Source organism: Saccostrea echinata, unplaced genomic scaffold (assembly GCF_033153115.1).
Source record: "Saccostrea echinata isolate AGI-Se365-2 ecotype Australia unplaced genomic scaffold, CSIRO_AGI_Sech_v1 ptg000054l, whole genome shotgun sequence".
NCBI classification, from domain to species: Eukaryota; Metazoa; Mollusca; class Bivalvia; order Ostreida; family Ostreidae; genus Saccostrea; species Saccostrea echinata.
The window spans coordinates 69,201,315-69,273,403 of record NW_026889803.1 but is presented as its reverse complement, the minus strand read 5'-3'; the positions used below and the strand labels follow the sequence as shown (position 1 = coordinate 69,273,403).

Here is a 72,089-nt window from a genome sequence, read left to right as displayed (position 1 = left end):
CGATTGTCCTTCCACATTGCTTCAAAATATTTTTTTTTCTTAAACTGTGATCTCATTTTCAGAAGTTTATTGAAAAAAATTAAATTCTTTCAGGTACATATCATATGATTATGAAACCAAAACATAGTTACACTCAACTAGAAGAGACAGAAAAGACCTGTGTTATCTGTTGAAAGACATTTAGTCAAAACAGAAATATAAGGCTTCACATGAAAAGTCATGCAGTTTCCCACAGGTTTTCTTGTAAATTGTGTAGGAGAAAATTCACTTATCGCCATCAGCTTAACATCCATAATCAATTACTTTACAACCCAGCACTTTTCTGTTATGTCTGTTGTCAGGACTTTGATAAACTTTACCGATTTGTTCTCCACAAGAAAAAGGATCCTAAAATGCACAAAAGGAAATCCTATCCAAAGGGAAAAAACCTTCACACTATGAATCCTGGAAACCAGACAGCATCTTATAAGTATGTTGTCTGCAAGGAAGAATTTAGGTACAAAAAATGGTTAGACTATCATCAAATGACAACTTTGGACTTGAAGCACAATAGATTTTGCTTTGTGTGTGGAAAGATGTTCAAACTACCACCAATGTTGAGAAAGCAAATGAAAACTCACCCAAAAGAACCAGAAAAATTTAGAAAATCTTTCCTTTGCCACATCTGTGGTAAGCTTTTCATACAAAAAATAAATTTGTGTTCCCATATAAAGGCCCACGCTGTGAAAGAAATTAAAAACCCTGGCACACAAACGCGGTCCCCAGACAGAAGTTCTGTATATGAGTGCGGTCTCTGTATCAGGGTGTTTTCTAGGAAGAAAGAAATGTTGATGCACAGAAAGGTATACACGAAAGACCTGTCAGTCACAAATGTGAAGTTTGCAATGCTGTGTTTGTCAGTCTGTCTGCGTTGAGCCACCACGAGTATAAAGTACATCAGATTGAATTTAAGCGAATTTGTTAATCAGCAATGCTTACATAAAAAATGAATTTAGGGGGAAATGTTTTTTATTTAACAGATTCGTACATGTAGATGCTTAATGAGTACATATTAGTATACACTAATGTCAACATATTGATCACTCTTAATTATTGGAAATATAGTATATATATCCTTATATATTACAATACAATATAGTAGAACCATTGACAACTTTTGTTGTTTTAAAATGTATTGAAAATCAAGGTAGTTAGAGAAAAGATTATTGAAGGTTGAAGTTTAAAGCTGAGTTGAACTTGTTACTACAGCAAAGGAGAGTACAGGGCATTGTAGTTTATCAAAGGTTAAGGATTAATATCTGAGTTCAACTTATCACTAGAGCAAAGCAAAGGCGGATCCAGCCCCGGCCCACTAGGAATGCGCCCCCCCTTTTTTTTTTTTAATTTTTGTTGTTGAAATTTTGTTTGTATAACAAGCATATACCTTCGGTTTAGTCCAGTTTAGTACATAAGTTGATAAAATGATACTACTGGGCCCCGGGCCGTCCTGGACTTGCCACTACAAAGGAGAATACATGTATATGGAAGTTTATGAAGGTTAAGGATGATGTTTTCTCATGGTTTTAGTTGACAGAAATGGATTGTTATGAAGTACACTTAAATCAAAATTTGCTGTAAATTGAGAAAAAAAACAAAATCGATATAAAATTGTATTGCTTATTATTTAACAAAAAATATGCAAGAACAATGGTTAATATACTGTGAAGCAAAGGAAAATTGGACCAATTTTTTAATCTTCACTATTGCACAATTTTTCTTTTCTTCAGATATTATTCTGTAGGTTACAGTGACCTACATTTTGAATTTTGCAGGTATTAACTGAAAAGGTTTTAGATACTTATGTTGGGTACTGAATTTTAAGATCATCAAATCTTGACAGTTGATGCATCCTAAGGTCTTGGAGTATATCAACCAAAAGTAGGCCACATTGACCTACTTTTGAAATTCCATGGCTATATCTAAATATTTTGGACAAGAGGCTAAGAGAACCATTAAACCTTGTCAGTTGAAGCATCTTGGGTCCTTAGAGTATTTCAACCAAAAAGCAGCTATAGGACACAGTGAATTACTTTTGGGATTTCACACTTTCATCTCAATAATTAGAATAAGATGCTTAAAATCATCAAATTTTGTCAGATGATGCATCTTAGGTCAATGGACTGTTTCAACTAAAAAGTAGGTCCTAGTGACCTACTTTTGGAATTCTATAGTTGAATTGCAATACACATGTATTTAGGGTGCTATGTTGAGGCTTCAAATAATCAAACTTTGTAAGTTGGCATATTTGGTTCACCCCCAAAATAAGTCACCATGACCTCATTTTAAAATTTTAAAGATATACTCGTATATCAATATTTTAATTAATACATGTACATGTAAGAGGCTAAGAATCACCAACTCAATCACCAATTTTTGTTCATGGCGAAATAAGTCATGGTTACAATGTATCTACTTTTGGAATTTTAAGGCTGTATCTAAATATTTTTAGATAAAAAGAGATTTAAAATCTTATTCTTTCAGTTGATACATCTTAGTCCAGACATTATCAATTAAATGTAGACCACAGTAACCTACCCCCTAAATTTCTGGTTGTATCTCAATATTTAAAGTACAAAGAGCCTTAAATCATTAAATTTAGTTGGTTGACTCACTTGGGTCCATGTACTATGTCAACCAAAATGTAGGTAACTTAATTTGACCTACTTCTGGGATTTCATTTTTGTATCTGCATATTTCAGATCATAATTAAGAGGCTTAGAATCAATTAACCTTGCCAGTTGATGCATCTTCACTGGGCTCTTGAGTGTGATATCAATTTGAAAAAGTAAGTGACAGTGAAGTATGTTATAGAATTTCAAGGCTTCAACCAAATAATTTTTATACTGAGTGGCCTAGAATTGAAGTGATAGGGTTGTAAAATTTATCAGAAGAGTGATTTTTGGCTCTTGGGCCTCTTACATTTGGAGAGATTTATTGCATCTTTATTTTCTCTCATTTGTGATGTGGACATCAAGTTTATTAAATACCATATACTGTATACAGGGAAATTTTTGACCCCATTTTAATTTTTGCCTCTTTTGCCCTACACACAGGTGGGCTAATTTAAAACAGGGCAAATTAAAAAAAAAAAACAGTATAATTTGTTAAACAGAATTGTGACTGAGCGAATTTAAAATGGGGCAAAATTGTATGCAAGTGTGAAAGGGCGAAAATAACATGGGGTAAAAATAACCCTGTATATATACAGTAGCAGGAATTTTTAGCAGGGTGCTAATTTTGGCTTATTTTAGCAGTTTTGAAGTAGCCCGCTAATAGTTTAATCATTAAATTTGCATCCTTGCAAATAAGTACTGAATAGTAGAAACATAACTTTGGTCAGTTTGTTGTTAAGCATAATAATTTTCATCTGTGTTGGTTTTTACTCAAACTCTTGCCCAAATCGGTACCCAAACGTATATTAAACGTACTGGAAACTCGCTAAGAAACAAACTTCCTCTCTTTTACAACGTCACGGAACTGTGTGTCTGCCAAAATTATTAGCATACCTTTGAGCAAACAAAACGCCAAATTTCACACCCGCTGTAGAAACAGGATATAATGTATACAATAAATACAACATCTTGACCTACATTTTGGTTGACACACTCCAAGAACCTTGAATGCATCAATATTAACAAAGTTTGATGATTGATCATGATTCTAAGCCACTTAATATCTGAAATACAAGAGTACTTAAATAATGCATAGCCATGAAAATCCAAAATAAGTCACCGAGACCAACATTTTTGTTGATGTGCTGCAAGACTTCAAAATGCATCAACTAACAATGATTGATAACCCTAGGCTTCACAGTGTCCAAAATATGCACCTAAAACAATCTGAAAATGTATGCCTATAAAATTCAAACAACAAATAACAATTTTAAATCCACACTTCCTCAGGAAGGTCTCACATAAGTTTTTTTTCTGGACCAGTGGTTTTAGAGAAGATTTAAGTTTTTCTTTTACATTTCAAATCATAACATTCATTTGCTATTGTGGTCTCATCTTACCTCTGGGGGTTCATGATTGGAACAATTTCTCACATAAGTTGCACATTTTATGGCCCTGTGGTTATTGAGAAGAATATTTAATAACCCCATCCTATTTTTGCCCTTTCTTGATTATCTCCCTTTGGATGTGGATTTGGTGCTTCATTTGAACAATTTTTAAAATCCCCTTTACCAAAGGATACCTTGTGCAAACTTGGTTAAAACTGGCCCCTGTTCTAGAGAAGTCGTTACTGATAAAACTTTATGTACAGACAGATGACAGAGCTCTAGACAGATGGATGCCAGACAAAGAGTGATCAAAAAATCTCATTTGAGCTTTCAGCTCGGGTGAGCTAAAAAGTTTATGCACATTGCACACCTCTCATCCACAAATGGCCACTAGCATAAGCTCTTTGAGCTTTTGGTTCAGAAAAGCTTAATAAAAGGCCCAGGGGCACATCACTCACCTTAACACATTGGCTAGGAAAAAGCACAAATCAGTTAATTCAGTATTGAGAAGTTTACATGGGGGGACACTTGAATTTTAAACTTCCTGAGGATGCTTCCATATCAATTTAACAAATGGTTTTGCTGTTCTTGAGTGGAAAATTTTTAAAGATTTTTTTCATATATATTACTGTGAAAAATTTTGATCCCCCATTGTGGCCCAACCTACCCCTGGGGGTCAAGATTTGAACAAACTTGAATCTACATGACTTGAGGATGCTTCCACATCAATATGACTAAATAGGCTTTGCTGTTTTTGAGATTTTTTCCTATGTATTCCTTTGAAAACTTTGACCCCCCATTGTGGCCCACCCTACCCCCAGGTGTCATGATTAGAACAAACTTGAATCTACAAGACCTGAAAATGCTTCCATATCAATATGACTAATTATGGCTTTGCTGTTCTTGAGAAGAAGATTTTTAAAGATTTTTTCCTATATATTCCAATGTAAAACTTTTACCCCCCCCCCATCACGGCCACACCCTACCACCTGGGGTCATCATTTGTACAAACTTAAATCTACACTATATAAAGAAAGATTCATATAAGTTTCAACATTTTTGGCCCCCTGGTTCTTGAGAAGAAGAATTTTAAAACATGCTTCCAAATTTTCACTATTTCTGAATTATCTTCCCTTGAATGGGGGCATGACCCTTCATTTGAACAAATTTGAATCCCCATCACCAAAGGATGCTTTGTGGCAAGTTTTGTTGAAATTGGCCCGGTGGTTCTTTAGAAGAAGTCGAAAATGTGAAAAGTTTACAGGTGGATGGACAGACAGAGGGACAAACAGACTACTGACAAAGTGTGATTAGAAAAGCTCACTTGAACTTTCAGCTTGGGTGAGCCAAAAAACTCACATGCTTTAAGCTCAGGTGAGCTAAAAATCATAACTTTATTTAGCATGGACTCCACTCAATTTACACAACACTAATGCTCCTCTTTATTTTTATTCAATATTATTTTATGCTAAGAAATACAGTATTTAATTTCAATATTTCAACAACCTAAAAGATACAATGGTTAGAAATAATTATACATGGCACTGTTCATCTTGTGGTCACCTTATCTAGAATACATTCTGCTTTCGTTTCTTTTCAAAAGTCTTCTCGAATATTTCCCCGATTCTGCGCACAATGATTTCTCCAATCATTTTATTTTCTGTTTAATATCACACTTTTCATTAACATGTTAATGCAATTATTCACAATGTTTGAGCTGTATTCAAGGTCTTAATAACACAAAAAAGCAAAATGTGTTGCTAATCCTGAAGCAGGTGTAAACTTCCAAGTCTGCAGAGCAACCAAGATGAAACAGTGTATCCATAATTTCTTCTCGATCTTTTCTAACAAAGAAGTTGTAAGGCTTTGAGTAGAGGATTACACATCTCTCATTTTCCACTGAATGACCGTGTGTTAAGTTTGATAAATGCTCTCTGTCCAACTTCAAACACGTGAAAATGATCTGCAATATTGATATAACCATAATATATTTATCTTATACAAGCAAATGTGAAAACAAAAAACTTTACATGGACTGATTTCAGTATGTTTCATACATTGACATCATAAGTACTTGTTTGTACACTGAGCCTTTCCCATGGCATGACTTATCTGCCATTGATGTTCTTGAGAATAAGATTTTTAAATATTTTTCCTATGTTTTACTATGTCAACCTTTGATTGCCCATTGATGCCCCAATCTACTGCCAAAAAAGCTAATTTTTACAAAAGTTTCGTCTTTTCTAGCCCAGTGGTTGTCTTAAATGACCTTAAAGGACACCCACTCTATTCTTGCCTTTTTTAATTATCCCCCCTTGCATGAGGATGTGGCTCTTCAATTGAACAAAGTTCAAAATGTGAAGATGTGAAAAGTAAACAAAAGACATATGGCCAATTGACAAAATTTCATCAGAAAAGTACATTGAGCCTTTCCAGTGTTGATATTAATTTAAATTTACTAACCATGTTCTTAACACAAATCATTCCTAAATTTGTATCTTGTAAAGCAGATTTTTTCCATTCCACTAAGAGCTCTCCTCCATACCACCCTAACAAGCTCTCTAAAGACTGGCCTGTAAACTTCAAGTTTCTGATATTGAAATCAGCGGTAGATTTTTCATCATGTGAAAGTGACCACCTCTTCACCTGAAATTAGATTTTTAATGTGCTTAGTTTTAAAATTTACAAATCTGATTATTAACCAGAAATCTATGATGACACTGCAAGCTCTACTTATTTGTAATAAAAATAAATGAAAACAGTTTACAAGCACCTGCACCTAGTTAAATGTACAGAATCATGCAGCCTGATGTTTTTAATCTTGAAACAATTGCAAGTTTTGACATCAAATTAAATGTAGGCATAGCAGTTTGATAGATAATTTCACACAATTTATCCTTTTTTAGCTGGGTTCAATGCTCAGAGAGCATTAACTAGCTACTGTCACTGTGTGTCAACTGGATATGCTGACTACACCACTGCCCAATTAAATTTACAAAATACAGTAAAACCTCATTATATCAAACTTGATGGGATGAGGAAAAAGTTCGAGATATCCAAGGATTAGGATTCGAGATATCGAGGGTAAAATACTTAAAGAATAAGTAGTTGGGACTTCCAAATCACTTCGACATATCAATGACATTCCAGATATCAGTGTTTGAGATACCGAAGTTCAACTGTATTTAAATGTTTTAGTACAGCTAGTACTTACCGTAATATGTTCACAGTATACATTACTCAAAATTATAATCATTAACAGATAGCATTTAGAACTTTCATACTAACCTCTCCTACAGTCACTGTAAGTAGAGATGAATTACTTTTAAGACCACTGTGACATTCCCCCTGCAACCTGTATCTCAGAACTGGAACACTAGTTGTAACTACTCCATCAACCATCATTTGCATTGTCGGTAAAGCATCTCCTCTCCTGCAAAATTTGAATTGACTTCCTTACTTCATTTAATAAAAATACCATTTTCTTTTTAGAATTTGATAAATAAGAAATAATATTCAAAAGATGTCTCGTAAAATAAAATATGCTTCAAGATATGGTACTGTATGTTTTAAATTTTTTTTCTAACTCACGATAAAATCATCAAATGTAATTTGTCATAAAATGTTTCAAAAAGAAACAAACTGTTTTGTGATGAAAACAATAAAACACAATCTAATTCAGAGAATTTGTGTCCCCTGCTTAGGGAAAAAAGAAGAGCATGCGCAGTTTGGGGGGGGGGGGGGCACTCCATCCCTGGATTTGTAGAATTATTAAATGTATACATGTATACTGAAGGAAATAGAAAATGCTAATATGGATATAAAGATTTGATTGCTTATTCTTTAATATGTGTATAGAAGATTCTTTTTATATAGAATATTTATCACACAGTAATAATGATTTTATGAGTTTGTACAAGCCAGACGTCATAACTTTTTCATTTCACATGTTGAATACTATCAATAAAATTTTATACTTTTAGTCAATATGACTTAAAGAAGACTCTTTTGATTTTGAGAAAAGGTCAAAGGCCAAAGTCAGAAATTTATATATTGCATTCATAATTTTCAGATACATGTAATAACTTAAGTTTTCAGTAAGCTTTTGCAATGAAACTTAAGGTTCTGAATTTCTTTTAATCAAGAAAGACCCCTCGTGACTTTAAGGCCAAAGCTAAAGCTCAATGTCAATCTTTTTTTCTTTCACAATCTGCGGGTATTTTTTCATAACGGGCTTTGCCTGTCATGCAAATTATCCCACGTTTCCAACTATCGTTGATGCCCTGGCATACTCTACTAACTAGACAGTGATTCCTTAAAAATATCACTCTGAAGCTATAAGAATGACCAATATTTACAATTTTATATAATATACACATAATAAATGTAATAATTATAAATACTAGTAATAAAATCACTTCTTTTAGTGAATACTAGGATTAACAGTTGTGACAGTGCAGAAAAATTTCATAGCCAGTTACACAGTTTTTTCTGCAATGGTTGCAAGTGATAATCCCCATATTAACAAAGAAATAAAGACTTTTTTGTTTCTATGTATATCTGTATAAATCAGTCCTATAAAGTAGGTGAAATTAATATTATGTTAGATATTGTTTTATTGATCCATACATCATATTGATGAAAGAGCCAATTCTTAAGACATGGCTTAAAAAAAAACAGATCTAACTTGAGTTTAGAGTTAATCAATTGATAAACAGCCATTGGTTTTCATCAGAGAAAAAGGCAAAAATATTCAATGTAAATATTTCATACTATATATAGTTATATTTTATAATGCTGAAAATAATGCTGTTAATGAAAGAAAAAAAATTAAATGTAGTTACCTACTACACTGGTGATTTACAAACAGCTAGAAAATATTGTGTTAAATTGAACCATTGAAGAAGAAAATGTTACCCAAATGGTCATATTTAAACAAGAATGTGGGTACAATTAAGACTACATACTTTATAATTCGAAGTCAAATAACATACAACCATGATGAAGACAAGAGCCAATTACCAGCACAGACAGCAACGAGAGATGACTTACAACAAGAGATGACTTACAATGAGAGATGACTTACAATGTGTCACACCAGCAAGAACTAAGGGAGGTAATAATTAGATATGAAAGGGAACTAACTTTGTTCAGGTTAAACAATAACAAGAGTTATAGGTTATCTAAATTAAAACATTGTTTTAAAAATATTTGATTTATCTTCCAAAGGATTTGAGACAAGAGGCCCAGGGGCCACATTGCTCACCTGAGCACTGTGGCTAGGAAAAAAGAAAAATCAGTTTAGTATTGAAAAGCTTAAATGCATATGTGGTCCCAACCTACCCCTAAAAGGGAGTGGGGGGTATGATTTGAACAAAATTAAATCTACACTAACTAAGGATGTTTACATAATTTTTTGACTGTGACTTTTTTCTCTACAAGTTTGAACTTTCATTGTGGCCCCACTCTACCCCTGGAGTTCATGATTTGAACAAACTTGAATCTACACTATCTGAGGATGCTTCCATATAAATATGACAAACTGTGGCTTTGCTGTTCTTGAGAAGATTTTTAAAGATTTTTCCTATATTTACCCATGTAAAACTTTGATCGTTCATTGTGGCCCCATCCCACCCCTGGGGGTCATGATTTGAACAAAATTAAATCTACACCACCTGAGGATGCTTCCACATAAATATGACCAATCATAGCTTTGCTGTTATTGAGAAGAAGATTTTTAAAGATTTTTCCTATAGTATATACTATGAAAACTTTGATCGTCCATTTTGGCCCCACCCTACTCCTGGGGTCATGATTTGAACAAACTTGAATCTACATCACCTGAGGATGCTTCCACATAAATATGACCAATCATAGCTTTGCTGTTCTTGAGAAGAAGATTTTTAAAGATTTTTGAATTTTAAACTACCTGATAATGCTTCCATGTCAATATAACAAATGGCTTTGTTGTACTTGAGAAGATTTTAAAAAAAAATTTCCCATATATTCCTTTGTAAAAATTTGATCCCCCATTGTGGCTCCTCCCTATCCCATGGGTCATCATTTGAACAAACTTGAATCTACACTACCTGAGGATGCTTCTATATCAATATGACTAAACATAGCTTTTCTGTTCTTGAGAAGAAATATTTTTTCTATGTGTTCTTATGTAAAACTTTCAATCCCCATTGGGCCCCACCCTACCCCTGGTGGTTATCATTTGAAAAAAAAAATTGAATTTACACTACCTGAGGATGCTTCCATATCAAAATGACTAAACATGATTTTAATTTCTTCAGAAGAAGGTATTTTCCAATATGTTCCTATGTAAAAAAAATTTTGATCCCCCATTGTGGCCCATCCCTATCCCCGGGGGTCATCATTTTAACATACTTGAATCTACACTACCTGAGGATGCTTCCATATCGGAATGACTAATCATGGCTTTGTAGTTCTTCATCAGAAGATACCTTCCTATATATTTCTATTTCAGACATTGATCCTCCATTGTGGCCCTGCCCTACCCCTGGGGGTCATGATTTGAACAAACTTAAATCTACACTACCTGAGGATGCTTCCACATAAATATGATCAATCAGGGCTTTGCTGTTCCTGAGAAGAAGATTTTTAAAGATTTTTCCTATATATTTCTATGTAAAACTTTGATCCTCCATTGTGGACCTGCCCTATCCCCCGGGGTCATGATTTGAACAAACTTGAATCTACACTACCTGAGGATGCTTCCATATAAATATGACTTGTCATGGCTTTGCTGTTCTTGAAAAGAAGATTTTTAAAGGTTTTTCCAATATATTTCTATGTAAAACTTTGATCCTCCATTGTGGCCCCGCCCTACCCCGGGGGGTCATGATTTGAACAAATTTGAATCTGCACTACCTGAGGATGCTTCCACATGAGTTTCAATTTCCCTGGCTTTGTGGTTCTTGAGAAGAAGATTTTTAAAAGATGCTATTAATTTTTCACTAATTCTTTATTATCTCCCCTTGAAAGAGGGCGTGGCCCTTCATTTGAACAAACTTGAATCCCCTTCACCCAAGGATACTCTGTGCCAACTTTGGTTGAAATTGGCCCTGTAGTTCTGGAGAAGAAGTTGAAATTGTGAAAAGTTTACGCCAACGACGACAACGCCAACGATGACGACGACAGACAACGGACAAATTTTGATCAGAAAAGTTCACTTGAGCCTTTGGCTCAGGTGAGCTAAAAACGGGATGGGACATTTTGAGAGGGGCCAGAGAGGCCATAGGGAGTTAAGGTATAAAATTTCATTGCAAAAGCTCAAAAGCTTCTCGAGATATCACCCGGAAACCAAAAGTGTTACACACAGACGGAATGTATGAATTTAGGACCTTGAACTTTGACCTTTTGACTTTAAAATCAATAGGAGTCTTCCTTAGGCCACAGGGAGTTGTTATGTAAAATTTCATTGCAAAAGCTCAAAGGATTCTCGAGATATTGCGTGGAAATGAAAGTGTTACAAGAGGCCCAAGGTCCTTAACGGTCACCTGAGTATAATACAACAATTTAGAAGTTAAATACACTGATAGATGAAGCTTTGTTGCCCTAAAGCAAGAGAAGTAGGAAGATCAGGATCAACAAAATAATTTGTCTACTTTTCAGTATCAACTCATAACTTAAGTTCTAATCTGTCCCCCACTTAACATTATCACCATGCAGACTATTAACAAACTATTAGTGCTTCTGTACGATTTTTAAACCCATATTAAGACCTCTAGCATTGACCTCTCTTATGGTCTTTGAAGAACTTTTAATAAGATAAGTTATTTTTGTCTCATTTTTATTTATCTATTACTTACAGGTCTGCCTGATTATTAAAACTAAGAAAGTACTTTTTGAATTATACGATAAACATTTTTGCATAATTATCTTATTCTATTAATCTTTCAAATACATTATTTACAGTGATTAATTATCAAAGATGAATGGAAAAGGGGAATAACTTCTCTCAGTAGAATACAAATTAATAGAGCCCTGTCCAGGACCAGAATGCTTAGACAAATTGTCCAGATGTTCAAAAATCTGGTAGACATACGCTTACTTATATCATTTAAACTTTTACTCAGTTTGCTTGCGATATGCCCAGAAGCAGAGAAGAATTTCACAGGTACAATGCATTTTCACTACAGATTCAACAAAGCCTTACCCTAACACCAGAACCCAAGACCAAAGGTCAAGAAATTTACAAATTTGGAAGAGTTACCCTCATCATCATAACTATGGACTTCAAAGAATTAAAACTTTTCCACTATATTATCAAAAGCCCCCCCCCCCTTCCTCGTTATGCCAGAACCCCTGAGCCTAGGACCACAAGATTTAAAAATTCTGTTCGAAGCTCCCATCTTCATCATAGCTAAGCAATTTATTTATCAGCTCAACACTAAGGAGCAGACAGGATTAGCTAATGATTAATTAATAGAATTAATGCATTTTCACTATATAATCAATAGAGCCCCCCTCCTCCCCCCCCCTCCTCAAGAACCCCCCCCCCCCAAAAAAAAAAGGTCATGTATTTAAAAATTTTGGAAGAGGCATCCTTGCCTATCATAGTCATGCACTTAGTTTGTTTAAATAATCTCCAGTAGCAAAGAAGATTTTCATAGAATCAATGCATTTTCACTATATAATCAATAGAGCCCCGCCCTAACACCGGAACCCCTGACCCTGGGGCCATGAAATTCACAATTTTTAAAAAGGCATCCTTATGCATCATAACCATGCACTAAGTTTGTTTAAATAATACCCAGGAGCAGAGAAGAAGATTTTCAAAGAATTAATGCATTTTCACTATATAATTAATAGAGCCCCACCCTAACACCAGAACCCCTGACCCAGGGGCCATGGCTTTCACAATTCTGGAAGGGGCCCACCTCCTCATCATAACTATGTACTTAGTTTATCACCTTAATGCCCAGGAGCAGAGGAGAAGATTTTCAAAGAATTAATGCATTTTCACTATATAGTCAATAGAGCCCCGCCCTAACACCAGAACCCCTGACCCTGGGGCCATGAATTTCACTATTTTGGAAGAGGCACTCTTGCTCATCATAACTATGTACTTAGTTACCTTATTTAATACCTAGGAGCAGAGAAGATTTTCAGAATTAATGCATTTTCACTATATAGTCGATAGAGCCCCGCCCTAACACCAGAACCCCGACCCTGGGGCCATGAAATTCACAATTCTTGAAAAGGCACTCTTGCTCGTCATAACTATGTACTTAGTTACTTTATTTAATACCCCAGGAGCAGAGAAGAAGATTTTCAAAGAATTAATGCTTTTTCACTATATAACCTATAGAGCCCCGCCCTAACACCAGAACCCCTGACCCTGGGGCCATGAATTTCACTATTTTGGAAGAGGCACTCTTGCTCATCATAACTATGTACTTAGTTACCTTATTTAATACCTAGGAGCAGAGAAGAAGATTTTCAAAGAAATAATGCACTTTCACTATATGATCTATATAGCCCCACCCGCGGGCCAGAACCCCTGACCCTGGGGCCATGAATTTCACAATTTTGGAAGAGGCACTCTTGCTCATCATAACTATGTACTTAATTACCTTATTTAATACCCAGGAGCAGAGAAGAAGATTTTCAAAGAAATAATGCACTTTCACTATATGATCTATATAGCCCCACCCGCGGGCCAGAACTCCTGACCCTGGGGCCATGAATTTCACAATTTTGGAAGAGGCACTCTTGTTCATCATAACTATGTACTTAATTACCTTATTTAATACCCAGGAGCAGAGAAGAAGATTTTCAAAGAATAAATGCATTTTCACTATATAATCTATAGAGCCCCGCCTTAACACCAGAACCCCTGACCCTGGGGCCATGAATTTCACAATTTTGGTAGAGGGCTCAATGCTTATTACAATGATGCCAACAGTTTGACTGCTTGATGTCCAGGAGTAAAGAAGAAGATTTTTAAAGATTGCATTATTTTTGGTGGTTTTAGCCCCACCCCTCAGGCCTTGGGGGGGGGCCAGGGACCATGAAATTCACAATTTTTGTTCCCCTTCACCCATAGATGCTATATGCCAAATTTGGTTGAAATTGGTTAAGCGGTTTCAGAGAAGAAGCTAAAAATGTTCAAATGTTAACGCACGACGCATGCCGACGGACGAGAACGGATAGCAATAGGTCACCTGAGTGACTCGGGTGACCTAAAAACAGACAGAATTTATGACCTTGACCTTTGATCTTCTGACCTCAAAATCAATAGGGTTCTTCTTTAGTTCATAGGGAGTTGCTATGCAAAATTTCATTGCGAAAGCTCTAAGGGTTCTCGAGATATTGCGCGGAAACAAAAGTATTACAGACAGACAGAAATACAGCTGGATGGACGGACTGACAGACAGCTAGACCCAAATTAATATCCCCCACTTTCAGTGAAAGCAGGGGACAAAAAGATAGGAAAACATGCATGCTGTCCTTGAATTTTGTAATTTGAAAGCTGTTCATTTAAACATGCAACAAAGAGGGATTTGCTATTCTAAGCATCTTAACCTTAAAGAGCTCACCTTGACACTGTTATCTACCAGTATAAGGCAAAGCCTCACCTCACACCAAATAAATGTTCTGGTAGTGTTCATCCAGTCTGGTAGTGTGCATCCTTAGATGTATCAATGCATCACCCATGATAGCTTGTTTATCAAAGGGCTTTATACAATTATTGGGAATGAAACTTGCTACAACTAGAGGTACAATGAGCAAGCTCATAAAATAGTACCCCCCTCCCCCCTTGAACCTTGAACTTGCTAAAAAGACCTTGGTTTAATAAAATGACACATCCTCTGGTCATGAATATTCTTTTAGAATTATGGAATAGTTGTTGACTAGGTGTTTCCTTTATAACCCCCAAATCTTCAATTGCTGGGGATAAAAAAAACTTTATTCATTCAAAAAATGTAGGTCAGATCCAGCTTCAGAAGCAAGCCTAGTAGTGTGCATCCCTAGATGCATCATCCATACATGTTTAGTCACCATAGGGCTTAGTTACTTTGGAATAAGATCTGTTCAAAAACATTAAGCTGTAACCCTTTCACAAAATGTTTAACTGTAAGTCTCATTGTAAGGGACAACTTATTTTGTTTGTGGTCCTTCATTCAAATAAACATGAATCCCACTCACCCAAGGATGCTTTGTGACAAGTTTGGTTTAAGTGGCAAACTTTGACCAACTGACTCCAATTTTTTCTCTCCAGAAACCACTTTAACACATATATTGCAAGGAACAATCCTTAATAGTTTCAGAATTGATTGGATGTGTAATAGGAGTAAACCTTAGAACACCATTTTCATTAGTGGTTCTAGAATATTTTTGTACACTCTCCTATATTTTCATGTTTATTATTTCCCAGGTTCTTATAATTTTGATTTGAGATTCTGCTTGGTCTTATTTCCGAGCTTATTTGTACTTATTTCAACACCTCATGTCAATTGTAATGAAAACACCAGCTCCAATAAACAACAAAATTTATTAACCTTAAAGTTTGTATATTTACATCCACTGAATATTTTCTCTTTATTTCTAAAGAAAACCATTGCCGTTTATCAGTTCATGAACAACACTAGGCATATCACCTGTATGGATTTCTTGATCAGTGGCTGTTCCATCAATGAAGCATACTATGACGTACATATCAATAACACAATAATTGATCTTTTTACACAGGTTACGCATTTTTTTCTGCAACAGCTGCGACATTAATTCCCGTACTAACAACCAAAGAAACCATTTTATTGTTTAAATAGACAAACCAAAAAAAATTATAGTATAAATAAATAACAACTGTAAATTCCTGCCTTGTAGAAAAATCCTAACAACCGTACAAAAATCACCCCCCAACCTAGCGTACGGAAACGCTAGCCCAACCTAGCCGGGGGAAAAGGCCTAGGCAAATTTAGAAACAAAAGGATCATGGGCCACAACGCTCACCTGAGTAATTTTGGCCTTGCTGTTTTTCACCTGATTTCTCCCCCCCTCCCTTAGTACTTATTGTGGCCCTGCCCTACCCCCCTGGGTCATGATTAGAACAATTTAGAATCTACACTACCCCCAGGATCCTTCCGCATAAGTTTCAGCTTTTCTGGCCCAGTGGTTCTTGAGAAGAAGATTTCTAAAGATTTTTTTCTACATATTTCAATGTAAAAATTGGATTCCCTATTGTGACCCCACCCTACCCCCAGGGGTCATGATTTGAACAATTTAGAATCTACACTACCCAAGGATGCTTCCACATAAGTTTCAGCTTTTCTGGCCCAGTGGTTCTTGAGAAAGAGATTTTTTAATGACCCCACCCAATTTTTGTATTTTCTTGATTATCTCCCCTTTGAAGGGGACGTGGCCCTTTATTTTAACAATTTAAACTCCCCTTCACCCAAGAATGCTTTGTACCAAGTTTGGTTAATATTGGCCCAGTGGTTCTTGAGAAGTAGTTGAAAATGAGAAAAAATTTACAGACGGACGGATGGACAGACGGACGGACAGCTGGATGGATGGACGACGGACAACGAGTGATCAGAAAAGCTCACTTGAGCTTTCAGCTCAGGTGAGCTAAAAAAAGAAATCTTTTAAAAAACAATTCCTGTCATTTGTACATTAAAGTATGAAACTAATGGCAAGAAGCAACATGCAATTTTCCAAATGTGAGCATTTGAAAGTGTATTTGTGAATTTTTATTTGTTTATGTATGTTATCATCTTATAGAATTTAAAAACAAAATGACTTGCTTTCACTCCTTACTTATTCTATATACTGCCTCAGTAAAAAGGCTCTACCTTTTAATCCAGGGGGCCCCTCATAACCAGTCCAGGAAATCCCTTAGGTCCAGCGCATCCAACTTCTCCAGGAATGGAATCTCCAACTTCACCAGGCAGGCCATCTTCCCCTTGTAGTCCAGGCAAACCAACCAAGCCCTTTAGTCCTGGGTCTCCAACAATACCCTGGAAATATCAAAAATATTTATATATTCAAACCATAAAATTTCTTTCCATAATGCCATCTACTTATTCTATCTTTATCCTCATTCATGATGACATGATTTCAATTTCGTGATTTACTGGATAGAGTACACTAGACATAGCATAGATTAAGTAGCTTTGTTATCTTTTTAGTATCTTTTTAAAAATAAGCAGTTTCCTGTGACTTTTCAGGCAATTATTACTAGAACTATTGACATTATATCATCCATTCATCATTTATTTTAAAAAATTACATCTTTTTAAACAAAGCCCAACAGATTGTCAATTACAGTGTATCTAAAATGGTTGTATACCACTTTATGATTTCTTTTAACTAGAAGAGAAAGGTGTCAGTACATACAAAACTTATTAATACTATCCACAATGAACTATTTCCCACTCATTTATTCTGTGCATTATCTATACATGTTTCTCCATATCATTCTAGATCCATACAGTTGAAAAAACATAAAGCAAGAAGAACTTTGAAGAAATTGTCAGACAACAAAGTCTCACCATTTAAGTCCTACTTCTCAAAAGCTAACAGACAATGAAACAAAATTTGATTTTTCTCTTATTTGAAGTAGTGACTCTTACTCTTTCTCCAGGTATCCCAGAGAAACCTGGGGGTCTGTGGGGGCCACCAGATCCTGGTGATCATGCTCTGCCAACTGGTCCCCTTGGTCCCTGCTCGCCAGGCTTCCCCTTCATTCTTAGAGTGGAGGGGACTTCCAAATCCCCAGGCTCACCTTTAGGTCCAACCCTTCCAACTTCTCCAGGAAAACCATCTGAACCCTGAAAGTTTTATCCAACTTCAGTGCAGTTTCCAAAAATACAAAATTACGATAAACCCTTATACAGGTAAAAAATTAAATCAGCTCATCTGAGCCTTTGACTTAATTGGGTGAGCTAAAAAAAAATCAAATGCTGAGGGGAGCATTCCAACAATTTTGTTATTGAACTGTAAACCGGTCCAATCTTTAAAATTATTAAACTTCTTACATTACTTCTACAGGAAAATTCTCAATTAACCACCACCTTTTGTAATTTAGAATTCAATGTGGTATAACAAATTTGGGATGAACTAAATTTCCCATCTTTAGGGAAACATGAAGTAGAGTTACCATTCTTGAAAATAAAACATTTAGCGTTTATTTTCTTAGTAGTATTTATTATAATATAAAAACACATTTCAAATTAAGAAAATGCTTCAAATAGGCTTTTATGTATGATAATTTTGTTTTTAAAAAATACAGTGAGGATTGTCCTGTTCTATTACCAATAATATGTAATAGGAATTCCTGTATATCATTTGTTCAAGGCATTGTCGTTGCTGAAACTTACACAATTAATACTGTATCACAATTTTTAAAGCAAACTTTGCATCGTTTGAAGTAGGGATTGTCAAACCAATAAAGTCATTGGAGAACTTTAGCCATGACGATATCATTTTTATTAAACAGAAAGCAAATTTTTAATTACAGTTAATGTTTAATAAAATTTATTGTTTATTTAATTCTCTAATTACCTTGTCTGTTTTTACAATGGTGATCTGGATAGCGACAACCAATTAAATGCTTCACTGACTACATGCACCTGTGGTAGTATATTGAGATAACTGACACTTTGGAATGGACGTTTATTGTGAAAACAGGGTGGCGGATGGTGGTATGTGAATTTGGCATTATAAAGAGAATTTTACAAAGCAGGAAAAATGTTCCTGAAAAATCATGGCATTATTGCGAGGATGTCATGAATCAAATGGCAATATTTCAAGAATTGACTGTATTTTATCGTCATTAGTTTGCTTTCAGCATTTTCAAAGTACTGAATGTAAATGGGAACAAATTATCCTCTTATACAAAGATGGCATCCAAATTGTCAAGTTATGGGAGTGTGCAAGTTTATTAAAAACAAAAGAGTTATCGACTGAGATTTGAGCAACATATATTTTGTTGAAGAGTATTCCTAGCAACTACAGGTAACTGAAGCTTGTAATACTTTTAAAATCCAAGACACTGGATAGAAATGTTTTTCATCTGCTTTCATGATCACTTACCAGTATGCCCTTTTGACCAGCTATTCCAGGTATGCCTTGTTCTCCTGGTTGTCCTGGGAAACCTGGTTGACCTGGTTGTCCAGGAAGTCCATCAAAACCAGGATCACCTGGATCTCCCCTAAAACCAGGCTCACCCCCAGGACAAACCCCACAGTCCTCACCTCTTCTACCTGAAATTGAACAGATAGGGAAAAAATTGCATCAAGAAAAAAAAGACTTATTGGCTTTACAACAAAGCTAGTTAATTCATGGTGAAAAGGGAAAACCTTAATAGGTGCACATGTAATTGAATAAAAGGTTTATGATCCCCACAATGCCTATTATCCCCATACACCCCAGTGACACAGCTTTTTAACATTAAGTCAATCCTTTTTAGTGTCCTAAGATATCCACAAACATGACAATGCTATCATTTGGTTTAGATCTGCTCTGATTTTACACAAGCCTACTAGTCAATGAATGATCAGAGGACAAGAACCATTAGACTTGCCTTCACAAAGCACAGAATAGTCAGCTGTCTAACATAGGATAAGAACCAGCTGACTAACCTTCACAAAGCACAGAATAGTCAGCTGTCCAACATAGGATAAGAACCAGCTGACTAGCCTTCACAAAGCACAGAATAATCAGCTGTCTAACATAGGATAAGAACCAGCTGACTAGCCTTCACAAAGCACAGAATAGTCAGCTGTCTAACATAGGATTAAGAACCAGCTGACTAGCCTTCACAAAGCACAGAATTGTCAGCTGTCTAACATAGGATAAGAACCAGCTGACTAGCCTTCACAAAGCACAGAATAGTCAGCTGTCCAACATAGGATTAAGAACCAGCTGACTAGCCTTCACAAAGCACAGAATAGTCAGCTGTCCAACATAGGATTAAGAACCAGCTGACTAGCCTTCACAAAGCACAGAATAGTCAGCTGTCCAACATAGGATAAGAACCAGCTGACTAGCCTTCACAAAGCACAGAATAGTCAGCTGTCTAACATAGGATTAAGAACCAGTAGACTAGCCTTCACAAAGCACAGAATTGTCAGCTGTCTAACATAGGATAAGAACCAGTAGACTAGCCTTCACAAAGCACAGAATAATCAGCTGTCTAACATAGGATAAGAACCAGCTGACTAGCCTTCACAAAGCACAGAATAGTCAATTGTCTAACATAGAATAAGAACCAGCTGACTAGCCTTCACAAAGCACAGAATTGTCAGCTGTCTAACATAGGATAAGAACCAGCTGACTAGCCTTCACAAAGCACAGAATAGTCAGCTGTCTAACAGGTAACAGCATTCAAATTCAGATCTGGAATAACAACTCTTTCAAGTTGGTGCTAAAATATTAAAGCTCATTATTATTTAACAAATTCAACATTTTTTTTCAAACTATCTATTAACATATTGAAGAAAAATGACACACCTCTTTCTCCTGGGATTCCATCATGCCCATCCTCTCCAGGGATTCCTCCTATCCGGGAAATCCTGAAGGACCTCTTGAACCAGTAACATCCAGACAATCTCCAGGGATACCAGGAAATCCCTCAGGACCAGGTTCTCCCCTAGGACCAGGAAGTCCATCAAGACCAGGTCTTCCTACTCAGCCTGTTAACCAGGGTATCCTTGAACCGTTTCTCCAGGTGATCCCAAATCTCCTGGCACTCCTTTTAATCCAGGTATTCTAGGCAATCCAGGCACTCCATCAAGACCAAAGCCATCTGGAATAAAATAAGTAATCATTGCTTGAGTTTAGAAAATGTTAACCAGGGTTTGAGAAAATGCAAACAAGTGCACAATGCTATGATTATTCAAAGAAAATAAGAAATAAAAAAAACTAAATTTTTGTACTTTGTGCAAATCAACATAATAATCCTTAAAAAATACTTTGGTCTCCCTTGTGTCCTGGATAGGAGAATCCAACAGGTCGTCTCCTCCCTGGTATCCCATCAGGCCCCTGTAGGTCAGGGGGGCCATCACGTCCATCGGGACCATCATTTCCTGTACAGTATACAAATTATAAGATCAATCATCTGACAGCATGTCTAAATATTAATTCTCACATCTACTTATACTAAGTAATTATTAATTGAATTCCTAACACTTACCCGGGAATCCTGGAAGACCTTGTGGGCCAGGGTCACCTCTGGGTCCAGGACAACCTTGACCCCCACCATCTGGATCTCCTTCTGGACCCTGCAATTTCATTTTTTTTTTATCATTTACATGTACTTGAATATTTAACTGAATTCTAAACACTAAAATTTAGTAAAATCAAAACTATTTTTAATTCATTAAGAATTTGGGAATAAGTATGGATATTTTTTTTTATATATTTTGGAAATGGATTAAAATCATGTACAATTTCAAAAATTAATCACATGCAAATTTTGAGAAAAGGGTTCACAAATGGAAACAATTTTGGGTCTGATTCTAGATTTTCCAAAATGAGGACTGCATGTACTGAGCAATTAATGTGATGCAAGTAATTCGCTACTACTTTTGAAATCTATACATATTAAAAAATTTGAATATCATTATAAAGATATTATGTAACATTGCCAAATAATTGTATTGTCATGGCAACCCACCAGATCTCCAAGGTCACCCCTTATCCCCTGAAAACCAGGGTCTCCAGTTCTGCCCTAAAAGCAGAGAAACAGCCTTAGGAGAGGTGACAAAAATATACAAAATTTACCCTGATGAGAAGATTGTGACATAAGATCTAATTATAAATTTCTTATTCAGAACTCCATAAATAGTGTAAAATCTTAACTTACTAGTCTATCAGTTATTGTTTGTTGCCACTCTATTTTACTAAAATCTAAAATAAGCCTTCATGCCTTAGTTAATTTGAGGGGTGGATCTTACTGTTTCTCCTGGTAATCCATCATATCCTTGTCTCCCCTTTTCTCCCTGTTCTCCTTTCAAACCATAGGGTCCTGGTGGGCCGTCCTTACCTCTCTTGCCCTAAAAAAAGGTCATAGAAACAAAATATATCATGTTATCACCATACCTAAGACATAAAATTAAAATCGCCATAAAAATAAGGGCAAATAAAGAGTCAAAATGATCCCCCCATCATTGCATTCCCTCATTTCTTGCATTCCAGGCATCCCAAAAGGCCCTTTATCACCTGGCAAACCTGGAAATCCCTAAAAACAAAAATCCAGGTAAAAGTCAATGAAAGCTACATTATAAATCAAATCTATCTCAGTCTATGTTTTTTCAGTTACCGGTACATGTTTTTCAAAAATTTGTTATATAATATGAAATTAAATTTTTCTACTACAACTTATTACAGATTGTCCATGTCTATGGCCTTCAGATAAAGGAATAATAAAAGACAAAGAGCTAGGTTCACTTTATGCATAAAATGGCCATGCCCTTATATCAATTAATTGACTATCACTCTCTGTCCCATTTCATATATCAAAATAAAGTAGAGACTTAGTGCTTTCATTTCCTATAACAAAATTTCTTTTTGAGAATCCAGGTATTGGAAAACAGGCTTTGAGAAAATGCAATGTTCTTGAATTTTGCAGAAAACATGTGTATTTGACTATCCTCAGCAAAGAAATAAAATATGAGCACAGCCCACGGTCCAAAAATTAAAACATGTTTTGTGATCTTCAGAAACAGATCTTTCATTATGTAATTGCATATTTTGGATCAGAGGTTGTGCTCTATATGAAATATTGAAAAAATATCTCAACTTTTGGCCATTTTTAAGGGAATTTACAGGATATGGGAAAAATGATGCATTTTATGACGTCATAATGCATTGCCTAGAGAGAAAATTACGTCATGTTCAATAGATACACGGTCACCAAGGGTCCAAGTTATAAATTCTGCATTTTCAACCAAAACTGAGCAGTTTCGATTTTTCAAAAATTCTCAGGGCCAAAAAAGGCCCCAAGTGGCTCTTGCTCTTTTCAAGTTAAGTTGGATTGTTATGACAGAGAGAGTAACAGTAGGGAATTTCCCACTAACCGGATCACCACTCATTCCATTAAATCCGGGTCGTCCAGGTCTTCCTCCCTCACTTGGGTCTCCCTGATACCCCTTTTCTCCCATCAGAATCTCGTCCAGTTTGTTTCCTGGTAAAGTTGTGATGGAGCCTTTAGGACCTTTGAGACCAGGTAATCCTACCTCTTCCTGAAAACAAACAATCATGTAAATTATAGGTCAACACAACAGGTCAATTAGCCTGGAATTTCACACAGTTTTAAAATTTTCTTAATGATAAATTCAATGTTTTACATTTACACTGGTGACCAAAATAAACTTTCTAATGCCTCTTTAGCATTGGTTAAATAATAAAGGATATTTTGCATGAAATATTCTTAGACTATTACATTACATGTGCTATTCTTCAACAAAATTGTGGTGAATGATTATAATGCATCCATATTGATAAGTGATTTATCTACAGAAGTATACCTGTAACTTCAACTGCCAATGAACACTGACCTTTTCACCTTTGGGGGGATTTCTAACCTGGTCTCCCATGCTTCCCTTTGGCCCGGTTACCTCCTGGAATTCCAGTCGGCCCCTAAAAATTTTAAAGAAGTAATATTTAATTAGAAAAGATATATTTTATGATAAATGAAGGTACCACAATATTCAACTGAGCTACAAGAAAATTAAAAAAACTACATCATATGAATGCCCTAAAATATATTCAATACTACTTAGTATATTTCCTGCTTCCCCTCCCTGTACCCCACTTCTTTGATGGCTTCATTGTTGGAATAATGAAGAGATATCATAAAGATCTAGCAAATTTATGTCAATATATTTTATTTTGAAAATATGACCAAAGAAAACAGACCAAAAAAATTCCTCAACACTGGGACAGGTACATGTACTCATCTTCTTTCATGTTCTTGTATTTCTAGACTTATGTTACAAGATCAAAAAAAATTTAATTTCAAAAATTACAGTTGAACTTCGGTATCTCAAACACTGATATCTCGAATACCATGGATATGTCGATGCGATTTGGAAGTCCCACCCACTTATTCTTCTATGTATTTTACCCTCAATATCTCGAATCTTCAGATATCTCGAAGTTTTTTCTCAGTCCCCTCGAGTTTGATATAACGAGGTTTTACTGTATTTTGATCATTTCCTGCAGGAACTAGCAAATAACAATAAATGGTGTACAGAGAGAAAAATTATCTCCCTTATACTGTTTTCATTTATTATATCAAAAATCAATATGGTACTTTTTAAACATTTGTGTTTAAATAATAAAAATAGAAATACAGTAAAACATGCTTATAGCGAACACACTTATAATGAATTTACCCCTACAGTGAAGTCATTTTCATTCCCCAGGGTTTTAAACTTATTGTGAAGCTAACAGATATAAAGAATTACATTTATCACAAAGCAAAATCACAAGCATTCATATATAAAGCATGTTTTACTGTATGCTGATGCAATATTTATGAACTGTAATTTGTGAAGCAAAGTAGTTTCATTAAATTTGTCTTAAAATCATTTTACTATAACACATGTATAATCTTGTACAGGTATAGCAAACTATGGAAACAACAAGATGTGTTTGTGAAACACTGATGCCCCCATATGGCAGCTTATGGCGAAGGTTAAAGTTTCTCAAATGCAAGTCAAAATCCAGGCCAAAAGGTAAAAAATGTTGGTACCCAAAGAAAGGTCTTGTCTCGAGGAATATACCTGTGAAATTTGAAAGCCCTAGCTGCAACTGTTCAAAAGTTATGGCGAAGGTTAAAGTTTTCTAAAAGTAAGTAAAACGTCAAGGTCAAGGTCAAAGTTGTTGGTATCCAAAGGAAGGTCTTGTCACAAGGATTACATATGTGAAGTACGAAAGCCCTAGCACCAACCATTCAAAAGTTATGGCCAAGGTTAAAGTTTTTTGAAAGTAGGTCAAACTCCTATGTCAAGGTCAAAGGGTCAAAGTGGTTGGTATCCAAAGAAAGGTCTTGTCACAAGGATTACATTTGTGAAGTATGAAAGCCATAGCACCAATCATTCAAAAGTTATGGCCAAGGTTAAAGTTTTTCGAAAGTAGGTCAAACTTCTATGTCAAGGTCAAAGGGTCAAAGTGGTTGGTATCCAAAGGAAGGTCTTGTCACAAGGAATACACATGTGAAGTTTGAAACCCCAAGCACCAACTGTTCAGAAGTTATGGCCAAGGTTAAAGTCTCATAAAATTTTGCAAAAGTGGGTCAAACTCCAAGGTCAAGGTCAAAAGGTCAAATATGATGGTACTCAAAGAAAGGTCTTGTCACAAGTAATATACATGTGAAATATGAAAGTCATAGCTCCAACCAATCAAAAGTTATGGGCAAGGTTAAAGTTGACAACAGACAGACAGACAAACAGATAGACAGGACAAAAACAATATACCCCCGGGATCTTTTGATCCGGGGGCATAAAAATATCGATTTTTTCCTTGTGAGATCCTGTTGTCTTCTGATAATTGTACATGTGTCATAATAGAAACTGACTGAACATTTCTTACCCTAGGACCTGGAGGGCCAAAAGGCTCAGGGAGTCCAGGTCGACCTGGAATGCCAGGATCACTCTAAAAATAGAGACGTCCAAGATTTAATCATTGTCAGACATAAACTGGAACAATTACAGAAATATTGATTATGGAATAAAGCTCTTAAAGTTTACTGAAATTTAAGCATAGAACTTAACTTGTTAAAGTTACATTAAGATTTACATTTCATTATATATAGTGTGAGATAACACATCTGAAATCCAGTTGTTATGGTGTTGATACTTACACTAGGACCCCTTTGTCCAGGATTACCCGGATCACCTTTTGAACCAAATCCATAAAATCCATCTCCAGGATTTCCCTGTGGATTAAAAAATACATTTTATTGCCAGAAGATACATATTAAAGCCGACCTTTTGAATTATCTTATGAACAAAATACAAAATTGTACATTATAAAATCAGTAAATCCAATCTGAGACTTGATCAGCCACTTTGGAGACTTGTGCATTATGTGCTTTATGTATGCTTTACAGATTATCATAACTGGATTGGAAGACTTGAGTAATTTCTCTGTCTGTCCATCAGTCCATCCATCTGTCTGTCATTCTATCTGTGTATAACACTTCACGTCTGGACAATATCTCAAAAAGCTTTCGAGCTTTTGCAATGAAATTTATGCCCCAACTCAGGCCTTCCAAAATGTGCTGGTACCCGGTACTTTTACCCGACTGATATTATGAATATACCGGCCAAAATATTCGTTGGAGAAAAATTTAATAACACTCATATTTAATTAAAATCTCTTCCACAAGGTACCTCCTATTTTTGAAAAAGTACCATCTGTTTCTAATATTTTTGAAAAGCCCTGCCCAACTGCCTATGGGAGACCTCTATAAATTTTGAGGTCAAAAAATCAAGATCAGTAATTCATACATTGCAAGAAATGGTTTCCAGATGGTAAACTTACTTCTCTTTGAACTTTTTCAATGAAAATTTATATCATACCTCCAAGTCTCCTTATTAAAAGACAACCCCTGTTGATTTTAAGGTCAAAGATCAAGGTAAGAAATTCATACATTTAAAAAAATGACTTTCAGATGATCACTTTAGTTCTCATAAAGCCTTTTCAATTAAAACTTTTTATCATTGCTCTTTGTGACATAAAGACAACCTGTAAAGGTTTTGAGGACAAAAGGTCAAAGTAAGAAATTCAATTATTGCAAAAATTGAATTCCAGATGATAATTTTAGTTTTATTAGAGCTTTTACGATTAAATATTATTATATCATTACTCCCATTTACTTAAAGAAGATCCCTTTTGAATTTTAGGTAAAACGGTCAAGGTCAAAAATTCATATCTTGTAAAAAAAAAAAATGACTTCCTGGTGTTATAGAGAGTTCTCTTTGTTTTACAATAAAATTTTATACTTTTAGTCAATATGACTTAAAGAAGACTCTTTTGATTTTGAGAAAAGGTCAAAGGCCAAAGTCAGAAATTTATATATTGCATTCATAATTTTCAGATACATGTAATAACTTAAGTTTTCAGTAAGCTTTTGCAATGAAACTTAAGGTTCTGAATTTCTTTTAATCAAGAAAGACCCCTCGTGACTTTAAGGCCAAAGCTAAAGCTCAATGTCAATCTTTTTTTCTTTCACAATCTGCGGGTATTTTTTCATAACGGGCTTTGCCTGTCATGCAAATTATCCCACGTTTCCAACTATCGTTGATGCCCTGGCATACTCTACTAACTAGACAGTGATTCCTTAAAAATATCACTCTGAAGCTATAAGAATGACCAATATTTACAATTTTATATAATATACACATAATAAATGTAATAATTATAAATACTAGTAATAAAATCACTTCTTTTAGTGAATACTAGGATTAACAGTTGTGACAGTGCAGAAAAATTTCATAGCCAGTTACACAGTTTTTTCTGCAATGGTTGCAAGTGATAATCCCCATATTAACAAAGAAATAAAGACTTTTTTGTTTCTATGTATATCTGTATAAATCAGTCCTATAAAGTAGGTGAAATTAATATTATGTTAGATATTGTTTTATTGATCCATACATCATATTGATGAAAGAGCCAATTCTTAAGACATGGCTTAAAAAAAAACAGATCTAACTTGAGTTTAGAGTTAATCAATTGATAAACAGCCATTGGTTTTCATCAGAGAAAAAGGCAAAAATATTCAATGTAAATATTTCATACTATATATAGTTATATTTTATAATGCTGAAAATAATGCTGTTAATGAAAGAAAAAAAATTAAATGTAGTTACCTACTACACTGGTGATTTACAAACAGCTAGAAAATATTGTGTTAAATTGAACCATTGAAGAAGAAAATGTTACCCAAATGGTCATATTTAAACAAGAATGTGGGTACAATTAAGACTACATACTTTATAATTCGAAGTCAAATAACATACAACCATGATGAAGACAAGAGCCAATTACCAGCACAGACAGCAACGAGAGATGACTTACAACAAGAGATGACTTACAATGAGAGATGACTTACAATGTGTCACACCAGCAAGAACTAAGGGAGGTAATAACTAGATATGAAAGGGAACTAACTTTGTTCAGGTTAAACAATAAAAAGAGTTATAGGTTATCTAAATTAAAACATTGTTTTAATATTTGATTTATCTTCCAAAGGATTTGAGACAAGAGGCCCAGGGGCCACATTGCTCACCTGAGCACTGTGGCTAGGAAAAAAGAAAAATCAGTTTAGTATTGAAAAGCTTAAATGCATATGTGGTCCCAACCTACCCCTAAAAGGGAGTGGGGGGTATGATTTGAACAAAATTAAATCTACACTAACTAAGGATGTTTACATAATTTTTTGACTGTGACTTTTTTCTCTACAAGTTTGAACTTTCATTGTGGCCCCACTCTACCCCTGGAGTTCATGATTTGAACAAACTTGAATCTACACTATCTGAGGATGCTTCCATATAAATATGACAAACTGTGGCTTTGCTGTTCTTGAGAAGATTTTTAAAGATTTTTCCTATATTTACCCATGTAAAACTTTGATCGTTCATTGTGGCCCCACCCCACCCCTGGGGGTCATGATTTGAACAAAATTAAATCTACACCACCTGAGGATGCTTCCACATAAATATGACCAATCATAGCTTTGCTGTTATTGAGAAGAAGATTTTTAAAGATTTTTCCTATAGTATATACTATGAAAACTTTGATCGTCCATTTTGGCCCCACCCTACTCCTGGGGTCATGATTTGAACAAACTTGAATCTACATCACCTGAGGATGCTTCCACATAAATATGACCAATCATAGCTTTGCTGTTCTTGAGAAGAAGATTTTTAAAGATTTTTGAATTTTAAACTACCTGATAATGCTTCCATGTCAATATAACAAATGGCTTTGTTGTACTTGAGAAGATTTTAAAAAAAAATTTCCCATATATTCCTTTGTAAAAATTTGATCCCCCATTGTGGCTCCTCCCTATCCCATGGGTCATCATTTGAACAAACTTGAATCTACACTACCTGAGGATGCTTCTATATCAATATGACTAAACATAGCTTTTCTGTTCTTGAGAAGAAATATTTTTTCTATATGTTCTTATGTAAAACTTTCCATCCCCCATTGGGCCCCACCCTACCCCTGGGGGGTCATCCTTTGAACAAAATTGAATCTACACTACCTGACAATACTTCCATAGGGTTAGGCACATGAGTTTCATCTTTCCTGGCCCTATGGTTCTTGAGAAGATTTTTAAATGATGCCATTATTTTTTCACTAATTCCTAATTATCTCCCCTTGAAAGAGAGTGTGACCCTTCATTTGATAAAACTTGAATCCCCTCTACCCAAGGATACTTTGTGGCAAGTTTGGTTGAAATTGGCCCAGTGGTTCTTGAGAAGAAGTCAAAAATGTGAAAAGTTTACAGACAGACAAACGGACAGACAGATGGACAGACAGACAGACAGACAGACGGACGCCGGACAAAATGTGATCAGAAAAGCTCACTTGAGCTTTCTGCTCAGGTGAGCTAAAAAGCTTCCACATAAGTTTAAGCTTTCTGGCCCAGTGGTTCTTGAGAAGAGGATTTTTAATGACCCCACCATATTTTTTGTTTTCTTTGTTATCTCCCCTTGGAAGGGGGCTCGGCCCTTTATTTTAACAAATTAAACTCCCCATCATGCAAGGATGCTTTATACCAACTTTGGTTAAAATTGACCTGGTGGTTCTTGAGAAGAAGTTGAAAATGTGAAAAGACGGACAACGGGTGATCAGAAAAGCTCATTTGAGTTTTTAGCTCAGGTGAGCTAAAAAGTTTTACTGCCAGTGACCTTTACTTGGCCCATATATTAACTGTTTCACAATTAACTTCTAATTTTTACAAAGTTATTGCCAAAAACACAAATTTTACATGATATCTGCCAGTAACCTTTAACTCATCCAAATGAACTACAATTAAGATCTTGATACAACCTTTGGATATCTCAACTTTATATGGACTTAGCCCTTCACTTAAACAAATTTAAATCTTCATCATTCAAGAATATTTTTTGGCAAATTTAGTTGAAAATTGCTTTATCGTTCTAAAGAAAAGGAGAAACTGTGAAAAATGAAGCAATACAACAGATGGATCTGAACACTGTAGATCAGGGTAGCTCACTTCAGCTCTTGGCTCAGTTCAACTAGCAATATCCCCCCCCCCCCCACTGTATTTGATCTCAGGGACATAACAGTTAACCTACACTAACTGACCTCCTCCTCACCATTTTCTCTACTTGAACTGCTGTGTCGTGGGGATTCCCCTGTTTCTGAGGTATAGGAGGAGGCACTGTCTGTGCTGATCTTACGCTGGTTCAGTGCGTCACCTGGAGGTCCCAGCATTAATGTCTGGAGGTGTTTGCATACTCTTTTGAAGCATCTGGAGGGCCCTACAAAGGTTTTTGTATATTGTATATATAATTAAATTGGGTACTGAGTGGTTAGTGTAATCATGAATTAGTGCTACACACGTCCTTGCCAAGTATTGTATTTTTTAATGATTTATTTGTGATATCCTGGATAAGCATAATGTTCTCCATTTCAAAGCTTCTAAAATATCCAATCTGCTTTCTTATGTACACATACAGTATATGTAGGACACTCTCTATATCTATAAAGTTTTAAACAAGACATTGGAAGTAAACAACTGGCACCTTAAGAAATGATATCAAAACAATATTTTTACCATCATTTTAAACATATTAGTTAATAGGAATTTAGCTAGATCAACAAAGTGGCAATAAAGTACATGTAGTTTTTCTTCAAAGATAACAGACATTCAAACCTTAATTGTTATCTCGAACTCATTTGGGACAGAGAAAAATACTCCAAGATATCCGAGGATTCAAGATATCCATGTAGGGTAAAATACTTACAGAATAAGGGTTTGGGACTTCCAAATCATTCAACAATATCAGTGTTCGACTGTATTTAAACTAGAAATATGTCCATAGGACATGAATGCCCCGCCGAGGGTATATTAGTAATGCAACGTGAAAATTTGTATTAGTGTATGAAATTTGATGAAAATATCTTGAATAGTTTCTTTAAAATTGAAATTGAAATCTAAAAAAATTGGATATAGATGATAAATTCTCGCCAAATTATGCATAAGTGCATAAACTTACACAAATATATCTTAAAAGGTTTCTTTAAAATTGAGCAAAATGCAAATCTAAGAAAAGTGAGGTCAAGGTCACAGGAAAGTTCAAGGTCAAATGTTTTTATTACAGTTGAATACTTCTTACAAATACGTATCAGCACATTTAGGTTTGATAAAAATATTTTAAATGGTTTATTTAAAAGTGAGCTAAACACTAATTTAAAATAAATGAAGTTAAGGTCAAAGGAAAGTTCAAGGTCAAAAAATGTTGAAGCAGTTGAAAAGGTTACATCAGTATGTATCAACATATGAAGTTTGATTACACTATCTTGAATGGTATCTTTAAAACTGAGCTAAACACTAATTTAAGAAAAGTGAGGCCAAGGTCAAATGAAAGGTCAAGGTCAAAAAATGTTGATGCAGTTGAATAGCTCTCATCAGTATGTATTAACATATGAAGTTTGATAAAACTGTATTGAATGGTATCTTTAAAACTAAGCTAAACACTAATTTAAGAAAAGTGAGGTCAAGGTCAAAGGAAAAGTCAAGGTAAAAAATATTGATGCAGTTGAAAAGCTCTCATCAGTATGTATCAGCATATGAAGTTTGATAAAAATGTCTTGAAAGATTTCATTAAAATTGAGCTAAACAGTAATTTAAGAAAAGTGAGGTCAAGGTCAAAGGAATGGTCAAGGTCAAAAAATGTTGATGCAGTTGAATAGCTTACATCAGTATGTATCAACATATGAGGTTTGATTACACTACCTTAATGGTATCTTTAAAACTGAGCTAAACACTTATTTAAGAAAAGTGAGGTCAAGGTCAAATGAAAGGTCAAGGTCAAAAACTGTTGATGCAGTTGCATAGCTCTCATCAATATCTATCAGCATACAGTGCCATAGCAAAAGTATTCGCAGTTTTTACAAAATGGCGGCCGTAAACAAGGATGCGTAAAAAAATTAAACTATTAAAAAAAGTATGAAAAACTGACTTACTTTTCTCAATATTTTGTGAGTTGACCTTTGGATCTTATTATGGCCTGGATCTGACGGGGAATCGATAGGTATAGGTTTTTTACATACTCAGGGGCGATGTTTTGCCAAATGTCAAGTATTGCAGTAAAAAGTTCATCTCGGGATTTGATGTCTCTGGCCGTGTTTTGAAGAGAAGGTTTTAATTTCAACCAAATATTTTCAATTATATTGATGTCTGGGGACTGTGCCAGCCATTTGATGGAAGGAATGCTGTTGTTTGTCGTATATTGACATGTAATCCTGGCTCTGTGCACAGGTGCATTGTCATCTTGAAATAGGTAAGCTTTACTGAGAAAATGCCTCGCTATAACTGGCCACAAATGTTCGTCAAGAATGTCAATATACTTTTGAGCAGTTATGTTGCCATCAACAAGGCACAAAGTCCCTACACCTTTGTAGGTAATACATCCCCACACCATAACTGAAATCCGGCATTTACGAGGAGGGCACATGCACTGAGGTAGATACGCCTCATTTGCTATTCTCCAGACATAAACCCTGTGATTATCTCCAATGACAACTTGACTTTCGTCAGAATATATGATATTTTGCCAATATTGTTCCACTCTCAGTCGTCGTTTCCCTAAACACCAAGATAATCGCTTTTTTCTATTAACTTCACGTATAACCATGCGTTTTCATATAACTTTTCGTTGATATCCTTTTTTCCTAAGAAATCTCTGGACTGTACATTTATGAACAGTATCTATAGGACATTTTCCTTCATTTAAATCCAACGTAACATCATTTAAGGTCCTGTATCTGTTGCTTTTGACCGTCCGCATAATCCAGTTTTCATCTCTGTGTGACAATTTTCAAGGTCTACTAACTCGAGGTAAATTTTCCACAGTTCCCCTTTGAATATACTCATTCCAAACAGATCTAATGGTAGATTCACTAATATTCAACAGACAAACGATTTCTGAAGTTTTGTGATTCTCATTTTTCAAAGTTACGATAAGATTTTTAGTTTCCTCACTCAGCTCACAAGATTTGCGATGCATGGTTAAATTCTGCTTGTTTACATTCACTTTAGAAAGTGCAGACGACAATTTAATATAAAATTACGTCATTTCCTACATAAAGGTAACTCAGTAAAAAAATAAACAGATAACTCGTATTTTCCATAGAGTAATCGCTCTTTTCCTAATCGAAACGCGCACCAGTAAGCTGCCGCCATTCGCCATTTTTAAAAATCAAAAATACTTTTGCTGTGGTGCTGTATGAAGTTGATAAAAATATCTTGGATAGTTTCTTTGAAACTGAGCTTTGAACAGAGCTAAACGCAAAGTGTGACGGAAGGACAGACAGAAGGACAGAAGGAGGGAGGGATGGAAGGATGGACTTGACAAACACTATATGCCCCGGCCATATTCATGGCGGGGCATAAAAACATATCTGTCATTTATAGCCATGAAAATCTCTGTGCATCTTTATATAAACAATATATTTTGCATTGAAAGAATGATTTTGAAACAATGGTATTTGTAGGGAGAGTGTATACCTGATGTAAGTGTGAATGTGAGACAGTACATAAGGCTATCCCGATTTCCAACGTGTGTTGAAGTTATATCCATTTGAAATCAGACATTTCTGGAAAACATGGCAGAACTTCCAGATCTTCTGTACTCTGCTCTGAATGAAGTGGCAGACATGACACTGTGACTCAGGTCTGCAGTCTTCAAGATAATTAGTGATGAAGAAAAAACCAAGAGGTTCAACGGCAATAATACTGTGGAATTAATATTCATGGGGGCCAATTTTTGTGGATTGTTTTTTCACAGGTTCATGGGGACATAATTTTGTGTATTTTCTTATACCTGCAAAAGGGAATATGACTTTGTAACCCTTGTTTATTAATTCATGGAGGGTATTAATTCATGGAGGGTATTAATTCATGGACGAGAAGTACAAAAATTCCATGAAAACTGAGCCCCCACAAAATTTAATGATTCCTCAGAACTCAATTTAGACATTTCTTTTCCTGACAAAAATTCTCTTCCTGATAAAAGTATAAATGAAATTAACATCTAATTGTGGCCCTAAACTTACCACACACATTTTCAACAAATTTTGACTTAACACTTTGAAAATGCTATAACAATTACAAATTTTAGTCTTTTTTCTATATATTCACTACACAAGTATACTTCAGTAGATATATTTGCTTAGTTCTGGTTCTGTTAATCACTGTTTTGCTATTTAATTGTTCTTTCAAGTTTGACATTTTAACACCCTGACTGTCTCAAAAGTCCTTCTGATTTCAAAGATCACCTGCATTTCACATAATGAAAGTGGTTTTTAACCTATAAAGACAACAACTCATCAGGAGACTTACTGAGAGCAGAGCATGGACTAGATCAGCTTTGACCTGACTGAGGGGTTTATCCTGGGCCATGATAAAGTGATGCTCCTCCCTCTCACTCCCCATCAGGGCCCCAAACCAAGATTTCTTTGTCATCATAGAAAACAGCAACAACACATTAATAAAAATAAACATATGGTGTACATGTCTTCTACCACTATATCCCTACATAATCTTTACATTTGAAGCATGTCTTCAACTTTAACTTAAGATAGACAAAATTATTCCAAATTGGTGTTACTTTTAAAAACTAAAAACTGTATTCCATTGGAATATACAATATTTTGCATTCTTAATAAAATACATTTGGTATATTCTCTGAGGCTATCTTTTAAACTGGTGGCTTTAATAATAATAATAAAAAAAAATATTGAAAATAATCCCAACATGTATGTTTATCAAATATTCTACAAATTTTGAATTATGAAATTTTGTTTGAAATTTTTTGAAAAAAAAATTCTTCTCCCTTCCACGAAAGTTATAGATAGGTTAAATGTAAAATTAATTTTAGACAGCCATATCACAAAATGACTGACGTTAAATCGTATGAACACAAGTGGACTGTTGAATAAGAGTATGTACTTCAGCATAATTAAAACAAGAGGCCCAGGGGCCACATCACTCACCTGAGCACTATGGCTAGGAAAAAAGCAAAAATCAGTTTAGTATTGCAATGCTTAAATGCATAAATGGTCCCAACCTACCCCTAAAAGGGAGGGGGTATGACTTGATCAGAATTGAATCTACATTAATTAAGGATGCTTACATATTTTTTTGGACTGTGACTTTTTCCCTACAAGTTTAAAACTTTCATTGTGGCCCCTAGCTACCCCTGAGGGTCATGATTTGATCAAAAATGAATCTACACTATCTGAGGATGCTTCCATATAAATATGACCAATCATGGCTTTGCTGTTCTTGAGAAGAAGATTTTTTAAGATTTCTCCTGTATATTTCAATGTAAATCTTTGATCCTCCATTGTGGCCCCACCCTACCCTGGGGGTCATGATTTGATCAAATTTGAATCTACACCACCTGAGGATGCTTCCATATAAATATGACCAATCATAGCTTTGCTGTTCTTGAGAAGAAGATTTTTGAATATTTTCCCTATATATTCCTATGTAAAACTTTGATCGCCCACTGTGACCCTGTCACAATTTGTGATAATGGCATGGAAATATTCCCTCGCTGTAACCAAATCTTTGAAAAAGAACAAAGAGTAAGTGCAAACAAGTTTATTATAGTGCTCCAAAAAAAAAATGCAAAGAACATCTGCACACCTCCACACACACACAACACGCACATCTACAACACTCGCACAAATAAAAAAAAAACAAACAAACAAACAAAATAATAATAAACAAAAAAAAAATAATGATAGTATCAATATACCGACTATAATAGAGTCATACCAGACCCGACAAATGTTTTATTGCCATGTGCGAATAAAATCAAAATCGGAAACACTGACTGTCGAGACCACAGAGGTTGACCCAAGACGTTACCGTATACTGTTCATGGACACACAGTCGTTGGTTACTCATGGAATTACGGTTACGATACTGTCCAAAGGTCGCATGTCCCTCTAACCTTCAACGCCTTAGTACGTAGAATTTCCTCGAATGTCTCAGTATGCCATAATGTTCATCTGCTACTGTAAACACGCACATACACAGCTGGTCACCTATAATAACACATTATTTAAAGGTCTGGGTTTCCATAGTCGGTAATAAACGCATTCATAAGGAATACTTGAATATGTCGGGTACATTATCTAGTACAAATAAAACTGAACTTAACAAAGTAATGAAATAATAACTTTTTCTTTAAAAAAAAAAAAATAACAAAAAAAACCTAGCTAACAAAATATACAGTTCAAACTCACCGCTGCCAAAGTTCTCAAAATTACTCTACTGTCCACACAGGAAAACATCTCGAACACACACAAAACATTCAGGCCAAATGCACGCAGCTATTTCTCTCGCGACCACACAGGTCATACAACATTTTTACTTATGAAGGACACACCTTCTCACTTCTACGGCCTGCTCAGAACTAACTTACACGTAGACAAAATTGTTAAAACCGGTCTGACAGCCGTGACCTGCTATCCGTAATGACTATACGATGAGAATGAACCTATGGTACACCATAACCAACATAATCAAATTAAACAAAATTGTGACAATACCTCCCCTTTTAAGTTTCAAAATTGGAAATCATATTTTGAGAGTAAACATGAAACAACTATATTTACAAAACATGATGACTCAAAAAATCAGCGCCCACGTTATCAACACCTTTGATAGCATGAACTACAAAATTATAGGACTGCAGAAAGATGGCCCAGCGCATTAACCTACCATTTGAAACTTTTGATCTGTTCAGATACACCAATGGCTGATGATCTGTCTGCAAAAGGAAAGTCCTACCGTACAAGTATGCCTGAAATTTTCTTACAGCCCATACAATAGCTAAGCACTCTTTCTCAATCACAGAATAACTTCTCTCTCTTTCATTCAACTTTCTACTGGCATATGCCACTGGAAACATTTTCTCATGCATTTGCAATAAAACAGCACCTATTCCATAGTCGGAAGCATCTGTTCTGAGAAAGAAATCTCTTTTAAAGTCTGGGAGTCTCAGAATTGGGGCATGTAACAGTAATGACTTTAAATTCATAAAAGATCTCTCATGTTCATCGCACCATTCAATTTTATTTGGGGTGCCTTTTTTAGTCAAATCCGTCAAAGGACAAGCAACAACAGCAAAATTGGGAACAAACTTACGATAATAACCAATCAGTCCCAAGAAAGAACGTACCTGTTTCTTGGTTTCAGGACGAGGGGCATTCTTGATTGCTTCAAGTTTGTCATTATTAGGTCGCATTACACCATTTCCAACTGAGTGACCTAAAAAATCAAGTGAGCTAAAACCTATAAAACATTTAGAAGGTTTTGCATTCAGTTTCCCCGACCGTAGTCTTTCTAATAGACACCTAATAGACACCAAATGTTCTTCCCAAATTTCAGAATGAATTAAGATGTCGTCAATGAAACTATCGGTATCTTTTAAATCTTTCAACAGAACACGCATCATACGATTAAATGTCGCCGCCGCGTTTGATAAACCGAATGGCATTACTTTGAACCTAAACAAACCATCAGGAGTGACGAATGATGTCAGGTCTTTGTCCTCGTCCCTCATAGGAATTTGCCAGTATCCTTTGCAAAGGTCTACTTTAGTAAAATACTTACTTTGTCCAATTCTAGCAAAAATTTCCTCGGGATCAGGCATTGGTTCGGCATCAAACACTGTCACCTTGTTTAGCTTTCTAAAGTCGATGCATATTCTCTTAGAACCATCAGCTTTCTTGGCAACAACAATAGAGCTGGCGTACGGAGATTCGGACGGCTCTATAATGTCCATCTCAATCATTTTCTTGATTTCTTCCCTAACGGAATCACGCAAAGCAAATGGAATTTGATACGGCTTGTTGCGAATAGGATCCGTAGTTGTCAGATGTATCTCATGTTGAGCCAAATGAGTAAGATTAGGTAAATCAGACAAAACATCTTTGAATTCTGATAAAATCTTTTTGACGTCCTCTTGTTGCGATTCAGTCAGATCCGCGTCAACATTCACGTTTTCAAATGTTTCCTTGGCTTCGGAAGGCGGTATCTCTAGAGGGAAATCACTCTCGACTTCTAAATTCTCACCATCTTGAGGTATTTCTTCTTCTATGACAGAGCAAGAACTAAGAACTTCAGGTGAATTTGTTTCTCTTTCAACATACTTCTTCAAAAGGTTAGCGTGGAAAGTCTTGATTTTGCCCTGAACATCAACTTTGTAGTCAGCCATTCCACATTTGGAAACGATGGTAAATGGACCCTTCCATTGCATGAGTAGCTTATTGTTGTCCGTTGGAAGGAGGATCAAAACCTTGTCCTGGACACTGAATGAACATGACCTTGTTTTCCGATCGTAATATTTCTTATAGCGCTGACTGGACTTCTGTAAGGACTTTCTAGCTAATTCACATGTCTCTTCTAAGCGCTCTTTCAAGTCGATCACATATTGATAAGTGCTCTTGACTTCTGGGTCTTTTAATTCCTTCGTCCACATCTCTCGTAGAACTGTCATCGGTCCCCGGACTGATCGACCATATAATAATTCAAATGGGGAAAAACCCATGCTATCTTGAGGAACTTCGCGGTATGCAAACAATAAAGGTGCTATAAACCTGTCCCAGTCTTTGGGTCTTTCAGCAGCCATACGTTTAAGCATTTGTTTAAGTGTTCCATTGAACTTTTCAACTAAACCATTGCAGGCAGGATGGTATGGAGTGGTTGTTAGTTGTGCAATGGAAAGTAGACGACCTACCTCTTTCATAAGGTTAGACGTAAACTGGGTTCCCATATCTGATAAAATCTCCTTAGGAATTCCAAGTCTAGTGAAGAATTCAAACATTGCCTCAGCAACACGTTCCGTCTCAATGCCTTTCAGTGCGACGGCTTCAGGGTACCTTGTACTGTAATCTACCATAGTGAGTACATACCTATTCCCACGATCGGTTGCTGGAAAAATTGGCCCAATCAAATCTACAGCAACTCGCTCAAATGGAGTATCAATGAGGGGCATTGACTCTAGTGGAACTGGGGAGACCTTACCTTTTGGTACGGTTCGCTGACACACGTCGCAGGATCTACAATATCTTCCTACATCTCCTTGTACTCCAGGCCAATAAAAGTTAGACAATACCCTATCCGTTGTCTTTTTAATTCCCAAGTGACCAGTCAGTACACAATCATGTGCAAGTTTCATAACTGTAATGCGGTGTGGTGAGGGAACAACAAACTGGCTAAAAATGTTATTGCTACTCACCTTCGGAGACTGAAAATATCGGAACAACAGATCATCTTCAATGACAAACCAAGACACATTCTGTTGTCCTGTGAACTTCCGAACACCAGTCCTTGCATATTCCCGATACTTATCCAGTGTAGCGTCCTCATTTTGTGCAACTCTCATATCATCTACTGAGGTAAAATTGTCAGTGATACTAGTTACCTTCAATGTTTTGTACTTTTCTTTTTCCTTCTGAACTTGATTTCTTGTCTGTACGGCTGAGCCTACCACCAATTCTTGTGTATCGATTTCCACAACTTCGTTGTTATTTCTGCGAGTGTCCCATTTTGGATCAGGGTCTGATGGATCTCTGGCGCCGTCTATATTACCTATGATTAAACCATAGACTGGGTTGTTCATACATAGAGCTTTGACCTTACCTGATATGAACGGTGTATGTATGTTGATGTACGCCTCAGGAACTTTCCAGACAGTTCCGTCAATGAGTACACATTCCACATTCCGCCCTGTCAGCTGGTCTTGAGAAACTAGACTGTGTTTTACTACAACCCCACTGCATCCACTGTCTCGCAGAACCTCCACAGGATGATTACCTACATACCCATCTGAAACTGGCATATTATGACAAACACGACAAGCTCCACCAATAACTGGTAACATATGTCCACAGCGTAATGTTACTTGATTGTTCTGTATACAACAATCTTTTAGTTTATCTGACAAAATGCACAAAGAACCTACGTGTTTACCTGATTCAGGGGATTGGTTTCCTAGTTGATTCTCTACCTCAACATCCAATTTCTGGAGCTGTGACTTCGTAGATCGGGAAGTAACCCTTGATGAAGAACCAGAGGTTAACATCGCTGCGCTTTTGTAAGTGTGGGTACGATTTCCTTTCTTAAGCCTGTCAAAACAATCTCTAGCGATGTGTCCAGTTCGACCACACTCATAACATTTTCTATCATTCTTACCTGTACTTGAAAAAGGTTTCTTTTGAACCGTTGTTGATGTTGACCTCACATCATCGGTCGCTACTCGATAATTTGTGCGATCGTAAGAAAATAAAGAAGTGCCATGCGCTTCAATAAACTGTTCTGCTAAACGCGTCATTTCCTTAACATCTTTCGGGTGACGTTCTCGTAAGAAAGTAACTAAAGTCTTACTACAACTTGAAATAAGTTGTTCGCGCAACATAAGATCTTTTAAGCCTTCAAACGTTGATGGGGATTTCGCGAGTTCCATCCACCTTTTCAGATAATTGTCTAAACGCGCGAAGAATTGAGGGGGATTCTCCCCTTTTTCTGGCTTACTACCTCTGAATTTCTCGCGGAAACCTTCTTCAGACAATCTAAACCTCTGAAGCAATGAACATTTGAGCTTATCATAATCAAATGCATCGCCAGGAGATAAACGAGAGTAAACCTCAAGAGCAGTACCTGTAAGCAAAGCACTAAGATTTATTGACCATGTATCCTTAGACCATTTAGCATTTTCTGCAAACCTTTCAAATCTTTGTAGATAAGCATCAATACAGTCTCTTTGATCATTAAATGGAGGAAGTTTGGGCAACTTAGCACGACTTTGAACAGACACATCAGGGGACATGGGGGTACTTTGATGCTTAGAGTTAATTTCTAATGCTAATGCCTCTGCTTTTGCTCTCTCTAACTGAATTTGTTTTTCCAACAATGCCAAATGATTGTTTGATTCTTTCATTTGCATCTCCATGCTCAACTCTTTTTCTTTTCTCCTAGACTCTTGCTCACATTGCACTATCTGCAAATCAAGTTCTTTCTCTTCTCTTTTCGCCTCTCTTTCCTTTGCTCTCTCCTCTCTTAACAATTTATCTTCTTCAATTTTTCTTTCAGCTCTCTCTTTTTCTCTAACATATTCTAACAACTGATCTCCTTGCAAACCTAACTTTTGCCCAATCTCTACTAATTTCTCTAACTCTTTCTCCATTTTCAAAGTTCAGTTAAATCAGCGTAAGGATAATGTGATCTTAAATATTTCCATCCCGGACGAGCCCCCAATTGTCACAATTTGTGATAATGGCATGGAAATATTCCCTCGCTGTAACCAAATCTTTGAAAAAGAACAAAGAGTAAGTGCAAACAAGTTTATTATAGTGCTCCAAAAAAAAAATGCAAAGAACATCTGCACACCTCCACACACACACAACACGCACATCTACAACACTCGCACAAATAAAAAAAAAAACCAAACAAACAAACAAAATAATAATAAACAAAAAAAAAATAATGATAGTATCAATATACCGACTATAATAGAGTCATACCAGACCCGACAAATGTTTTATTGCCATGTGCGAATAAAATCAAAATCGGAAACACTGACTGTCGAGACCACAGAGGTTGACCCAAGACGTTACCGTATACTGTTCATGGACACACAGTCGTTGGTTACTCATGGAATTACGGTTACGATACTGTCCAAAGGTCGCACGTCCCTCTAGCCTTCAACGCCTTAGTACGTAGAATTTCCTCGAATGTCTCAGTATGCCATAATGTTCATCTGCTACTGTAAACACGCACATACACAGCTGGTCACCTATAATAACACATTATTTAAAGGTCTGGGTTTCCATAGTCGGTAATAAACGCATTCATAAGGAATACTTGAATATGTCGGGTACATTATCTAGTACAAATAAAACTGAACTTAACAAAGTAATGAAATAATAACTTTTTCTTTAAAAAAAAAAAAAATAACAAAAAAAACCTAGCTAACAAAATATACAGTTCAAACTCACCGCTGCCAAAGTTCTCAAAATTACTCTACTGTCCACACAGGAAAACATCTCGAACACACACAAAACATTCAGGCCAAATGCACGCAGCTATTTCTCTCGCGACCACACAGGTCATACAACATTTTTACTTATGAAGGACACACCTTCTCACTTCTACGGCCTGCTCAGAACTAACTTACACGTAGACAAAATTGTTAAAACCGGTCTGACAGCCGTGACCTGCTATCCGTAACGACTATACGATGAGAATGAACCTATGGTACACCATAACCAACATAATCAAATTAAACAAAATTGTGACAGACCCCACCCTACCCCCAGGGGTCATGATTTGATCAAACTTGAATCTTCACTACCTGAGGATGCTTCCATATAAATATGACCAATCATGGCTTTGTTGTTCTTGAGAAGAAGGTTTTTAAAGATTTTACCTATATATTCCTATGTAAAACTTTGATCGCCCACTGTGACCCCACCCTACCCATGGGGGTCATTATTTGAACAAACTTGAATCTACACTACCTGAGGATGCTTCCATGTAAATATGACCAATCAAGGCTTTGCTGTTCTTAATAAGAAGATTTGTTAAGACTTTCCCTATGTATTCCTATGTACTTTGATCGTCCACTGTGGCCCCACCCTACCCCTGGGGGTCATGATTTGGACAAATTTGAATCTACACTACCTGAGGATGCTTCCACATAAGTTTCATATTTTCTAACACAGTGGTTCTTGAGAAGAAGATTTTTGAAAGATGTCATAAAATTTTCATAAATTCACAATTATCTCCCCTTGGAAGAAGGCGTGGCCTTCATTTGAACAAATTTGAATCCCCTTCACCCAAGGATACTCTGTGCCAAGTTTGGTTGAAATTGGCCCAGTAGTTCTGGAGAAGAAGATGAAAATGTGAAAAGTTTACAACAACAACAATGGTGCCAACGCCAACGACGACAACAGACAGACAATGGACAAATTTTGATCAGAAAAGCTCACTTGAGCCTTTGGCTCAGGTGAGCTAAAAACCACCATCACATGAAAAACCACCATCACATAAAAAACCACCTTCACATGAAAAACCACCTTCACATGAAACAACCACAGCATAACATAATAAAGCACCATCTTCACATGAAATAACCACAGCATAACATAATAAAGCACCATCTGCACATGAAATAACCACAGCATAACATAATAAAGCACCACCTTCACATGAAACAACCACAGCATAACATAATAAAGCACCACCTTCACATGAAATAACCACAACATAATAAAGCACCACCTTCACATGAAATAACCACAGCATAATAAAGCACCATCTTCACATGAAATAACCACAGCATAACATAATAAAGCACCACCTTCACATGAAACAACCACAGCATAACATAATAAAGCACCACCTTCACATGAAATAACCACAGCATAACATAATAAAGCACCATCTTCTCATGAAATAACCACATAAGGCAGCTATGGTGTTCTATAGTGAGTGGTGACTGTGGTTGATCAAATTTGTAAAAACAGAGAATCATGTTTGATTAAGGGTCCTCCACACACGACTTGTGACATATATAGAGAAAAATTACTTTTACTTACGGTTTTGTATAGTGTGTGCACTGACAAATAGACTCATTGAATCAAGTTCAGAAAATTCTTCATCGATGTCTAAGCTCTGCAAGCAATTTTTCGTTGATTCCACCAGAAATTCCTTTATCTCAAGAAGTTTAGACAACAACGCATCATGATCTTTGATACCTAGTGCCAAATACAAGTCTTTCAGAGCTAATTCATATAACTCAGACAATTCTGTTGCTTTTCCATTATTAAAGATTCCAAAAGATTCTAATTTACAAATACACCATTCTGAAACATAGTCTTCAGCAAAACCTCCCACATTTCACTCCGGACATGTAACTGTCGTCCCCTGAGCTTGATCTTCCCCTTTTCCGCATTAGTTCTGATGCTGAAGAGGATGAGCATGGTGATAAAATGGAGTTTGAAGAATTAGATGAATCTGAAGAATTAGATGAATCATCCATGCAATTTAAAATTGGATGGATTGAATTTTCGAATTTTTCTGGCGAATTATACTCATGGAATTTTCGGAATCTCGATCCCGAGTGCTTCTATTTTCACGAATTACGTCTTCAGGACTTGTTTGCATGATATATTTTTTAGTAATAATATATTTTATTACTGGCCCGTAGAACGCAGGGGGGGGGGCTATTTTGCTATGTAATAAATTTTCCTCTAGATGCTGATTGCCCCCCCCCCCCCCCACACACACACACTTTTTGTTGTAGTAAGGTCGAGCACAGGCAAATTAAGGGATTCGGACAGTAAATTAGCTTTTTTATTTTTGGGGGGCTTGTCAGGTAATTTTGGGAAGTCCCCCCCCCCCACTTTTGGTGAGTTTAGGTTTTGTTTTTGTTTGTGAGGGGTGTGTGTGTGTTAAAGTTTTGGGGAAAGTCCAAAGTTGACCCCCCCCCCCCCCCACTTTTGAAACCATTGCTATGGGCCTGTATTAAAGTATTCAAGGCCACCGGCCCAAAGTAAATACATTTTAAGTCACATGTATTTACATATTCAATTCAATTTATTTTATTTATTGACAACACCATCATACATTGGCATATAGTCATGAATACAATAATTTAAACAATAACATACATAAAATCAATACATAATCACATATATTAAACATAGTCGAGTTCAAGCATAAAGCATAATATAACATGTTTATATTTACAATTCTTGTATTTTACAAGTATAATATCAATCTTCTTGAGACTCCATAAAAATGTCTCTTCTTTCAAAATCTAGAGAAAAAAAATGTCAAAGCATTGAAGATATTTGTTCCTCCACACTGAAATAAATTTTATTATTTCCTAAAAGATAGAGATATTTTGTTATTTGACTGCCTTTTCTAATATCATCAGATAAATCACAACATTCCATAGAGTGGACTTCATTTTCAATATACAAAGAATACCTTTTGTAATTAGACAAAATTTCATTCTCTGTCATTTCTCGGAATATTTCTATACCTGTCTTATTCTATTTCCACATAATGACTGGATACTCTTTATCTGCTCATGGCTTAAACCTATAACTTTTTATAATTTACAACATTCAGGAATCGCACTGGTTCAAAGAAGGATCTAAATGTACTTTAAATAAAAATGATGTTTAGTGTAAGTATTCAACATAACGTGGCACTTGCATATACATATCTCCGGCCCTATGTATCGACTACGAACCCTCTTTAAAATAAAGATACATTTCCAGCAACTTCATTTTCAGTATCCAAACATATTAGAAATCATACATATACAGCAAATTTATCCCTGTTGCCCATTTTCCCTTCGTTTTTCCATGTGGCAACATCATTTACATGTGTCGTCTACTGATTTTTATTTGAAAATTAAAATAAGTGCATCGTGTAATTATTTATGTACTTATTTTAATTTTCAAATAAAAATCAGTAAACAACACACGTACATGTACTCATGTGTTTCTTTTCATCTTAGTTCAGTCAGAGGTTAATCAAAATTTACACATGTTTCTTTAATACACTGTATGTTTTCTATAATTTGTTTGCGAATGTAGTATATAAGTCATGAATCCCATGTACAGATATAGGGAGCAGGGTGGGTTCGGGGGGTCCGGACCCCCCCCCCCCTTGGAATTTGCACAGTTATTAAATGTATATACTAGTCTAGAGCAACTAATAGTGACCTTGGACAACCTCAAGTTGATGTCTAGATATGACGTTACTTTAGGAACTCAGTTTACCTTCCGTGACTTTATGATGGCATTATTTAAAGAATTTCTAATGAAAATAAAGTGACAACATCAGTAGCGAAGTGTGAGTCACTTCAGAAAAATTCGTCCAAATTAGTCTAAAAGTAAATGTAGTATAAGTCACTGGCTGATTTAGAGGGGGACCCAGCCCCCCCCCCCCCTTTTGTGTCCAAAATATACATGAGATTTAATAAATCATTTTTTTTTGTGTGTATTGGGCCCCTACCCCGACCCCAAACTGCTCGCCCCCTCCCTTTTTAAGATTCCTGGATCCGCCACTGCAAGTTTCGCATTTGTAGCTCTATGTCTTGCCAACTATTTTTTTTCATCAAGTTCTGCAGCTAGGTTGCTTGTAAATAAGATGTCAATCAGAAAGCAGATCAGTTTGAATGGGTATTTTTTTCCATGCAGTTCATTTACACAAGTCAACTATTAAGTCTTTCCAGGGAAGTACATGTATATACTGTCATCCCTGGTCTTTCACATCCGTACTGATTTTCATTTTCTTTAAGTAATTTGTTATCCTCAATGTCAACTTGCACCTCTAGATCTTACACATTCAAAATACTTTGAACATTAATCGCTCATCCAGACACACATATATTATTAGTCGCTCTTTGGGCACATTCGGGATAATCCTGCCAAGGAGACATTAAATTCCCGATGGATATATTCACCAAAGACGCTCTTAACCTATATATAATGGAGTCTCAACTAATTTTTTGTTTGTCTAAACTATTTTTTTAATTCAAAAATCATCTTTTCAGTGGTTAAATATAAAAGGTTCATTCTTCCAAGTTTGAAAAAAGTGTCATATGGCACAAAATTGAAATGATAAAAATCCATAATTATAATTTGTGGAAAATGTGGCTAAAATGGTAAGAGAAAAGAAATTAATTTCCACTTTGGGGTGTTTCTATTGAAAACATTTTTGCATTTTTCACTATCAAGATCAGCATTGTTGCAATGCCATATAAATAAGTAAATCTGTATGTGGATGCAGGCAATACACACTTTACTTCTCAACATTCCTCAATGCAGGGAATTATTGATTTTGGTGAATGAATGCAAAGCTTTGGTCAACAATTAAGTCTCTCAATACTGGCATTATCTGACCTTATGATTTATCAATGCAGGCATTGGCCGACTTCAGTGTCTCTCAATGCAGGCATTGGCCAACTTCAGTGTCTCTCAATGCAGGCATTGGCCGACTTCATGAGGTCTCAATGCAGGCATTGGCCGACTTCACGAGTTCTCAATGCAGGCATTGGCCAACTTCATGAAATCTCAATGGAGGCATTGGCCGACTTCAGTGTCTCTCAATGCAGGCATTGGCCGACTTCATGAGTTCTCAATGCAGGCATTGGCCGACTCCATGAGTTCTCAATGCAGGCATTGGCCGACTTCATTAGTTCTCAATGCAGGCATTGGCCGACTCCATGAGTTCTCAATGCAGGCATTGGCCGACTTCATGAGGTGTCAATGCAGGCATTGGCCGACTCCATGAGTTCTCAATGCAAGCATTGGCCGACTTCATGAGTTCTCAATGCAGGCATTGGCCGACTTCATGAAATCTCAATGCAGGCATTGGCCAACTTCAGTGTCTCTCAATGCAGGCATTGGCCGACTTCATGAGTTCTCAATGCAGGCATTGGCTGACTTCAGTGTCTCTCAATGCTTTACGAGATCTCAATGCAGGCATTGGTAGACTTCAGTGTCTCTCAAAGCAGGCATTAGCCGACTTCAGTGTCTTTTAATGCTGGCATTGATAATTCATTTCAGTTAGACTAGTGTAAATTAGTGTAGTCTTTGACTGACTTAAGATATTTCTCAAACAGAGGTTTTTTGAAAATTCTTATTAGAGGCAATTACATGTTATTTTCACATTTCATATTACTAGGTGGCAATATCTTATAATAACCTTTTGTGCAAAAATATTAATTTTTCTTACAGTCTATAGATAAAACATATTTATTCATGTAATTCAGCCAGCTGTTTTCCTCCTTTTTTGTTTCAAGTACCCGCCAGTGTATACCTGAAATTAAAAAGATATGCTTTTAATCAAGTTTGGTGTCAGGTACCAAACTTTAATTTAAACAATTTTATTGTATCAGAAATATAATTTTTGAGTATTTAATGTATGTTTTATGCACAAATCCATGTTCCATGAAATATCTTAAATTTTGTATATTTAATGTATGTGTTATGCACAAAAAAGTGTTCTATAAAATCTCATAATGTAAATGGTTCATTATTATAATTATTATTCATACTAATGACTTTCTCTTTGTCCTGTCATCCAGCTCTTGGAGGGTTCTCTCTACTGGGTGAATGGAGGTGGGAGATTCACTCAATTCTCTCCTTATCAAGTTTTCCAAGGGAAAATTTATCTATAAAAATATTCAAACATTGAATAATAGTTAAAATCTTATAAACATCTAGGAGGATTTTCATCAAAATCCATTTTCTGAGAGCTATGCTCTAAATTTCACCTATTTTTCTCTCAAATTCCCAACACTGATTTTCATCAACAACCATAGCATTAGATTTAAATGGAATATAGTCTGAAGTATGAAGTGATGCTAACTTATTCAGAAACAAATATTATGTCTAATCATGATATGAAGAAATTTTGAGTCATTGAATCAAAAAATTTAATATTTTTTTTATCTTAACATAAAAGTAAAAATTTGAGGTATATATGAAAATAATATTTACTGACATACCTACATGTTTCATATTACAAAAGATAATGAAGCATTGCTTTTTAAATCAAAATATCCCATTTTTTTCTCTGCTTGGAAAAAAATGCATCTATCTACAAGAGTTATCTTTCCATATATCACACATTGAATATTTTAGGATATTGATTGGAAACTTTATTTACATTGGTTGGTGGTGTAAGATAGCTTTCTCTCACTGTTGATGAGAACTCTTCCCACCATTGCTTCTCATCAGGTTTGAGAAGTCCAGACTCTAACAACTTTGGGCAGGTTTCCTGAAGTATTCTGCTTAGGTGCATGCTTTTCTCTGTAGGCACCACGCATTTAGGGTTTGTTTTCAAAAAACCCATGTCCTATATTTAGAAATAATATACAATTACAATGCTAGTGAAAAACACCAGTTACATGTACTATATTTGAAGTAACTTGTATTTTATTTAAATATATAGGTAGGTATAATCAAAGGATAATTGTTCCTGCCAATGTAATTACCGAGTATGATCTTCCTATACTAAGAGATTGTGTATGATATCACCGACATGTTGGATGCAAAGTGTCAGAAAATGGAAGAAGGGATCAATCTACTAGTAATCCGTAATTTGTTAAAATTTACAAGAAAGATAAAATTTTTAATATTAGATGTTGAAGTGAAACAAATTGTCAAAAAAATACACAAGTACTGATGGTTTAAATCATGTAAATTGGGTCTTGCACTTATATTATCATTATTATCAGAGATGATGTAGTTAAACAGTCATGTGACCAGTCCTTCATTCCCTTCAGTAAAAGTTTTACTGATTAGTCCACTAAAACATTTTATTCAGAGAACATTATCGGCTTAAATTACTAATGCAATGACCTTAAAAATTTGAATCCCACACTTGTCCTGTTGATGTTCATAGGTGTTTTCATCTTCAATGTCTGGCAGCCATCTCTCCCCTTCACCCCTTCTATAGTGGAATATGGGTGTCCTGCTTTCTGCAGTAACAATCATTGATTAACAAGTTTTTTTTTTCTTTTTTGTTAAAGAAAAGTACATGTAACATAAAATATTATTATAAATTGTAATCACAAAAATCATGGTGTATAACATATCAAAGCAGTTTTTTTGTTGTTTTATCATTCTGTGCATATTCCTGTACCTTTGTCAAGGGTATGGATTCTAAATTCAAACTGATCTCCTAGACCATGATTGTTGACAAGATGATTTAACACCCACTCTTTGAAATCCCAGACAACATTGACAAATTTCCCTTCCTTGATGAAACTCAATTTCTGAAAAGTATTAATCAAATCTGAAAAGAAGGGAAACAACTTGTTATAAACTGTACAAGATAATATATATATTTATCATATACTTAGTAGTAAATACACCGAATCTGCACTGTGTGATACGGAGGACGTCACAATAAACCGTATCAAGGACTGGTCTGAAAATCCATATCACGTATCAGACCGGCGGGCAAAAATCCATATCAAACTGGAAGTAATGTTTGTTTATAGTTTAAAAGTTAATTAACTTGATTTTATTTAAATATACCTGTAAAATAATTCTTTACTAACATCTGAGGACTTAATTTGTTTTCAAAGACCTAAAATTTGCTTTATTAGATTTTAAAGAAAAAAGGTCATAAACATGCAAAAAACATTCTTCAATGATTTCATGTGAACTCGCATATTAAGTATTTTAAATATATGATAAATAGAATACTACATACTGAAATCCATATCGTATGTCATATCAGCCCTCGGGCCTCACATCAGCCCTCGGGCTGATATGGGGCCACTCGGACTGATATAACCTATGATATGGATTTTAGTATGTAATATTCTCTCTCTCTCTCTCTCTCTCTCTCTCTCTCTCTCTATATATATATATATATATATATATATTCAGTTTTATTGGTTGTTTGTTTGTAATGTATTTCTTTAACTCACACCTGTACTCAGTTTCTAAATGCAGCACACATATCATAGTTCATAAGATATTATATTGGACAATTACCTTCTAAAGTCATTATATCAGCCTTTAACAGATTAGAAAAGTTGGAAAACATGGCATCGATGTCTTCATGGGTATGACCAACAGGAAGCATGTGCAGATAACACTGAAGAATTAGAAAAATTGATTATTCTAGACTATAATACAGTGTATTTTCAAAGTACATATCAAACATCAAAATACTTTAATTTACTCGTTGACGAGATGAGAAAATTCTTGGAAAAAAGAATTTTAAAAATACCGTTTCTTGCAGGATAAAAAAAAAAGTTTTGAGTCGGGCCATATTTAGCCAGTGGGTCTGAAGAGGACAAACATTTTTTTTAAAGATGGCCTTATATCGTATAACATATGTTGCTTACATCACATATCAAGAATGTATTATTCCGCTTGATATTACTTTGAAAATATGCTCAATGAAAGCTATACTCTTACCCCTAAAATGTATTATTTATTTCTACCTCTTCAAAAATACCAAGGTGAACCATAATGCCAAGGAAGCCAAGAACTATCTTATTTTTGTTATCGGAGGCACTATCTGTTTGCAAGTGGAATTCCCTTCCCATGCTGCCTTTGTAGTCTGCAAATAGATAGATAGATAGATAGATATATGTGTGTGTTTTTTCATAATATACTTAATCACACAATTTGTTTCATTTTCATCAGTAAAATACTGTTATTTATTCCTTAAAAAAATGAAACTGCAAGGGGTGGTTGCGGGATAATCTCTTAATATATGGAGGAGAAGTATACAAACAATTTTTTATGCAATATTCCATGTTTTAAATTAACATACAAAAGATGGAAAAGAATTCTTAATACAATGTAGTTACCCAGTAAAGTTTGCAGTAAAACAGTCAGGTTGAGATTGGAGTCATGGGGATACTGGAGAAGATCAAAATACCCATATCCAACTTTCCTTGCTCCTGATACCTCTGTATAGTGTATAAAATATACATGTAGGTACAGTTTAATTATGAAAAGTTACAATTATAATGAATGATAAAACTACATATTGTAATTGCTCAGTGGAAATAAACATTAATTCTTCATCACACATTATAATAATTGAAATAAATTCAAAGTTTGTTTGCTAATAACCTGAATCTCTGTGTTAACAAGTAAGCCCAGCAGATGAGTCCTGACTTGTTGAAGGTTGGCAATCTGTTTAGAATTCCGAGATTTTGAGAAAAGAATGGGAATGTTTGTTTTTTTCTGGTCCATTCCATCCATGATAATAGTCAGACATTTGTTGGGATACAATCTTGAGACTTCTCTTCTCTCATAATATGCTTCTTTTTGCCTCCTGCAACATCATAATTATCAGCAGAGTGAATAAAAAATTCTAATGCCTACAAATCAGGCAATTTGTATATAACATTTACCTCACATAATCCCAATGCTGTTTCTTTCTATCAATAATAAGAATTTTTCCATCTCTGTCATATCTTCCACACTTCTCAAATTCAAAGTGAAGAGTAGTGCAAATGTGGCATTTTGAAAAGGGGTTTTCCTGTCAATAAAAAATTAAGTGCAAACTGTAATTCACTTTATCAAAATATTTTAGAGCTCATTTTATACCAGTAGAATTACATTGTTATGCAGGATGGATGTGCATCCCATCAAGAATGTTTATTTCATTTTCATATACAAATAGCATGCCAGGATTTAGCAAAGAAGATTTTTTAACCCTATTTTTTGTCTTTTCTTGATTATCTCCCCTTGAAGGGAGCTTGGCCCTTCATTTTAACAATTTTACTCAAGGATGCTTTGTACCAACTGAAGATGAAAAAAGTAAAAAGTTTACAGACAGACAGAAGACAAACAACAGGTGATCAGAAAAGCTCACTTGAGCTTTCAGCTCTGACTAGTTAAAAACTGTTAAAATGGATTTTAACAGAATACTTGGGAAGAAATTGGCTGATTTAGTCTCTATCAGGAAGATTTAGTTACTATCTCTATCTTATGACAGGCCAGATTGTAAATTTTACAACAGTTTTATTGAAGGGATATTATTTCAAATTGTGAGAGAATATTGACTCTGGTACATTCAATTAAATAATTAATTTTGTTATGCAGCTAGTTGATCTTTAATTATACTGGAATTTAAGCTAACACTTGTAAATTTTTGCAGGTTGGCAGCAAATGAAAATCATGTCCTGTACCCAAACATGCCACAATATCTGTCACTCCCGTCCCTCATCTTTGTGGACATGACTCCTGAGGAAGCGATTTTATTTGATAATATTATTGGGCATAACATTAGCAAGCTCTCTCACAAAGACATGGTAATTGTTTTAATCCACTTAGAAACAATCTGTATATTTATCATTCCTTATCAATAATACAACTATCTTATTTTGACTTTTGTTTGTAAGGAACAGTGTATTAAGAACTTTGCAACTTGTATTGCACAAAAAATTCTATGAGAATCAAAAAAAAAATCATCATAAAATGATAATTCACAATTTGATCCCCTTTAATCAAGGTGAAACTGTTTCACTCGTTGAAACCAGAAGAAATAGACGTACAGTCCAGCAGGTGTGAAAATACCAAAGTTTGGCGATTTAAGTGCCAACAACATCTTCCTCCTGGCTGTGTAAGTTTTATAGAAATTATACAATCAACTACAGGTTTAAAGAACATGCTTCGACAAGTAGTTCTCTGCGCCCATTTACAAAAGAACTTACAACTAAGACCAACATTTAATTCTGCTTGTAACTTTTTAATTTACCTTATATTAAGAATGGTTTTAATCTTTTTGAAAGGAATGTAGTAAGATATTTTTAAGCCTAATCATTTATTTTGCAAAATTTTATGATCAATTTAAGTTTTCAGTCTTAGTCGTAAGTTCTTTTGTAGAACGGGCCCCTGTATTTTAGTACAAAGTTTTACATATGTCATTTTACATCTTTCTTAGGATATATCTAGCTACCAGTCACTTTTTTGGATTGCTTCCGCCAGTGAGGCTGTATATAGTCAATGCTTATTGATATTTGAACTTCATGGAGAAGGAAAATTAAAAAACCAGAGACTGAAGGTATTGAAACTTTATATAAAAATTTTGTTTGAGAAAGGCTTTGTGGTGTCAATACATATCATTTACATGTACATTTAGAAGTTCCTACACAATTACAGCACAGGCATTTAAAATTATGACTGATATAATTCTATTGTGATGCCAGGCTTATCACATATGCAAAAATCCTGTTACAAATTTTGCCATGTATTATTCTTAGACTATTTGTTCTTTATTTAAATATGGTCTTCAGCAAATTTATAAAAATATAATGATGTGTTTTGAAGGCATATTTTCTTAAAAGCCATATTAATGTTTTTTTTTAATGGTTTAGAAACACGAATCTATTATGAGACCCACTTTAAATGTGACGAGGCCCTGGAGAGCCTTAATGACTCTGCCAGAGGAGACAACTCTGGAGCTCCTTTCTAAGGTCACTAACTTGGAGTATGATCTTGATGGAATGACAAAGGTAGTTAAACTATGTTCAGTATAATAACATATGACATGGTACCTCACTCTCCATCTTAAAAAAAGGTATTTGAATCATATAAGACACTGATCACAAGATTTCTATCTTCACAGGAAGCTGAGTACTTAAAGGGTACACTGAACATTCAGTTTGTTGTGTGCAAACTTTCCAAAATGCCTTGGGAGAAGACACTCGCACAGTTCTGGACCAGTGAACAGGAAGCCAAGGAAGAACTCAGCCAGTTTATAGGGTATTTTTGGGGTTTATAAAATAATAAACACTAAATCCACTTAACTATACTTATCATGGCAGTTCTATACCTTAACCATTTTCAGAGATGTTAAAAGAGGAGTTCCTGGGGATAGACTGCGTAGCTTTGTTGAACACAAGCTTCAAGACCAGAACTACAAAACAAAGCCCCTTGTATTTCAAGAGGATCCCTTGGCTTTCCTTCAGGCGGGGAAACTGGAGACGCCTGTAGATATTTCCATTTTTAATGAAGAAACAGTAAGTCATGTTTTTTTCTATGGACTTTAGGTTTCTGTTCTAATTCAGACATGCATATAGTATGTAAAAATGTTTATCAAAAATACAATTTGAAAGTGCTATTGAACATGTTGAATACAAATACATGTATAAGCATATGTAATCAAATAAACTAGTTTGAGTATAAATTATCCAAACTTCAAATGATTGTTCAATTATTATTTTTATTATTATTTATATTCTAAGTTGTAATGTAGATATTTTTAATAGTTTTCAACATGCATATCAAGAGGATTTATTTTATTGCATTTAATTGAGCCATGCAATTTTACATTTTTGTTTTATGTTTAATAATTAAAGCCTGACTGGCAACCCCTCCTAAGGATATGTATGGACCTTCCTTTGCTGCATGAAAATCACACCTTTATATTAACAACGTCATGGAATAGTGTCAGTGATACAAAGAAAGGATTAGAATTGATGTACCCTAATAAGAGTTCAACAGTTGTTGTATTTTACAACAAGAAGAGCGAGTACTGATACATGTTTTATAAGTGTTTATTTTGAAATTTTGAAGTGGCGTTGGTAAAAACACTACTTCATATCCAACCACAAACCACTGGAAATTTTATACAATTTATATTATATCTGATAAGTTTATAATATGTTTTATTAAAAAAATAGAATAACATAACTTTGGTATAAGAATAAATCAGTACTGCAATAAGTATGTTTTCTTTATTTATGTTTAACTGTATTACAGTAACTGAATAGGTATTTTACAAATTTATTTCAGCTAACTTCACCCAGCCTTTTGTATGCCTACTTTCAAATAAGGCTGGCATGAAGGGGCTACCTGAATTAGTTGAAGCAATATCAAAGCCCTTGTTCTTTGAGAAAATTTTGGCCCATTTGATTACGAGAAATGGCAATCTGGTAGTTTTCCACTGTGGAAAAGGTAAAGAAAAAATAAGACATTTATTGAAGGAATGGAATTATGTATATACCAGGTATTATGAATTGTATATAAACTAGACATTATGAAGTTTTATCTATTAAGCAAAATATCATTTTTCAGGAGAAGCACTGCAGGCAGGAAGGAAAAAGGGCCTGAATGTTGTTGGGATTGATGCGAGAAATGAAATGGTCCGATCCTGTAATAAATTATTATGTTAAAAAAAAACATTTCTAATATGTTAGAAATGTTAAAATTTGTTTCAGCTTCTTGTGTTTCTACCTGAAAGAAGAACTTCTTCCAACATGGAACAAAGAAGTTAATCTGTCCAGGAAATATTAAGTTCTTTACAATTATTTATCTGGCACAGCTAAATTTCAATAAAAAGTGAAATATAAGACAAAAATAGAGGGAGCCTAATCCAATTAGAAGAGAAATATACTACAGAAAAGTAATATTAATTTAATAAGGACCCTCCAATGCCTGCATTGGCTCTACATATTAGATCATCCTGTACCTGCATTGACTCTACAAATAAGGTCATCCACAGCCTACATTGGCTCTATATATTGGGTTGTCTCATGCCTTTATTGGCTCTACATATTAGGTTGTCCAATGCCTGCATATTAGGTCGTCCAATGCCGGCATTGGCTTACTACACAGTCAGTCAATGCAGGCATTAGCCGACTACTTAGTCAGTCAATGCCGGCATTGGACCTTGAGAAGTCACCTAATGCCTGCATTGGCTCTTATGAGAGAGTTGCCCAATGCCTGCATTGGACCTTGAGAGAGTCTCTCAATGCCTGCATTGACTCTTATGAGAGTTGCCTAATGCCTGCATTGGACCTTGAGAAGTCACCTAATGCCTGCATTGGCCCTTATGAGAGAGTCTCCCAATGCCTGCATTGGACCTTGAGGGACTCTTCCAATGCCTGCATTGGACCTTGAGAAGTCACCTAATGCCTGCATTGGCTCTTATGAGAGAGTTGCCCAATGCCTGCATTGGACCTTGAGAGAGTCTCTCAATGCCTGCATTGGCTCTTATGAGAGTTGCCTAATGCCTGCATTGGACCTTGAGAAGTCGCCTAATGCCTGCATTGGCTCTTATGAGAGAGTCTCCCAATGCCTGCATTGGACCTTGAGGGACTCTTCCAATGCCTGCATTGGACCTTGAGGGACTCTTCCAATGCCTGCATTGGACCTTGAGAAGTCACCTAATGCCTGCATTGGCTCTTATGAGAGAGTCGCCCAATGCCTGCATTGGGCCTTGAGAGGGTCTCTCAATGCCTGCATTGGCTATCATGAGAGTCGCCCAATGCCTGCATTGGATTTTGAGATAGTCATACGAGTCAGGCAATGGCTGCATTGCCAGTTGAGTGAAAGAGAGTCTCAATGCCTGCATTGGCCCTTTAGATATTCGCGCAATGCCTGTATTGGCCAACGATGAACACATTCCCTTGACAGATTGTCATGAAATTCTTGCATTGGCTTTACTATAAAAAGATTTTCAAAATTTTTTAGACATTGGTGATTCTTAGCGGAATTTACAAATAATATTTCATTTTCGTAATAATCGTCACTGCATTGCAAGTTTATTTATTTTCCAAGTGTTCAAATAGATTTTGTATTCCTTTAACGCTAAATTGCATTAGTCTATTACATTTAGAACAATTTCAATTGCATATGTGATTAAGATAAAATTCAAATCAGAATGAGAAGAAAATTGCAAAAAATTGAATGAACACACAGTCAATATTTCCGTAAAGACTTCTATCACATGAATTTGGAAATGGGCAATTTAAACCATAAAATGTATTTCGGGATACTTTTGTAATCATAAACAACTTCCTTCATAAATTCGTTAAATTATATTCACTCTGGTAGTAGAAGCCAATATTTCTTTCCACATTACCTAAAAAATTGATCTTAAATTAAAAAAAAAATAATTAAGCCTAATAAAATTTAGTTGAGACTCCATTATATATATATATATATATATATATATATATATATATATATATATATATATATATATATATATATATATATATTGTAATATTCATTAAATCATAGTCTCCATATTCTCTGTATAGAAAAACAGGCAACATAATTGATACAAGTTCCTCCAAAAAATATTGACGGTCATTTAATTCAGGTATAGTACAAAATATCTGTGAAATCAATTTTAACTCATCTCTTCTAAAACAGGCCAGAAAAAATGACTAAAATTACTCTAATGTTAAACATAGGTAATCAGAGATTACAGAGCTCACCTCAACGAATGTCGTCTTTAAGTAAGGCAAAGTCCCACACTAAACTAATAAATCTAGGAGTGTGCATCCCTAGATGCAACATTTATGCAATTTTGGTCTGATAGGGCTTGCAGTTACTTGGGAATAGACGTATCTGAAAACTTAAAACTAGTCACTCATCCAGAAAATGTAAGTCAAATCCAGCATCCGAAGCAAGTTTTGAAATTGTTCGTCCCTTGAAGCATCATCCATGCAAGTTTGGTTCAGATAGGCCTTATGGTTATTTGGAAATGAGATCTGCTCCAAAAACTTTAACCTGGTTACTCATCCGGAAAATGTAGGTCAGATCCAGCATCCGAAGCAAGTCAAGTAGTGTGCATCCTTAGATGTATCATCCATGCAAGTTTGGTCAATATAGGGCTTATAGTTACTTCGAAATGACATCTGCTCCAAAAACTTTAACCTGGTCACTCATCCGGAAAATGTAGGTCAGATCCAGCATCCGAAGCAAGTTCAGTAGTGTGCATCCTTAGATGTATCATCCATGGAAGTTTGGTCAATATAGGGCTTATAGTTACTTGGAAATGAGATCTGCTCCAAAAACTTTAACCTGGTCACTCAACCGGAAAATATAGGTCAGATCCAGCATCCGAAGCAAGTTCAGTAGTGTGCATCCTTAGATGTATCATCCATGGAAGTTTGGTCAATATAGGGTTTATAGTTACTTGGAAATGAGGCCTGCTCCAAAAACTTTAACCTGCTCCAAAAACTTCAACCTGCTCCAAAAACATTAACCTGGTCATTCTTTAGCTGAAATTGCAGCATCTGAAACCTTGACTGCCACCGTACAATCAAACACACTAGAAGCATCCTCCATGCATCTCTGACTAATATAGGCCATTAAAGTACTTGAAAGAAAACTGCTCCAAAAACCTTAACCTGGGATGCCGACGGTATTACATAAGCTCCCCCAACTTCGTTGAGGTGAGCTAAAACTTAATTATCATTGGTATTAATAAGATTATTCATTGATCAATTACACCTACGTGACCAATGGTAGATTTATGTGATTAATGAACATTAAAAGAAAAATACATGGTTACTGTCTTGAAATATAAGCGATATTTTGGCGAGGGTAAGAAAACGTGATAGAGGGCGAGGCTTGCCGAGCCCTCTATCACGTTTTCGACCTGAGCCCAAATATTGCTTTAGTTCAAGACAGTATCGATGTATTTTGTTTATCCTGCAACATATTTTTACATGACCTTCAAAATGAGCTATTTTCAATCGATTTAGGTACATCTCTGCAGTTGAATCTAAGACGCCATGGCGTAAACATTGCAATATTCATGACGCCACAATGCTTTTAGAATGTCGGAATACATCCACGAGGTTTTATTAGGGCATTGACCAAATAAAGCTCTGGTTTATTAGGTTACCTTTATTAGGTCAATGCAAGGGGTAGTTGCAGGATAAAATTATAAATTTGGCATGCTCTTTATTTTATTACTAAGTAAACATAACACTTTAAAATACACTGTTTCGCTCTGTTAGAGCTCATCAGGCCGCCAAGCAGACGACGACAGTGTTTTTTTTTGGGGGGGGGGATTTCTTTTTGACACAAACTTTCACTATTTACACATTTGTTAAAGCTGACTTCTTTTTTATTTCGACAATGTTTTGCTGAGCCACTTTCCTTTGGAAACTTTCTTGATACCTGGACAAACACCACCAAATGTTTTCCCATAGACTTCCATGCAAATTCCAATCACTGTCACTTATTTATATAATCAATATTCAAAAAATCAGGCACTGTGATGCAAAGTTCAACACCTCTTCTTCAAAATTCCACCACGAAAAATATATCGTGCCATTGCATTTTTCCTTTAAATTTTGGCCTGTTTACAACTGATATAGATCCGCACTGAATGAAATTGTCCAGCAAAATATCACTTCTCATCTCAAGTCTTCCTTTATAAGTCCTGTATCTTTTTTACACATTCTGTTATGTCACATATAATTTTTATCACTTACATTTCACTGTCAAATTCCACCACAAAGATTTTCTGTTAATGACCAATCAGGACTCCTGTAAGCTTTTCTTCTCTGCACAACTTTAAGTGTCGGCAACCCCCTGGTGTCCAAAATGGCGGCCCCCTGTACCTAGGCAATTCTGGTGTTTTTCCACACTCAAAATGCAACTACACAAAAGGGAAGATCTCATCCTCACAACCAATGACATTGTTTGAGTATTCCTCCTTCTGGTAGACACAAATAACTTCCCTCCTTTGATCCTGCCCAATATTATTTGCTGGCAATGCAGCAGTCAATACTTGCTCCTGGAGAGGAATATAGCTTTCCAAAATTAAGTTCTGGCAGAATGGAACTTTAAAAAACACCTACCATTTTCTAGTAATATCCTCACACAGAGTGGTGTCCTTTGCAACATATTCTTTTGACAAACATGTCTTCAGTAGTCCAAACAACAAAGTCATAGAATTCTTTCCCTGTCACAAGCAGCTGCCATGTACCTGTTAATAGCTCCAAGTTATTGTTCACAAATTGAAGGCAGTCTATCGAATCACTTATCTCAGAATCGCGTTTACAATATGGATGCTTAATTTCAATAAGGAATTCCCTGCAACAATCACAACTACCAATCCCATCTAGACATGCTCCAATGTATGGGTGTTACCTGCTGATTACAAAACCCACATCCTTTACTTCAAAATTTGTGAGCATCTTGGCCATTTTGGTTGCATATTAAATAACAGTGTGTCTTTTTCTCATGTTCACTGTGTTGCCTTTGAAGAAAACGTCTTGCTTAACCAGGATTTTGGATGGATTTTCTATAGAAGTTCTGTATGCTCTTTTAACACAAGTAAGTCCTGAAGTGACCCGACTGTTTGCAGCTTTCTTGCTCTCTGGTTACAACTTCACAGTTTACAGCTTCTTCTTCTGACACATTGATTTATGAGAAAGCATCCTCACAATGTTTTAACAACAAATCTTTTTGAAGCAATCCACAGTCCTTGTTGTACAGTTCTGAAAGCACTGTTGGGTATTTCTAATCTTAACACTGGCTTCAATGGCAAAAAATAAAGAGCACCAACATGTGAACACACCTCCCCAATACCTGTCAAAGATAAAACAAAATAATTTATTCCATCAATCACAAAACCTTAGAAATATACTTCCTATTAGAAATTATTATGAGAAAAAATCATTATAATGAGGAAAATATACACCATTCATCATGCTTATGATGAAAAATAACAAAAGGCCCAGGGGCCACATTGCTCATCTGGGCACATTGGCTAGGAAAAAGTAAAAATCAGTTCAGTATTGAAAAGTTTACATAAGGGGGGTGGGGTTGGATTTTAAACTACTTGAGGATGCTTCCATATCAATATAACAAATGGCTTTTCTGATCTTCATCAGAAGATTTTTAAAGATTTTTTTTCCTATAAATTCCTTTGTAAGAATTTGATCCCCTATTGTGACCCTCCCCACCCTAAGGGATCATCATTTGAACATGAACTTGAATCTACAATATCTGAGGATGCTTCCATATCAATATGACTAAACATCTAGAGAAGATTTTTTCCTATAATATATTCCTATATAAAACTTTGATCCCCCTTTGTGGCCCCACCCTACCCCTTGGGGGTCATCATTTGAACAAACTTGAATCTACACTATGTAAAGAAGGTTTTCTTAAAGTTTCAACTTTTTTGGCCCTGTGGTTCTTGAGAACATTTTTAAAACATGCCACCGAATTTTCACTATTTCTGAATTACCTCCCCTTGAATGAGGGCATGGCCTTTCATTTGATTAAACTTGAATGCCCTTTACAATGTACCCAAGGATGTTTTGTGGCAAGTTTGGTTGAAATTGGTCCAGTGGTCCCGGAGAAGAAGTTGAAAATATGAAAAGTTTATAGACAGACTACAGACAAAATGTGATCAGAAAAGCTCACTTGAGCTTTCAGCTGAGCTAAAAAGTCACTACTTTTCTACAGACAACACGTTTTATGAGTCATTCATATTTATATTATATCATACTTTCATGTAAATTAGTTGAATCTGATTCAACGAGAAACATTTGTTTAACAAGAGGCCCATGGGCCACATCGCTCACCTGAGCACATTGGCTAGGCAAAAGAACAAAACAGTTCAGTATTGAAAAGATTAAAGGGGGGGGGGGGTGAATTTTAAACTACTTGATGATGCTTCCATGTCAATATAACAAAGAACTGCGAACAATAGTATTGTTCTCCCACCTACCTCCAAGTCAGATTTCAAAAGTTAACACATTTGAATGATTTTTCATATCAATATAGATATTTATATAAGTTTTCATAAAACATTTATTTACTTCTTTGGGAAAACAAAGAGAGATAACTCTATAATTTTGGTAAAACTTGTGTTTTTCACTATAGAAATCAATGGAAAACGGAAAATACTTTCAAATTTCAAAACATCTCCCCCCTTTATATGAGTAAAACACAAGAAAAGATTTAAGGAACATTTATTCATATCCAAGAATATTTTAAAATGTGGTGATGCTTTAAAGCCCGATTTTCAATGAAAAATATCGTCTACCCCCCTTATTTAAAGAGCTGGAATTAGGAGTAATTAACTATTTAACACTGGTATTAAAATTATCAGTCAATTACCATTGAACTGTTCTTTGCATTAAACAAAGATTTTACAGCCAAATTGCCATAAGTATTGAAATAAATGGATGTAAAATGTAGGCGAATGAATCTACACTACCTGAAAATGCTTCCATATAAATAAGACCAATCAGGGGTTTGCTGTTTCTGAGAAGATTTTTAAAGGTTTTTCCTGTATATTTCTATGTAAAACTTTGATCCTCCCTCGTGGCCCAACACTACCCTCGGGGGTCATGATTTGAACAAATTCTAACCATCTTTCCTGGCCCTCTGGTTCTTGAGAAGAAGGTTTTTTAAAGATGCTATTAATTTTTTCACTAATTCTTTATTATCTCCCCTTGAAAGAGGGCCTGTCCCTTGATTTGAACAAACTTGAATTCCAGTCACCCAAGGATACTTTGTGGCAAATTTGGTTGAAATTGGCCCAGTGGTTCTTGAGAAGTCGAAAATGTTAAAAGTTTACAGACAGACGGACAGCTAGACAGACAGACGGACGCCAGACAAAAAGTGATCAGAAAAACTCACTTGAGCCTTCGGCTCAGGTGAGCTAAAAACACTATTACCCGTTGAATGATGAAGCCACGCCCTCCAGCGTAGCAAAAGTCAACATTGCTTGACGACGAGTGGTATTCCAAAAAATAGTGACTGTGCAGAATTTTTGTGAAATAGTAGTCAGGGTTTGACACATCATGCACGAGCCAGAAATCAGAGTGCATTATGTGTCAAACCCTGACTACTATTTCAGCAAAGTACATCTAAATAATAACACTAATTTGATTATTATGCTGACTGTTGTTTGTATATGACAATTTAATAAATTTAAAATTCTGAATCCCAAAGCTGTTTGCGGATGTTAAATCTAAATGAAAATTTTCCTGAACATTCTTTAAACAAGTGTTATATCTAAAAGCATTTTAATGACTCCTGTTACATTGCAATTTTGAATATTGATACAATTAAGTATTTATTAGAGAAATTTTTTTTCAAGATCCTTGTCAATGATATCAGCATTTTGAAAATGATATTTTTTAATTTTTTTTGGGGTGTCAAATTTTACTAGGAAAACTATGTATATATACTAGCTATAAATACATTTGGTTAATGATAGGTTTTTGTGGCGTAATGGTAATGCGTGGGACAGACAATCTCACAATCGCAAGTTTGACATCCAACTTTGAGCTTTACACATTTCCTTTCAAAAAGACAGCTGTGAACTATTTTGGCATAGTATGCTTACGCTATATAAATCCTTAGAGCACTGCAAAGATAGTTAGGTATTGATTACATGAAGACAAACTGACAGGAAACATTTTAACAAGAGGTCCATGGGCCACCTGAGCACATTGGCTAGGAAAAAGCACAAATCACTTCAGTATTGAAAAGTTTAAAGGGGGGGGGGGGGGGGGCTTGGATTTTGAACTACCTGAGGATGCTTCCATATCAATATATCAAATGGCTTTGCTGTTCTTGAGCAGAAGATTTTTAAAGATTTTTTTCCTATATATTCCCTTATTAAAAATTTGATCCCCCATTGTGGACCCTCCCTAACCCTGGGGGTCACGATTCGAACAAAGTTAAACCTACACTATCTGAGAATGCTTCCTTATCAACATGACTTAACAAGGCTTTGCTGTTCTTGAGAAGAAGATTTTTCAAGTTTTTTTTCTGTATATTCCTATGTAAAACTTTGATCGCCCATTGTGGCCCCACTCTACCCCCAGGGGTCATGATTTGATACAAACTTGAATCTGCACTACCTGAGGATGAATCCACATCAATATGATTAATTGTGACTTTGTTGTTCTTGAGAAGATTTTTCAAGATTTTTTTTCTATATAGGTTCACTTCTATATAAATAGGGATCTGGGGCCCGTTTTACAAAAGAACTTACGACTAAGATCAAAATTTAATTCTGCTCATTACTTTTTATTTTACATTAATTTGAAAATGGTTTTGATCTATTTTAAAAGAATTTCGAAAGATAAATTTATGTTAACAATTTCAAACAGAATAATTAATTTCGCAAAATTTTACAATCAACTTAAGTTTCTGGTCTTAGTCGTACGTTCTTTTGTAAAACGGGCCCCTGACCTATAGGGCCGGGCTTGGTTTTTTCTCTACAAAAAGCTTGTCGATTTCCGTTCCGATTAATGACATTAGGCTGAATACATGTAACAATTTGTTTTTCATAAATCTTTATTTCAGTGAGTAGAGGTAGGAGGAACACTTTCATTGATATTCTGAGTTTGTTATCTCCATATGTAATAAATGATATTTTTCTTTACTTCTCATTGTACATAATGGTAATGTCTACTGTCTCTGGAACTCTATTTTTATGTCTAGGCTATTTATTTTACAACACATTTCCGTTGGATATAATAAAAACATGCCATTAATGTGTGCAAATCATATAGGGCCTAAATGAAATCCAAGGGAGTACAGTTACTGATATATGTAGCCCTACTGTTTCAAAACTTAAGATCTTAAAACACTGACTGAAAACAAAAGTACATGTATGTTATTCTAAATATATTAAGCTCATATAATTCAAGCAATACGTAACATTCATGTACTACATGTAACCCAGACAAGCACTAGTAGCACAGACAGAATAAAAGCAATGTGATTAAATTCTAAGGAATATATACAATTGAAATTCATCGCAGCTCAATGTTGCCGAGAATACCTGTATCTAGTAACACAGAGAGAGTTGTTCTTGTCCTCGGAGAAAGTGTGCTATACTGAGACTTGTTCCGCCTGACTGACAACTGTACATTGGATTGTTATGATTTGATCTCTTTCTACTAGTGTTTCTTATATCAAAAATGGGAATGCATAAAGGATAGATAATTGAAGAAACATACACAAGCCTATAAAAAAAATTAAAATAGTCTTTGAAAAGGCAAAAATTTAAAACTATAAAAGTGTGGCAACAGGTGGATTCGAACCCCCGACTTTAAAAACAAAGTACCCACAATATAAAAGTCAGTGCATATATCAAATGAGCTATTCTGACTACAAGAGTGAACGGTATAAATTCGAAGCAGATTGTCAAAATCAAGTTTACTTATTTTTTGTAGGTTTTTTGTGAATTATGACCCTAGGGCAGGGGTGCCCCTAAAAAAATCCTATCTTAAATTATTCCTTACATCCCAACCTATCAAAATATCACAATTTTATTTAGGGGCAGGCCTGCCCTGAAGGACTTCTAGGCCAAAATTTATGCAAAAATTAACGCTTTAACAGACAAAATGGTGTTTCGGCCAACTTTGGAGGTTTATTGTGAAGTTGTAAATAATAAATTTTAGTTGTAAAATTCAAATTTGAAAAATTTAGACATATATACGGTAGAAAACAACAAATAAAGACTGATTTTTAAATGTCACTTTTTCCGGGAAATTGTTCTCTCCTATAGGTCAATTCTTTTGTAATAGTGAATACATCCTTTCTATGTAAAACTTTGATCCCCCATTGTGGCCCCACCCTACCTCTGGGGGTCATGTTTTGTACAAACTTTAATCTACACTACCTGAAGATGCTTCCATATTAATATGACTAATTGTGGCTTTGTTGTTCTTGAGAAAAAGATTGGTAAAGATTTTTTTCTTTAAATTCCTATGTAAAATTTTGATCGCCCATTGTGGCCCCACCCTAACCCCTGGGGGTCATGATTTGTACAAACTTGAATCTACACTACCTGAGGATGATTCCATATCAATATGACTAATCGTGGCGTAGTTGTTCTTCAGGAGAAGATTTTTAAAGATGTATTCCTATATATTCCTATGTAAAACTTTGATCCCCCATTGTGGCCCCACCCTACCCCTGGGGGTCATGATTTGAACAAACTTGAATACACACTATGTAATGAAGGTCTCACATAAGTTTCAACTTTTACAGCCCTGTGGTTCTTGAGAAGAAGATTTTTAAAAGATACCACCAAATTTTCACTAATTCTTAATTATCTCCCCTTGAAAGAGGGTGTGGCACTTCATTTGAACAAACTTGAATTCCCTTTACCCAAGGATGCTTTGTGGCAAGTTTGGTTGAAATTGGCCCAGTGGTTCTTGAGAAGAGGTCGAAAATGTGAAAAGTTTACAGACAGACGGACAGACAGACAGATGGACAGTCGGACGACGGACAAAATGCGATCAGAAAAGCTCACTTGAGCCTTCGGCTCAGGTGAGCTAATAATAAAATATGATGAAAAACATAAAAGCAATATGTACATACCTGCCATACACTTGTAATGTCCTGGTGACGTCGCACCTTGTTGTAAACAAGGTATTTTACGATGTTAGGGTAGATGACTTTAGGCCAGTTCATCATGTCTTTTGTCCATTCACCCTTTTCCTTCTCCTAAGGATCTTTATCTTCAAATGCTCATAGCTTTTCCACAAACCTGGTTCATGTGATAGTATCCAAGGTGTCCAGACAATGCACTTTTGCCCTGGAGTCTGATATTTTGCTGTTTAACTTAATTAATCAACGTAAGTTTCATTGACATAACTAGTTTTTGCCCTACAAGATGGTGCAACGTGCAGAGGATTATGGGTAACTTAAAGTCATATTAAATGGAAAATGGTTTCATTCCATATTTAACTACTTAACTACGTTCAAGTATCTATCACTGTTATTCACATGTATTCATTATATTAATTTCTCAAAAAGTTTTTTTTTTTTTGTGAAAGCACATTAATTGGTCTGGCCATCACTGTTAAAGAATAATTTAAATTATTGACATCACTGTTTTTCAGAAATATGTTGACTTTGTTATTCACAAATATCCATCATTTTTATCGATGAAAGGAAGTACACAATCACTATCCATGATGAAATATCTCCGTATCCAATGGAGTCGAAATGTCACATTTATCAAAACTTCATCATAAGTTCCTGTCCAAAATCCTGGTCATGATAATGTCACATACCTCTCAGAACTTAGTAAAACTGGTCCTTTACGTGATGCTCTGAAAAATACAGAGGAGAAAACTTAATATTCATGTAAATAGTTTTTTATTTAAATTAAACCTTTACCATATTGTTATTAATTGTTTTATTAAATTTGGAAAATTTAAATTTGTTTACAGTCAAACCTCATTATCTCAAACTTGATGGTGCCAAGAAAAATATCTGCGATAACTGAGGTTAATGAACATATAGAAAAAGTGTTTGGGACTTTCAACACTTTGACATATCTATGATATTGGTGATATAAGTGTTCGAGATGTCAAAGTTAAGCTGTTTTCCGTTTTTGAGCAATGTCTTTGTCATACTGATTTATCAAATTATTTCATTTTAGGACTCACACAAGGAAATAATTTCACTGTATGTTTCTTGCTATATAGCCTTAATTGAATTAATTATTAAACTAGAAACTCACCATATAATCAATGAAAGAGAAAATAAAGACTTTCATCATTCAGAATAATACTGTCAATCTGATTGGTTTAGAGCAAATCACATGAAGGGAGACAATTCATGAAGTCTCTCTCACATGCAGGGTGCCAACTGTGTTGTTGCCCTTCAGAGGACGAAATAATGCAAGCAAGCATACAGGGTGACAACTGTATTGTCTCCCCTTAGATGAAAATAAAATGTCGTATATCTTATTTATATACAAAATTGATATATATGCAGGATTGGTAAACAATACAAGATGTGTTGTTAATGCCACGAATGCCCCGTGCAGGCAGCCAAAATTTCAAATTGCACATTTGTAGCCAAAATATTGATTAGAAATTGTGAATTTTTACATCTTTTCCAAATTCAAGAGAGATAACTCTGTCAAAAATCATCAGACCACACCTAAATTCAATCTTGACCTGTATTTTCCGGTAAAATCCATGCATATGCAATTTCAACCTACATATGTAATACATACATCTCCCAAAAAGTTAGAGAGCAGGAACTGAAAATTTCTTATTTTTTTCTAAGTTCAAGAGAGATAACTCTGTCAAATATTATCAGACCATGACCAAATTCGAACTTCACACCTGTCTATACCTATGACATATCCATATGTCAAATTTGAGTTGAATGTATGCATCTGTTGCTGAAGTAACGAATGGAAGGTCAATGATGATGGAATGATGGAACAGGGTAACACTATTTTATGGCAGGGCGGGGGCATAAAAATCTAACGGTGGTGTCAAATTGTGTATTGATATATTTGAAAAGTGTGGAGTTGAAGCAGTGGGTAGGAGAGCACAAGAGGTTGACTGATATTTTCTTCTCTATGAAATTAAGATTCTTTAGGATAGTTTAGTGATTTGTTTAGGAGATATAAAAATTTATCAGGTCTGGGTAGGATTGTGCTCTCGTGTCCTCAGGTGCCAACCCTACTCAAACCTGATAATTTGTGATGTCTCCCTTCAAACTTTCAAATTCTCTTCAATTCAGTAGGTCAATTCAACAGAGATTTTTACATAAGAACTGAATTTTCCTGTCCTGCTGAAAAATTGAATACTGCGTGTTAGTGTGGTATGATAATTCATTGGATACTGTGTGGTAGTGTGGTGTGATAATTCATTGGATACTGCATGTTAGTGTGGTATGATAATTCATTGGATACTGTGTGGTAGTGTGGTGTGATAATTCATTGGATACTGCATGTTAGTGTGGTGTGATAATTCACTGAATACTGCGTGTTAGTGTGGTATGATAATTCATTGAATACTGCGTGTTAGTGTGGTATGATAATTCATTTAATACTGCATGTTAGTGTGGTATGATAATTCACTGGCACTGAAGGTGCTGTTATGATATTGGACTGACAACATTTAAAAACAAGATGTGTTTGTGAAACACTACGCCCCCGATGGTAACACAATTCTGGAGTGGGACTTAGACTACAGTGCAATAGTTATTGCCTATGTTAAAAGTTTCTCAAATGTAGGTCAAAGGTCACAGTTGAGGTCACATGATCAAAAATTTCTGTACCAATGGAAAGATCTTGTCATAATGAACACTCATGTCAAATATTAAAGCCTTATCCTTGACAGCACAATAGTTATGGGCTAGGTTAAAGTTGACAACAGACAGACAGACAAACAGACAGACAGGACAAAAACAATATACCCCCAGGATCTTTCGATCTGGGGGCATAAAAATAAAGCAACACATTTGAGAACTATAAAAGGAAAAATGTGGACTTTTGACATCTATCAGAGAGGAAGCTAGGTAACATGGACTTCTGACATCTATCAGAGAGGAAGGAGATAAAATATATGTAACACACAGGAAAAGAAAGTTACCTGTCCAGGACATAAAGACTGTACTGCAACCATTCCTCCAGAGACCATAATGGGGATGAATAGAAATGGGCTGCAAAATGTAATATCATACTTTCATGTAAATTAGCTGAATCTGATTCATCAAGAAACATTTGTTAAACAAGATGTGTTTGTGAAACGCTGATGCCCCCATATGGCAGCTTATGGCAAAGGTTAAAGTTTCTCAAATGCAAGTCAAAATCCAGGCCAGAAGATAAAAAATGTTGGTACCCAAAGAAAGGTCTTGTCTCGAGGAATATACCTGTGAAATTTAAAACCCCTAGCTGCAACTGTTCAAAAGTTATGGCAGAGGTTAAAGTTTTTTTAAAAGTAAAGTAAAACGTCAAGGTCAAGGTCAAAGTTGTTGGTATCCAAAGGAAGGTCTTGTCACAAGGATTACATATGTGAAGAATGAAAGCCCTAGCACCAACCATTCAAAAGTTATGGCCAAGGTTAAAGCTTTTAAAAAGTAGGTAAAACTCCTATATCAAGGTCAAAGGGTCAAAGTGGTTGGTATCCAAAGGAAGGTAATGTCACAAGGATTACGTATGTGAAGTATGAAAGCCCTAGCATCAAAAATTCAAAAGTTATGGCCAAGGTTAAAGTTTTTCAAAAGTAGGTCAAAGTCCTAGGTCTAGGTCAAAAGGTCAAAGTGGTTGGTATCCAAAGGAAGGTGTTGTCACAAGGATTACATATGTGAATTATGAAAGCCCTAGCTCCAACAGTTCAAAAGTTATGGCCAAGGTTAAAGTTTTTCAAAAGAAAATCAAACTCCAAGCTCAAGGTCAAAAGGTAAAAGTTGTTGGTATCCAAAGAAAGGCCTTGTCACAAAGAATACACATGTGAATTTTTAAACCCCAAGCACCAACTGTTCAGAAGTTATGGTCAAGGATAAAGTCTCATAAAATTTTGTGAAAGTGGGTCAAACTCCAGGATCAAGGTCAAAAGGTCAAATATGATGGTACCCAAAGAAAGGTCTTGTCACAAGGAATACACATGTGAAATATGAAAGTCATAGCTCCAACCAATCAAAAGTTATGGGCAAGCTTAAAGTTGATAACAGACAGACAGACAAACAGACAGTTTGTAGTTGAGTGTAACATTGAAAATTTTTACCCCTCGAAAACCATTGTCAACCCCGGCTGCGCCTTGGTTGACAATGGTTTTCTTATAAAGTAATGACCGTCCACTAGTCATTCCCCATTTCAACAGTGATGGAGATAAGGCCATTGCATCTGAAAAAACAAGGACATGTCATTGAAAACCTTTAAAGACTTGCCTCACTTCTTTGATTCTCAAAGAAACAGACTGCTAAAGCTCCATTCAGCAGTCATGTTTCCAGGAAGAACTAAAGCCATAAGAGAATCCATGCAGAGAAGATTTGCCTTGGACCTAAAGCTTCGATGAAGGACAGAGGACGAGAATTGCTACAAACACTACTGTGAAGACTTACCTTTGATGAAGCTCGCTATGCATACTGTATTCTGTTCATCATAAGCTGCTACCTGGGACAGTGTGGAAAGTCCAGTCAACTTTATTCTTTTTCCTGTCGAGGACTGAAAAGCAGTAAATGGAAATCTTCAGTGTTGCCTACTGACTCTGAATTAAACATGACAGAAGACAAATGTTTGTTGAAAGACTGTATAATTTTTGACTAAATTAAATATCACACTTGTGCAAAAAATCTGAATATGTGAAATAGGCAGCTTTAAAATCCAATCCAAAATGTATAAAAAATAATAGACATTTTGAAAGTAGAATACATAAAGTTGTGCACTCATTGAATAGCGGTCATGGAAAACTGAACATTGGAACTTTGTGAATCTGTAGGGGCACCTCTTGTAAAAGGAAGTAGAGTGGTCCATCATCTAAAACAACAACAAAATAGGCAAAATTACTTTTTTAACCTGCAATAAAAACTGTTTAATTATAAATCTCAAAGAAAATACTGTAGATTCAAAAGATATTAGTTATATGCTAAAGAAAACCTCAATTAAGCTACCCTCACAGTAAATCAGTAACAGATCCAAAACTTAAAACTTTCAGAAAGTTGTGTGAAAAATACAGGGGGGCATTGATGCTGTGTGTGGAAAAGCCTGTGTCTCTGCAGAACCCAAAAC

The 72,089-nt window shown here is 35.4% G+C and overlaps 3 protein-coding genes and 3 long non-coding RNA genes across 7 annotated transcripts; 1 reads left to right on the top strand and 5 right to left on the bottom strand.

The window, feature by feature from the left end:
* Positions 1 to 17,662: 17,662 nt before the first annotated feature.
* Positions 17,663 to 20,724, bottom strand: LOC133171667 (uncharacterized). The gene is made up of 3 exons (XR_009718842.1): positions 20,531 to 20,724; positions 19,112 to 19,281; positions 17,663 to 17,847 (listed from the first exon to the last, which is right to left on the bottom strand). It is a non-coding gene; the product is annotated as an uncharacterized LOC133171667 (long non-coding RNA).
* Positions 20,725 to 21,213: 489 nt separating this feature from the next.
* On the bottom strand, positions 21,214 to 22,074 carry LOC133172485 (uncharacterized). Its single transcript, XR_009718943.1, has 3 exons — positions 21,976 to 22,074; positions 21,696 to 21,749; positions 21,214 to 21,300 (listed from the first exon to the last, which is right to left on the bottom strand). It is a non-coding gene; the product is annotated as an uncharacterized LOC133172485 (long non-coding RNA).
* Positions 22,075 to 22,117: 43 nt separating this feature from the next.
* On the bottom strand, positions 22,118 to 25,957 carry LOC133171878 (collagen alpha-2(IV) chain-like). Of its 2 annotated transcripts, XM_061306667.1 has the most exons (5): positions 25,887 to 25,957; positions 25,616 to 25,678; positions 23,578 to 23,659; positions 23,098 to 23,262; positions 22,118 to 22,259 (listed from the first exon to the last, which is right to left on the bottom strand). In XM_061306667.1, the coding sequence occupies exons 1-5, from the start codon at positions 25,946 to 25,948 to the stop codon at positions 22,134 to 22,136; spliced, it is 498 nt and encodes a 165-aa protein (XP_061162651.1). In that variant the 5' UTR covers positions 25,949 to 25,957; the 3' UTR covers positions 22,118 to 22,133. The 2 variants fall into 2 exon arrangements, with proteins under 2 accessions (XP_061162651.1, XP_061162653.1); XM_061306669.1 differs by lacking the exon at positions 25,616 to 25,678 and having other exon boundaries at positions 25,887 to 25,947.
* A 22,116-nt stretch (positions 25,958 to 48,073) lies between these two features.
* Positions 48,074 to 52,283, bottom strand: LOC133171502 (uncharacterized). Its single transcript, XM_061306265.1, has 10 exons — positions 52,219 to 52,283; positions 51,935 to 52,139; positions 51,667 to 51,766; positions 51,295 to 51,413; positions 50,840 to 50,942; positions 49,977 to 50,129; positions 49,694 to 49,812; positions 48,999 to 49,187; positions 48,385 to 48,501; positions 48,074 to 48,146 (listed from the first exon to the last, which is right to left on the bottom strand). Exons 2-10 carry the CDS (start codon positions 52,064 to 52,066, stop codon positions 48,096 to 48,098), a joined length of 1,083 nt encoding a protein of 360 aa, XP_061162249.1. The 5' UTR covers positions 52,067 to 52,139; positions 52,219 to 52,283; the 3' UTR covers positions 48,074 to 48,095.
* A 515-nt stretch (positions 52,284 to 52,798) lies between these two features.
* LOC133172155 (uncharacterized) lies at positions 52,799 to 55,986 on the top strand. Its single transcript, XM_061306991.1, has 10 exons — positions 52,799 to 52,857; positions 52,968 to 53,121; positions 53,322 to 53,432; positions 53,754 to 53,873; positions 54,187 to 54,324; positions 54,438 to 54,574; positions 54,660 to 54,831; positions 55,171 to 55,339; positions 55,607 to 55,768; positions 55,889 to 55,986. Exons 1-10 carry the CDS (start codon positions 52,799 to 52,801, stop codon positions 55,984 to 55,986), a joined length of 1,320 nt encoding a protein of 439 aa, XP_061162975.1.
* An 11,436-nt stretch (positions 55,987 to 67,422) lies between these two features.
* Positions 67,423 to 70,014, bottom strand: LOC133171677 (uncharacterized). Its single transcript, XR_009718845.1, has 2 exons — positions 69,952 to 70,014; positions 67,423 to 67,665 (listed from the first exon to the last, which is right to left on the bottom strand). It is a non-coding gene; the product is annotated as an uncharacterized LOC133171677 (long non-coding RNA).
* Positions 70,015 to 72,089: the final 2,075 nt, after the last annotated feature.

What these genes read in the sequence shown, in the direction of transcription:
- LOC133171878 (XM_061306667.1), bottom strand. Translation starts at nt 25,948, where the DNA reads ATGGATTTTATGGATTTGGTTCAAAAGGTGATCCGGGTAATCCTGGAC. An exon ending in ATCCCCCCAAAGGTGAAAAG is followed by an intron (nt 23,263 to 23,577) that starts GTCAGTGTTCAT and finishes GTTTGTTTTCAG; the next exon opens with GAAGAGGTAGGATTACCTGG. An exon ending in ATGGAATGAGTGGTGATCCG is followed by an intron (nt 22,260 to 23,097) that starts GTTAGTGGGAAA and finishes TTTTGTTTTTAG; the next exon opens with GGATTTCCAGGTTTGCCAGG.
- LOC133171502 (XM_061306265.1), bottom strand. Translation starts at nt 52,066, where the DNA reads ATGGATGGAATGGACCAGAAAAAAACAAACATTCCCATTCTTTTCTCA. An exon ending in TTGTTAACACAGAGATTCAG is followed by an intron (nt 51,767 to 51,934) that starts GTTATTAGCAAA and finishes CACTATACAGAG; the next exon opens with GTATCAGGAGCAAGGAAAGT. An exon ending in TTTACTGCAAACTTTACTGG is followed by an intron (nt 51,414 to 51,666) that starts GTAACTACATTG and finishes ATCTATTTGCAG; the next exon opens with ACTACAAAGGCAGCATGGGA.
- LOC133172155 (XM_061306991.1), top strand. Translation starts at nt 52,799, where the DNA reads ATGACAGGCCAGATTGTAAATTTTACAACAGTTTTATTGAAGGGATAT. An exon ending in AGCTCTCTCACAAAGACATG is followed by an intron (nt 53,122 to 53,321) that starts GTAATTGTTTTA and finishes CCTTTAATCAAG; the next exon opens with GTGAAACTGTTTCACTCGTT. An exon ending in TAAAAAACCAGAGACTGAAG is followed by an intron (nt 53,874 to 54,186) that starts GTATTGAAACTT and finishes TTAATGGTTTAG; the next exon opens with AAACACGAATCTATTATGAG.